Here is a 72089-nt window from a genome sequence, read left to right on the forward strand (position 1 = left end):
CACCAACATCAGCCTGGAGACCACGTCCTCATCAAAGGATAGAAGAAAGGAAAACTTGAGACAGCCTAGGAAGGCCCCTACCTCATGCTGCTACCCACCGAGACTGCCGTTTGCACAGCAGAAAAAGGATGGACACATCACACCCAAGTCAAAAAAGCATCATTACCTTCAAAATCATGGGCCATTGTTCCAAGGTGAAGGCCTACCAAATTAAAGCTAAGAAAAACTCTATCTACCTTTTCTTTTTCTTTTCTTCCTTTAACTGCTCGCCATCGTTTTTTTTTTTTTTTCAGCTTTCTTTAAAAATTTTTTTTATTATGCTTTAAATTCTGGGGTACATGTGCAGAATATGCAGTTTTGCTACAGTTATACATGTGCCATAGTGGTTTGCTGCACCCATCAACCTGTCACCTACATTAGGTATTTCTCCTAATGCTATCCCTCCCCTAGTCCCCCACCCCTCGACAGGCCCCAGTGTGTGATGTTCCCCACCCTGTGTCCATGTGTTCTCATCATACAACTCCCATTTATGAATGAGAACATGTGGTGTTTGGTTTTCTGCTCTTGTGTTGGTTTGCTAAAAATGATGGTTTCCAGCTTCATCCATGTCCCTGCAAAGGACGTGAAATCATTTTTTACGGCTGCATAGTATTCCATAGTGTATGTGTGCCACATTTTCTTTATCCAGTCTATCATTGATGGACATTTGGGTTGGTTCTAAGTCTTTGCTATTGTGAATAGTGCCACAATAAAAATATGTGTGCATGGGCCGGGCACAGTGGCTCATGGCTGTAATCCCAGCATTTTGGGAGGCTGAGGTGGGCGGATCACAAGGTCAAGAGATTGAGACCATCCTGGCTAACACAGTGAAACCCCATCTCTCCTAAAAATACAAAAGTTAGCTGGGAGCCAAGATCACGCCACTGCACTCCAGCCTGGTGACAGAGCAAGACTCTGTCTCAAAAAAAAAAAAAAAGCAAAACAGATAATGAGAAAAATATGACTGCTAGACACACATAAAACAATAACAATGTAACTGGTAATAACAACTCCATTTCTTTAATCAATTATTTAAAATATAAATTAATTAAACTACTTAATAAAATGAAATGTGGTCTTGGGACTTTGGAAGGCCAAGATGGGTTGATCACTTGATCCGAAGGGTTCACTACCAGCTTGGGCAACATGGGAAAACTGTCTCTACAAAAAATACAAAAAGCTAGCCAGGTGTGATGGCAAATAGTTGTAAACCAGCCACTTGAGAGGCTGAAACAAGAGGATCATCTGAATTTGGGAGGTTCTGGCAGCAGCGAGCCCTGCAAATCAGCCTGGTTGGCCAAATGAGACCATATTTGAAATATAAATGAGGACTGGCACGTTGGCTCATGCCTGTAATCCCAGAACTTTGAGAAGCTGAGGCAGGCAGATCACGAGGTCAGGAGTTCGAGACCAGCCTGGCCAATAAGGTAAAACCCCGTCTCAGCTAAAAATACAAAAATCAGCCAGGTGTTATGGCATGTGCCTATAGTCCCAGCGACTCGAGAGGCTGTGGCAGAAGAATCTCTTGAACCCGGGAGACAGAGGTTGCAGTGAGCTGAGATCGCTCCACTTTACTCCAGCCTGGGTGACAGAATGAGACTCCATCTCAAAAAAAAAAAGAAAGAAAGAAACCTACACTGAAAAAACACACTAATATGAAACTTCAAAATAAGAATAAGAGAAATGTTTACTCATAAAACCTGGTATGCAACATTGATGTATCATTTAAAAACATTTGTCAGGCTGGGTACAGTGGCTCACACCTGTAATCTCAGCACTATAGGAGGCTGAGGTGGGCGGATCACCTGAGGTCAGTAATTTAAGACCAGCCTGGCCAATGTGGGTGAAAGCCCATCTCATACAAAAATACAAAAATTAGCTGGGCATGGTGACACATGCCTGTAATTCCAGCTACTTGGGAGGCCGAGGCGTAAGAACTGTTTGAATCCAGGAGGTGGAGGTTGCAGTGAGTCAAGACTGCACCACTGCACTCCAGCTTGGGTGATAGGGCATGACTCCATTTCAAAAAAATAATTTAAAAATATTTGTCTAGGTAACTGCAATATTTAGCTGTTACTGTGTCTCATTAAATGCAGGTATTTTGAATCATTGGCATGCACTGTGTGGCAGTGAAATTTCAGAGAATATGCAGTATAATTATAAATAGAAGATTCTAATGAGAAACTTTTAATAAATAAGCATTAAAAAATTAGAGTTAGTTTTTATATTCTAAATATATGTTATTCTTACACAAAATGAAACTGCTGTAATCTAACTTTTGAAGCAAACAATAGCCTTACATTGTTAAACATAGAAAATATATCAGAATAGGGTTAGACCCTCTGATATGTAAAACATGTATTAGGAAATAAACTATGTTATTATTTAGATATAGGCTGAAAAAAAGTAGATAAAAATCTTATAATTCTGTACTGCCTGCAGCAAACTTAAATTTATAAGTAATTATTTTAGTAAATATGGAGTGCCTACTAATTATCTCATTTGCTTTAGGCATACCACGCAAATTCCAGCATATTGTCCTAAATATCTGAATCTAAAATTACAGACAAATTTGAAATAGAAAACAGAAATTAAAAATGTATAGAGAGTGACATCAGTAAGATGAAAAGATTAAAAGTCCCCTACATTCATATCCTCTTACAGCAAAATAATGTCACCCAACCCTGACAAAAATGCCTTTATGAGAGAACCAGGCATTATGGCTCACACCTGTAATGACAGTTACATGGTACATTAAGGTTGGAGAACTGCTTCAGGCCAGGATTTCGAGACCAGTTGGGTTATGTAGCCAGAGCCCATCTCCAAAATAAGTGCCCGTAAGAGAGATTTGAGATCCATGGAGGGAGTTGTGAAATGCTGTTAAAGCTGAAGATTGAGAAGTGTTCTATTCAGAAGGCAGGCCCTCATTGAGATGGGAAAGTGCAGGGTCCCTGTTCTTGGCTACAGACCAGGATAGGGTTCACCCAACTTGGTCCCACTGAGGATTGTGAACTTACTCTGTAACTATCCCAAACTCCTCCCAGCCACAGTCTGGGAGAGGTCCTGCCATTCCAGAGACCTGGAGGAAGGCACCCATTTACAGCCACAAAGGCAGACCTGCAGACATTGACCTTTACTGTTTCTGAAGTGGCTCAATGACTCAGTTTCAGTTACCTGAGCCATAGTTTATGGTCAGTTCTGCCTATAGAGAATCCACACAGTTACCTGAGAAAATGCTGATACTCAGTGAAAGCCATACTCGTCCGCTTCCTGATATAAAGCCCACTATATTCAGAACCCACTGCAAAAACCTGCCCTAATGTCTGCCCTACGGAGCAAAGTCCTGAAGGATATTCAGTCTGTCCAAAAATAAAATGGGAATTACAACCACCCAAGCCCCTGTAACAAGCCAACTAAAGGTGGACCCTAGTGGAGATCCAGCAGCCTTGTGACCAAGCTACAATCCCTCTTCACTACAAACTCAGAGGGCATCTCATCACCCTAAGGACCCAACAAAAGAAGATCTTTACCTTCTAAAATCAGTTTATGAAAACATGAAGAAGTGTTTGCTCCATCAAATTCAGACACCAATACAAAACTATACTGTGCCCATTGTCAATGCTTCTATTTTATTCTAGCACTGGAAATATATGGCAGAAGAACAAGTCAAAGAAATAAAAGAAGCCATTGAAATTGAAAAACAGTAAAAAGCTGCTGTTTGTGGATCACACAATCTTATATTTAGAAAACCATAAAGAGTACATTGCAACCTATCTAAACTAACCGATACACTCAGTAAATTAGCAAAATGTAAAATTAGCATAGAAGTATATGTATGGTTTCATCCACTTAAACCATCTGATAAAATAGAGGAAGAAAAAAATCTTATTTACTATAGCATTAATTAATAAATTTCTGAGGAAAAAATTAACCAAGGAGGTAAAAAGTCTTTACAATCAGCACTTTGGGAGGCCGAGGCGGGCGGATCACGAGGTCAGGAGATTGAGACCATCCTGGCTAACACGGTGAAATCCCGTCTCTACTAAAAATACAAAAAATTAGCCGGGTGTGGTGGCAGACGCCTGTGGTCCCAGCTACTCCGGAGGCTGAGACAAGAATGGAGTGAACCCTGGAGGCGGAGCTTGCAGTGAGCCGAGATCGTGCCACCGCACTCCAACCTGGGGGACAGAGCAAGACTCAAAATAAATAAATAAATAAATAAATAAATAAATAAATAAATAAATAACTCTCCTAATTTCAACATCTATTTCCTTTTGAATCTATCTTATTTTTGTGTCTGAGAAACACTTTTGGATTTGAGGATAATTTAAAAACAATAATAACTCTATCTCTTTTAGGTATTATTGCTTATTTCTACTTATGTGTTATGTGTCAAAAAAAAAAAAAAAACCACAAAATTTACAATAAAACATTTCTAGGCCTTTCGGGATGGCTTACGCCTATAATCCCGTCACTTTCAGAGGCTGAGGCAGGCAGATCACAAGGTGGTTAGATCGAGACCATCCTGGCCACCATGGGGAAACATAGTCTCTACTACAATACAAAAAATTAGCCAGGTATGGTGGCACGCACCTGTAATACCAGCTACCAAGGAGGCTTAGGCAGGGGAATCACTTAAACCCGGAAGGCGGAGGCTGCAGCCAGCCGAGATCGTGCCACTGCACTCCAGCCTGAGAGAGAGAGTGAGAAGTACATCTTTCTAAATATTGTTTGTTCATATTAATTATATTGACATTATTATGCAACATATGACTAGAATGTTTTTATCTTGCAAAGCTAAATCTCACTACACATGAAACAACTACCAATTCTTCCCATTTCATGGCACTTTTCAAACACTACATTGTTTTCTGTTTCAAAGAGCATAACGGTTTTTTTTTTTTTTTTTTTTTTTTTTTGAGACGGAGTCTCGCTCTTTCGCCCAGGCCAGACTGCAGTGGCGCTATCTCGGTTCACTGCAAGCTCCGCCTCCCGGATTCACGCCATTCTCCTGCCTCAGCCTCCCGAGTGGCTGGTACTACAGACGCCCGCCACCGTGGCCGGCTAATTTTTTATATTTTTAGTAGTGACGGGGGTTTCACCGTGTTATCCAGGATAGTCTCGATGTCCTGACCTCGTGATCCGCCCGCCTCGGCCTCCCAAAGTGCTGGGATTACAGGCGTGAGCCACCGCGCCCAGCCTGCTTTATATATCTTATACAATATCTGTCTGTTTGTGGCTGGCTCATTTTATTTTGCATAATGTCATCAATATTTATCTTAGTGGTTGTTAGATATGTGTTGTGTATCATTTCTAAATATTTGTAAATTTATTAAGTATTTGTATTATTGTTTTATACTCTAATTCCATTTTTGTCATAGAAAGGAATCTATTAATTTTCAGCTTTAAAAAATGAGTTAAGACTTTGTTTTTGGCCTAACAGGTGGTCCATAAAGAAGAAAGTTGTAGAGCTACTGAGAAGGCTGTGTATCCTGATGTTTTTGAGGAGTATTGTGTATACCTTCATTGGAAATAATTGTTTTTTTACTGCCTTCTACTCCTCTGTTCCCTTACTAATATTCTGTCTTGTTTTATTATTAAAACAGAAAATGGGTTACTGAGACAGCCTATTATAATTATATTTCTCTCTATGTGTTTATTCAGTTTTCTTAGTATTTGCTTTATATATTTGAAACCCTAATTTGAGACACACACACACACAAATACAAGCATGTATAAACAAATTTGTCATAGTTCCCAGTGAATGAATCTACATATTGTTTAACGTGTTTTTGTCTTTTTAAGTTTTGACTTAATGTACGTTTTATAAAATATGGGTTTTTGACTTAAGATGTAGCTTGTATATTACTATTGTGACCTCTTCTGCTCTCATTTGGTTAACATTTACATGAAATTTCTACTTCCATCTTGCCACTTTCAGTCTTTTTTTGTTATTAGATCTCAACTGAGTTTTGTAGAAAAGCAAGTTAAATCTTGATTTCACAAAATTTTTAATAAACCCTTTTATTGAATTTCTCTTGATTGGAAAGATAATCATATATATAATTTTAAATAGTTTTCTGAAAGAGAAAAACTTATGAATGTTATTTTATTATTTGTTTTATTTGATTCTTTTATCTTTGTCTCTCATTTTCCTTTCTTTTATTTATTTATTTTTTTTTATTGCTTTCAGGTTTTTAAAATTTTTCAGTTGTGTATCTATACAGGTATTTTCTTAGTGGTACCTTCGGGGATTATATAAAACCTCTAAAAGATCCAACAATATATTTAAATGTGGTTAAAAATTAACTTAAGGTACATACAAAAATTCTTCATCATTACATCTGCCTACATTGCTGCTCTGAAAATTCTCTTATTTGTGAATTTTGAAATTTTACTTATATATGTGTTTGTTATAAATATCTTTGTGTATATCCTAGTTTTTTTGTTCAGCTTTTTCATGTTTACATCATTTTTTCTTTTAAGAAATTTTTCAGTTACTTTTTGTAATTTTTATATCCAAAATTTTTATTTTTGGCTATTTTAATATTTCTTGTTGTTATCCTCATTTTTCTGATCTTCAGTAGTTTTCTGCATTTCTATTTCACTTACTGAATATTATTATATTTTATTTATTTATTTATTTTATCTGAGATGGAGTCATTATCTGTCGCGCAGGCTGGAAGCAGTGGCACAATCTCAGCTCACTGCAACCTCCGCCTTCCAGGTTCAAGCGATTTTCCTGCTTCAGTCTCCTGAGTAGCTGGGGTTACAGGTGCTTGCCACCATGACTGGCTAAGTTTTTGTATTTTTAGTTGAGACAGGGTTTCACCATGTTGGCTAGGCTGACCTTGAACTCCTGACCTCAAATGATTTACACACCTTGGGCTCCTAAATTGCTGGGATTACAGGCATAAGCCACTGTGCCCAGCCTATTTTATTTTATTTTTGAGACAGTATTGCTCTGTTGCCCAGGCTGCAGTGCAGTGATACAATCTCCAGTCACTGCAACCATCCCTTCCCGGGTTCAAGCAATTCTTGTGTGTCAGCCTCCCAAGCAGCTGGGATTACAGGCTCGTGCCACCATGTCCAGTAAATTTTTGTGTTTTTAGTAGACACAGGGTTTCACCACGTTCTCTAGGCTGGTCTCAAACTCCTGACCTCATGTGATTTTCCCACCTTGGCCTCTCAGTGTGTTGGGATTATAGGAATGACCACCAACCCTGGCCTGTTCAATTTATTTAGAATTTTAAAAATTACTTTATATGCTGTTTATATTGCTTTTGAAATTTTTTTTTCATGGGGCCATGTTTCTCTAATATTTTGTGTACATTATAATCTTTGATTGAGATTTGGACATTGACAGAAAGCTACCTGTTCCAATCTTTATAATATAGTTTGTCCTGGCATAGTCTGAAATCAATTGTCTTGGCTGCAGATTCTGGGAAATTCTCAAACATGTTCTTAGGATGTGTCTTGTCTAAATTTTGTGTTTATTGTTTAGTTAAATTGGCTTATTATTTTTTTTTAATAATTAGTAATCACTTGCTGCAGCCATTCCCTGTTTGGGGTACTACAGTTTCTCTGCTTCTATAACATTTACCTTTAGACTCAGTGGACTCAAACTGTCATTCCAACGTATATCACCACTTCTTTCAGCCTTTTATGTCATGGGAGACATTAATCAGTGTCTAAAAAGCATGTGGAAGCCAGAAATAAAGATGTATGTGCCAATGTTTTCCTTTTTTCTTTTCTTTTTCTTAGTTGGCAATTTATATTTGTGTGTGTGTGTGAGACAGAGTGTCACTCTGTTCCCTATGCTGGAGTGCAGTGGCATGATCTTGTCTCACTATATTCTCTACCCCCACAGTTCAAGCAATTCTCCTGCTTAAGCCTCCCAAGTAGCTAGGATTAGAAGTACCTGTTTCCATGTCTGGCTAATATTTTGAATTTTTAATAGAGATGGGGTTTCACCATGTTAGTCAGGCTGGTCTCAATCTCCTGACCTCAGGTGATCCACCTGCCCTGGCCTCCCAAAGTGCTGGGATTAAAGGCATGAGCCATCACATCTGGCTGGAAATTTCTTTTCTTTTTCTTTTTTTCTTTTCTTTTTTTTTAATGAGACGGAGTCTTGCTCTGTTACCCACGGTGGAGTGCAATGGTGTGATCTCAGCTCACTGCAATCTCTGCATCCTGGGCTCAAACAATTCTCTGCCTCAGCTTCCCAAGTGGCTGGCATTTGCCCACCACCATGCCTGGCTAATTTTGTTTGTAAATGTATCCCATATTTATCAGAATCTTGCAGTTGAAGTAATGTGTTTTTGTTGTTTCTTTCACTTATGTGTTTTCATTTTGCCCGAGACCATTGTCCAGAGCAGAGCCTACAAGATTCTTTCCAAATTGTGATACTGAGAAGATATGAAAAATGTGAATATGGCAATTTAGAGTTTAAAAAAGTCTGTGAAAGTGTGAATGAGTGTAAGGTGCACAAAAGAGGTTATAATGGACTTAACCAATGTTTAACAACTACCCAGAGAAAAATATTTCCATGTGATAAATATGGGAAAGTCTGTCATCAATTTTCAAATTCAAACAGACATGAGATAGGACATACTGGAAAAAAACCTTTCAAATGCGTAGAATGTGGCAAAGCTTTTAACCAGTTCTCAACCCTTACTATACATAAGAAAATTCATCCTAGCGAGAAACCCAACAAATGTGAAGAATGTGGCAAAGCCTTTAAGTACTCCTCTACCCTCACTACATATAAGAGAATTTATACTGGAGAGAAACCATACAAGTGTGATAAATGCGGCAAATCTTTTATTGCATCCTCAACCCTTAGTAAACATGAGATCATTCATACAGGAAAGAAACCCTACAAATGTGAAAAATGTGGCAAAGCCTTCAACTGATCCTCAATCCTTACTACACATAAGAAAATTCATACTGGAGACAAACCCTACAAATGTGAAGAATGTGGCAAAAGTTTTCACCTATCCTCACACCTTACTACACATAAGATACTTTATACTGAAGAGCAACCCTATAGATGTAGAGAATGTGGCAAAGCTTTTAACCATTCCACAACCCTTTTTTCACATAAGAAAATTTGTTCTGGAGAGAAACCATACAAGTGTGATAAATGTGGCAAAACCTTTATTTCATCCTCAAACCTTAGTAGACATAAAATAATTCATACTGGAGAGAAACCCTACAAATGTGAAGAATGTGGCAAAGCCTTCAACCGATCCTCACACCTTAGTAGACATAAGATAATTCACACTGGAGAGAAACTCTACAAGTGTGAAGAATGTGGTAAAACCTTTACCTGGTCCTTAAGCCTTAGTAAACATAAGAAAACTCATATTGGAGAGAAACCCTACAAATGTGAAGAACGTGGCAAAGCTTTTAACTGGTCCTCAGACCTTAATAAACATAAGAGAATTCATATTGGACAGAAAATCTACGTAGTGAAGAATGTGGCAAAGCTTTTAGATGTTTCTCATACCTTAATAAGCATAAGATAATTCATACTGGAGAGAAACCCTATGAATGTGATGAATGTGGGAAAGCCTTTGACTACCCCTTAACTCTTTTTTTTTTTTTTTTTTTTTTTGAGACGGAGTCTCGCTCTTTCGCCCAGGCTGGAGTGCAGTGGCGCTATCTCAGCTCACTGCAAGCTCCGCCTCCCGGGTTTACGCCATTCTCCTGCCTCAGCCTCCCGAGTAGCTGAGACTACAGGCGCCCGCCACCTCGCCCGGCTAATTTTTTTGTATTTTTAGTAGAGACGGGGTTTCATTGTGTTAGCCAGGATGGTCTCGATCTCCTGACCTCGTGATCCGCCCGTCTCGGCCTCCCAAAGTGCTGGGATTACAGGCTTGAGCCACCGCTCCCGGCCCCCCTCAACTCTTACTAAATATGAGAATTTATATGGAACATAAACCTTACAAGTACAAAGAATGTGACAAAGCTTTTTAAGAAAGTTCTCAATGCATATTAAAACAATGAATTTATAAGTAATTAACTTCTAACTATAGAGGATTCTACTATACTGTAATTCAAGATTAAACTGTAAACACTTTAACATGAATATTTCTTGAATGTGTGATTGGTTATGTAGATAGTTTCTTTTAGATTCATGTGACCAATGTAATAATTAGAGAAAACATTTGAAATGGGATAAAATGAATCAAAATCACATCTTTTCAATGGCTTGGCATAATTGCCATGCGTTTGGAAATGGCCAGATGACTAACAAGAAACAAAGACAAGATTTTGGCTTTGCTCTATCATTGTTTTTGACCTCTTAAAATCTGAAATCCTGGCTAAAGTATTCAAAGGGAGTATTTTATAGGTGAATTCCTAGGGTTTCAAAGGCAATGAGGGAAGAATTTTGATAGGCAGGAAAATTCACACTATATATACACATTGCTCTTCTCTGATTTGCTTTAACACTGAAAAAGTGAAGATTGTAAATGTAGACTCAGAGTAAATTAACAAAAGATTTGTTTTTCAAAAAACCGAATGTATAAAATAATAGGTAACAGATGCCATTAGCTGCTAAAAAATAGTATGACTAAATTCAGTAAGTATCTAACCATGCAAATAACAGTCTAATTAAATGAAGACCCTAATAGGTGCATGTGGAAAGCATTGCTGTGCAGTGTTTTCTCAGCATTTTCTTCTGCCTTTTTACAGAGATACCAATTTCCCCTGAGTGACTCAGGGTGCATACTGGGAACTGAGAATGCTGTGTTCAGAGTGATTACTGAAAACATGGTTAATACACTTCTTCCATACTACAATAAAATGTTATAAATCTAACTCTGCCTCAGAAAAGCTTTTAGTAAAAAATTATCTATAGTTTACTCAATTTGGGCTCGTGGAAAATTTCAATATTCCAGATAATTCAGATACTTAAATGTCAAGGAAATCCCATAAAACATATTTGAGTAAGATACAGTCATCTTAGCTAAGAATTTTATATTACCAGTAAATTTAGAAAAAAATAGAAAAATAGTACTTTAGGTACTGGTGCCCAGTAATGAGAACATTTTCACATTTAGCACAACGTGATTTGGTGTGTGGCTTGGATATCATAAATCTTCACTGAGCTAATGGCTGATTGGATTTACCTGGCCTGAATGGAAAATAAAAATCACCTCTGGCCTACTCTTCAGCTTTTTTTAAAAAAATACATATAGATTTAAGATAAGTGTCTAAATAAACATATACACGGAAAATGGGTAACATAGGTATGTCAACGTAGTTTCCATTATTGCATATGTCCTGTAGAGAAGCCTCAGAATAAATAGGTCAGAGGTCGTTTTCCTTCCCAACTTCTGCCGCCCAGATGAGTTTAATGATCAGCTTAGATGGATATAAGTCAATTAGCTAAACTGGGAAAGTGAAGGCATCCAGGCAGGACCCAAATGGCAAATGTGAATCACATAGGCATACAGTGAGAAAGGAAGCAGGGCCCTGAAATGCTAAGCTGTCTTACATGGCTTTACCAAAAACTTACTTCCCAGGCCATGCACCTAAACGTGAAGCTTTGTTGATGTTTAAACACAACATTGTATGGCTGTGTTCCATTCTGAGATGATATGGATCCATATAGGTGAGAGTAAGTTTATATCTGCATCCTCAGTGTAGGCTGGGAAATTTAAAATGTTTGTTGATTAATATCTTTTGTATACATAAATAGCTACATAGGCAAACTCATATAATTCTTTATGTATGTGTTTTTATTATTTTATTTTATTTTGAGATGGAGTCTCACTCTGTCGCCCAGGCTGGAGTTCAGTGGTGAGATCTTGGCTCACTACAAGCTCCACCTCCCGGGTTCACACCATTTTCCTGCCTCAGCCTCCTGAGTAGCTGGGACTACAGGCTCCCAGCACAACGCTCGGCTAATTTTTTAGTATTTTTAGTAGAGACGGGGTTTCACTGTGTTAGCCAGGATGGTATCTATCTCCTGACCTCGTGATCCACCCACTTCGGCCTCCCAAAGTGTTGGGATTACAGGCATGAGCCACTGTGCCCGGCCTATGTATGTGTTTATTTGTCTACCCATTTATATCTACATACAGATCTAGCTATCATTTTTTCCATATGCATACAGAATAAAGATATAGGACTTCAAAGGATAAATAGGTATTTTTGTACTCATAGAGAAATGTAAACAAAAACTTCAATAAATGCAAAATCTTATTTGCCCTTTAAATTTTATTCATAAGAGTACACAAATGGAGGTATCCTCTGACCTGCATCTTGCTGCATTTAATGTTTTCAAAGAAAGAATTGGTTTTTGTTGCTCACATCTGTTAGCAAAAATGCACTAAGGCCATGAGAGTCATATCACCAAGTCAAAAATGGCCTTTCTTATTCTGGTGAATGTGAAAACATAGATAAACTAGCCTCCGCTTGAAGGCCTTAACACAAATTTGCAAATGAGAAATAATTCTTTTTAAAGCTTCTCTCAGTTTTAGAGCTCTTATTTTCAAACACATGATACAAGAAATAGTATTTTTTTCTGTCTTTTTTTTTTTTTTGAGACAGAGTTTCACTCTTGTTGCCCTGGCTGGAGTGCAACAGCGTTATCTTGGCTCACTGCAAACTCTGCCTCCTGGGTTCAAGTGATTCTCCGGCCTCAGCCTTCTGAGTAGCTGGGATTACAGGCACATGCCACCATACCCAGCTTATTTTGCTGTTTTAGTAGAGACGGTGTTTCTCCATGTTGGTCAGGCTGGTCTGGGATTCCTGACCTCAGGTGATTCGCCCACCTTGGCCTCCAAAAGTGCTAGGATTAAAGGCATGAGCCACCGCACCTGGCAGAAATAGAATCTTATTGTTTTGTTTGCTCAAGTAGTGACATTTTGGGTAAGAAAATTAAACACCAGGTATCTGACTTGAAGATAAACTGCTATACTGAAAGCAAATTTCAAGGTGTTTTCAGATGCTTTTTTCTCTAGATTTAGATAAAGATGTAAGATATGTAGATAAACATACAGACAGGTGCGGTGGCTCATGCCTGTAATTCCAGCACTTTGGGAGGCCAAGGCAGGTTGATCACTTGAAGCCAGGAGTTCAAGACCAGCCACACTAACATGACAAAACCCTGTCTCTACTAAAAATACAACCATTATTTGAGCATGGTGGTGTACATCTGCAATCCCTGCTACTAGGAAGGCTTAAGCATGTGAATTACTTGAACCTAAGAGGTGGAGGTTGCAGTGAACCATGATCACACTGCTGCACTCTGGCCTGGGTGACAGAGTGAGACTGTCTCAAAAATATATATATATATATATATCTATCTATCTATCTATACATATATATATACACACAAAGACACAAGAGCGAGACAGAGTCTCACTCTGTTGTCCAAGCTGGAGTGCAATGGTGAGGTCTCAGCTCACTGCAACCTCTACCTCCCGGGTTCAAGCAATTCTCCTGCCTCAGCCTATCCAGTAGCTGGGATTACAGGCACTCGCCATCATGCCCAGCTAATTTTTGTATTTTTGTAGAGACGGGGTTTTTCATGCCCAGCTAATTTTTGTATTTTTGTAGAGACGGGGTTTCACCATGCTGGTCTTGAACTCCTGACCTCAGGTGATCCGCCCATCTCGGCCTCCCAAAGTGCTAGGATTACAGGCATGAGCCACCACACCCAGCCTAAAGTAGACTCTTTATGGTAATGGGAAGAAAGTCTAGGTCTCTCTTTAGAAGACAGACTGTGATACTGAAAGCAAATATAATGGTACATGGTGTCTGGCCACATTTCTTTTCTTTTTTTGAAATGCACTCTGTCTCCAGGCTGGTGTGCAGTGGTGCAATATTGGCTCACTGCAACCTCTGCCTCCCAGGTTCAAGCAATTCTCTGCCTCAGCCTCTCGAGTAGCTGGGATTACAGGTGCCCGCCACCACGCCTGGCTAATTTTTGCATTTTTAGTAGAGATGGGGTTTCACTGTCTTGGAGAGGCTGGTCTTGAATGCCTGACCTTGTGATCCACCTGTCTCGGCCTCCCAAACTGCTGGGATTATAGGTGTGAGCCACCGCACATAGCCAAACTGGCCATTTAATCCTAACTAGAATGTGATTAGCTGAGATCCACTGAGCTTAGAATTGCCTTTTAAATTTAATGTGCAGAGAACTAATTTGGTATTGCAAGCCCCAGTCTAATTTGATTCTACACGTTTTTGTTTTTTTTTTTTTTTTTAGATGAAGTCTTACTCTGTCACCCTGGAGTGCAGTGGTTCAATCTCACTCCAACTTCTGTCTCCCAGTTTCAAGTGATTCTCCTGCCTCAGCATCCCGAGTAGCTGGGATTACAGGCATCCGCCTCCACACCCAGGTGGCTAATTTTTGTATTTTTAGTAGAGATGGGGTTTCATGATATTGGCCAGGCTGGTCTTGAACTCCTGACCTCAGGTAATTTGTCCACCTCGGCTTCCCAAAGTGCTGGGATTACAGGCATGAGCCACCATGCCCGGCCGATTCTGCAGGTTTGAAAGGGGTCCATGGATTGGCTTCATTCACAGCTAATGCTGACCCTACTTGCCCTAGATCACTTACAACAGCACTCAACTGGACAAAGCGCCACAGCACACAGTTCCTTAAACCCATACTCTTCTCACAACACAAATGCTTTCAGTCCAAAATAACAACCACCAATCACTATCCTAAAACATAGCATTCTCTGCTGGTTCTTTAAACTTTACAGAGGCTGGAGAAGGCAGCTCATGTCTGAGTAAGTCTGCATTTGGAAAATAACATGCGCACATGCATGAATGCGATGTTTATGGAGCATGCGCTGTGTGCTCAGAAGCACACTACAGAGCACTGTGCTGGAAAGACAACATAATGTGAATTTATCCTCATAACACCCTGGCAGGTGGTTAGGAACTGTCCCATAATTCCCTGGATTTATATGAAATGCCTAGCACAACAGTGGCTCATGCCTGTAATTCCAGCACTTTGCGAGGCCAAGGCAGGTGGATCACTTGGGGTCAGGAGAGAGGGCAAAGCAGGGGACCTGTGAAAGGCAACTGAGCAGGGATCCATGGGAAAGACCCTCCGAGGCACAGGATTCTCCCGTTACCTTTCAGTTTTGCTGATGCTTCTCCTGGGAAACATCTGCAGTAGGTTCTTCCTCTGTAGTTCTTCTTGCCGTGCCTGCAAAACAAACTATCTTTAGTGTCTGCATGGGTTTCCACTTCCTGTCCCCACCTGAGGAATGGAAAGCAAGGGCACAGTCGTTGCTCATGTTTTGGAGTGAAAGGAGCATGAAGGTCATGTGAGCTTTGCCGAGGCTTCTCCTGGCCTCACGTCAGATCTAGCCCCTAACTCCAAGCAGCCCAACGTAGTTTTTTTTTTTTTTTTTTTTTGAGACGGAGTCTCGCTCTGCCGCCCAGGCTGGAGTGCAGTGGCCGGATCTCAGCTCACTGCAAGCTCCGCCTCCCGGGTTTACGCCATTCTCCTGCCTCAGCCTCCCCAGTAGCTGGGACTACAGGGGCCCGCCACCTCGCCCGGCTAGTTTTTTGTATTTTTTAGTAGAGACGGGGTTTCACCATGTTAGCCAGGATGGTCTCGATCTCCCGACCTCGTGATCCGCCCGTCTCGGCCTCCCAAAGTGCTGGGATTACAGGCTTGAGCCACCGCGCCCGGCCCCGTAGTTTCTTAATGTACAAATAAGATCTACTTTAATATGGTCTATTGCTATTGGGCCTGCCATATGCAATTTCAAGATATTCCCCTACACCTGCCCACAATGATCCTCCAGGAATAAAACAAGCTCCTGAGTGAGAAACTCTGGTGTCTACTGAACTTTTTGTGTATTTTTGTTGAGTTTCTCTATCCATGCTTTGAGAGGGCTGTGGACATGGAATTCCAATGATTCCGATGTTCAAGGGTGGTTTTTACTCCAGATGTCTCAACTTTGCCTTTGGTCTTCCTGTCAGTCCTGTTAAAGGGTTGTGAAGTCTGGAGTTGCTGGGGCTTCCTCAGTTCCAGATTCTACTATTCCTTCTTATGGGTTCCAAGGTCTGTGAATCAGGCCCCACCCCAGCATGTCACCATGTCTGGTTCTGGCCATGTGTCCTAAGACTGGATAGTTCTTGCACATTCTCTGTGGGTTGAGGAGGAGGGAGGTGTGTGAGTCAGCATGAATCACAGGCAGTTTTCAAAGGTTAATGTTGGAACATTTTTTTGGATTTGGATATTAGTTTTTGTTTTTGTTTTGTTTTGCTTTGTTTGAGTCAGAGTTTTATTCTTGTTGCCCAGGCTGGAGTGCAATGGCGTGACCTCGGCCCACTGCAACCTCTGCCTCCTGGGTTCAAGTAATTCTCCTGCCTCAGCCTCCTGAGTAGCTGGGATTACAGGTGCCCACCACCATGATCAGTTAATTTTTTTGTATTTTTAGTAGAGACTGGGTTTCACCATATTGGCCAGTCTGGTCTTGAACTCCTGAAATCAGGTGGTCCGCCCACCTCGGCCTCCTAAAGTACTGGAATTACAGGTGTGAGCCACCCACCCAGCCTGGGTATTGGCTTTTTAGGACAGGACACAAACAAGTGGTCCATTAGGTGTCTGGCAGTCCACAGCAACAGTCATGTTCACAACCCATTTTCAACAGGGAGAAGAGACCAAAATGTGTAACATGATAATAACCTAGTTAAACTTATCAGCTCAGATTTCAAATGCTGTGCAAATTCTACAGAATACAGTGAGGCTTTCAGTGACCAAAGGAAACGTGGGAAGGGTGAGGTCTCTCCAGTTGGACTTTTTGCTGCCTCAGAAATCATGAGTTGCTAAGGTGAGTATCAGCTCTAACCTCGTCAATCCAATGAAGGCACATTGAATCTAATCATTTCCTTCACTTTCAATGTAGGAAGAGATGCTTTATTTAGTGCTTACTTTTTCTCTCCACTTTTGTGCTTTCACATATGTGTGTATCTAACATAATCAAGTATAATTGTCAATTGAGATCTAATGACAAAAGACTGAAAGTGGCAAAATGGAAGTAGAAATTTCATGTAAATATTAACAAAATGAGAGCAGAAGAAGTCAAAATAATATTACACAAGTTACATCTTAAGTAAAAAACTGTCGTATTTTATAAAATGTACTTTAAGTCAAAACTTCAGAAAGACAAAGAAGGACATTAAACAATATATAGATTCATTCACTGGGAACCTACGATAAATTTGTTTATACATGTGTATTTGTGTGTGTGGGAAGTATATAAAGAAATTACCAACAAAATTGAATCACACAGAGCAAGCAATATAATTATAGTAGGATATTTCAATACCCCACTTTCTATAACAATAGTAAAACAAGACAGAATATTAGTAAGGGAACAGACGACTAGAAGGCAGTAAAAAACAATAATTTCTAATAAAGGTATAGAGAACTCTCCTTAACAACATCAGGATACACAGCCTTCTCAATGTCTCATACAACATTCCCCTTCATAGACCACTCGTTAGGTCAAAAACAGAGTCTTCACACCTTTTTTTTTTTTTTTTTTTTTTTGAGACGGAGTCTCGCTCTGTCGCCCAGGCTGGAGTGCTGTGGCCGGATCTCAGCTCACTGCAAGCTCCACCTCCCGGGTTCCCACCATTCTCCTGCCTCAGCTTCCCGAGTAGCTGGGACTACAGGCGTCCGCCACCTCGCCCGGCTAGTTTTTTGTGTTTTTTAGTAGAGACAGGGTTTCACCGTGTTAGCCAGGATGGTCTCGATCTCCTGACCTCGTGATCTGCCCGTCTTGGCCTCCCAAAGTGCTGGGATTACAGGCTTGAGCTGCCGCGCCTGGCCAACACATTTTTTAAAACTGAAATTTTATAGGTTACTTTCTATGACAAAAATCTAATTAGAGTATAAAACAATAATATAAATGATTGATAAGTTTACAAATATATAGAAATTATACAACACACTCTTGAGCATGTACTTGTTGAAATAACTGGGCTAGGTATGGTGGCTCATGCCAGTAATCCCAGCACTTTTGGAGGCCAAGGCGGGTCAATTTAACTCCATCTAAAAAATAAAAAATCAAAAATTAAATAATCAATATTATGAAGATATCTATACCGCTCAATGTAATCTACAGATTTAATGCATTGTTTTTCAAATGTATCATTGCATTTTTGAAGAAATAAAAACACCAAATCCAAAAGTATATGGAATGTAAAGAGAAAATAAAGTACCCAACGATCGTCAAATATATATATGTATATGTATATATGTACATAAATACATATATGTATGTATATTGTGTGTATATATATATATTTTGAGATGGAGTTTCACTCTGTCTCCCAGGCTGGAGTGCAGTGGCATGATATAGGCTCACTGCAACCTCCACCTCCTGGGTTCAAGCAATTCCCCTGCCTCACCCTCCTGGGTAGCTGAGACTACTGAAAAGTGCCACCATGTCCAGCTAATTTTTTGCATTTTAGTAGACATGGGGTTTCACCAGGTTGGCCAGGATAGTCTCGATCTCCTGACCTCATGATCCGCCCACCTTGGCCTCCCATTGTGTTTGGATTACAGGTGTGAGCCACCACACCTGGCATAGAAATATTTTATTGTAAATTTTGTTATGTGTTTCTGACACATAACACATGTAAAAATAAACAATAATATCTAAAGGAGATACAGAGTTATTATAGTTTTTAAATTATCTTCAAATCCAAAAGTGTTTTTCCTACACAAAAATAATATAGATTCACAAATAAATAGATGTTGAAATTAGGAGAATTTTTATGATGACTCACTTAGAATTATAAAACTGTTACAGGCCGGGTGCGCTGGCTCATGCCTGTAATCCCGGCACTTTGGGAGGTCAAGACCGGTGGATTTCCTGAGGTCAGGAGTTTGAGATCAGCCTGACCAACATAGTGAAACCCCATCTCTACTAAAATTGCAAAAATTAGCCTGGTGTTGTGGCGCACACCTGTAGTCCCAGCTACTCTGGAGGCTGAGGCAGGAGAATTGCTTGAACACAGGAGGTAGAGGTTGCAATAAGCCAAAATCATGCCATTGCACTTCAGCCTGGATGACAGAGCAAGATGTCATCTGGAAAAAAAAAAAAAAGAAAATAGGATGGGTGCAGTGGCTCAAGCCTGTAATTCCAGCATTTTGAGAGGACGAGGCGGGTAGATCACCTGCGGTCAGGAGTTTGAGATAAGTATGGCCAACATGGTGAAACCCCATGTCTACTAAAACTACAAAACAAAATTAGCTGGGCCTGGTGGCCTGCACCTATAACCCCAACTACTCGGGAGAGAGGTTGAGGCAAGAGAATTGTTTGAACATGGGAGGCAAAGGTTGCAGTGAGCCAAGATTGTGCCACTGCACTCCAGCCTGGGCTACAAGAGCAAGACTCTGTCTCAAAAAAAAAAAAAAAAAATTACTAAAAAATATAAATAAATAAAAATACTACACGGGCTCAGGCACAGTGGCTCATACCTGTAATTATACATCTTTAGGAAGCCAAAAGCAGCCACATCACTTGAGAACAGTTAGAGATCAGCCTGAGCAACATAATGAGACTCTACGTATAAAAATACAGAAATGTTAAAATGTGTCCATTATGTTGAAGCATAAAATGATGCTGGACAGCATCATAAAAACATATATAAATATAAAGCTCTCCATCTAGAATTCTTTACTATCAAAATGACGGCACAGGCTTGGTGTGGTGGCTCATGCCTGCAATCCCAGGACTTTGGGAAGCTAAGGTGGACATATCACTTGAGGTCAAGAAGTTCCAGACCAGCCTGGCCAACATGGTGAAACTCTGTCTCTACTAAAAATTTTTAAGAAATTTAGCAGGGCATGTGGTGGGCACCTATAATCCCAGCTATTCGGGAGACTGAGGAAAATTGCTTGAACCCGGGATGCAGAGTTTGCAGTGACCTGAGATAAGGCCACTGCACTTCAGACTGGGCAACGGAGAGAGACTCCATCTCAAAATAGTAATAAATAATAATTATTACTATAATAATAATTATTTTAATATCAATAACAAACTGGAAAATATAGAGGCATAGTTTTTGTATTCATTTGAAGTTGTTGTGAGATTAAAATATATGTTTTAACTTTAAGATGTATGTAATCTCCAGTTTTCAAGATGATTACAAAGATGTACAGAACGTATGCAAGGGAAAATAAAATATAATCAAAGCATGGCAGTACAAAATTAAATGAAAATTAAGAAAGTCAAACAGGAAATGAGAAAAATATAACTACTAGAAACACAGAAAACAATAACAATATAACTGGTAATAACAACTTCATTCCTTTAAGCAATTATTTTAAATATGAATTAATTAAACTACTTAATAAAATGAAATGTAATCTTAGGAGTTTGCAAGGCCAAGGTAGGCTGATCACTTGATCCCAACAGTTCAAGACTAGACCAGGCAACATGACAAAACTCTGTCTCCAGAAAAAAATACAAAAAAGCTAGTTGGGTGTGATGGCACATACTTTTAACCCAGACACCTGAGAGGCTGAAATGGGAGGATCACCTGAGTTTGGGAGGTTCAAGCAGCAGTGAGCCGTGCAAATCAGCCTGGTTGACAGAGTAAGACCCTATCTCAAAAACAAATGAGGTCGGGCACGGTGGCTCACGCTTGTAATCCCAGCACTTTGGAAGGCTAGGCGGGCAGATCATGAGGTCAGGAGTTTGAGACCAGCTGGCCCAACATGCTGAAACCCTGTCTCTACTAAAAATGCAAAAAATTAGCTGGGCATAGTGGCATGCACCTGTAGTCCCAGCTACTCAGGAGGTTGAGGCAGGAGAATCGCTTGAACCCAGGAGGCAGAGGTTACAATGAGCCAAGATGGCATCACTGCACTCCAGCCTGGGTGACAGAGCAAGACTCCATCTCAAAAATAAATAAATAAATAAATAGATAGATAAATAAATAAATAAATAAAATTTTAAAAAATAAAAAAAAAATTGAAATAGAAAATAGAGAGTAAAGTCTGGGCATGGTGGCTCACGCCTATAATCCCAGCACTTTGGGAGGCTGAGGTGGGCAGATCAAGAGGTCAGGAGATCAAGACCATCCTGGCTAACATGGTGAAACCCCGACTCTACTAAAAATACAAAAACAAAATTAGCCAGGCGTGGTGGTGGGAGCCTGTAGTCCCAGCTACTTGGGAGGCTAACACAGGAGAATGGCGTGAACCCGGGAGGCAGAGCTTGCAGTGAGCCGAGATCGCGCCACTGCACTCCAGCCTGGGTGACATAGTGAGACTCCCTCTCAAAAAAAAAAAAAAAAAAAAAAAAAAGCTAAATATAGTCAGATGAAAGAGATATAGAAATAAAGAGTTTAATGTAGTTTAGTGTAAATGTTATTGTTCATATTTACATTTTTGTGACTTGCAGAGCAACTACTGGATCTGCAGGAAAAGAAACAAGTTGCGAAATAGAATGCTCTGCAAGCACTGGTTTCGATAGAACATTTAAAAACTAAGACCCGGCCGGGCGCGGTGGCTCAAGCCTGTAATCCCAGCACTTTGGGAGGCCGAGGCGGGTGGATCACGAGGTCAGGAGATCGAGACCATCCTGGCTAACATGGTGAAACCCCGTCTCTACTAAAAAAATACAAAAAACTAGCCGGGCGTGGTGGCGGGCGCCTGTAGTCCCAGCTACTCGGAGGCTGAGGCGGGAGAATGGCGAACCCGGGAGGTGGAGCTTGCAGTGAGCCGAGATGGGGCCACTGCACTCTAGCCTGGGCCACACAGCGAGACTCCGTCTCAAAAAAAAAAATATATATATATATATAAACTAAGACCCTACAATACACACTTTATTTTTCCCATTTTTCTGCTTTTGGGTTTCAGGAACTTGTGAGCACCAGCTCTAAAAAGGCAGCAGGATTCACCAGCCAAAACTCTGATCTCTTCTAATCAGTTCTGTGAGACAAGAGTCCAGGGTAGGGTCAGACCTAAATAAGGCCTCCAAAAAGGGTGAATCAGATCTTAAATCCCAGAGTTTCTGTAATTTTAATCTTTTCTAACTACTGCCCTATCAACTTTATACTATATATTAATACGCAATGTAAGCAAATCCCTGAAGGCATTTTTTTTTTTTTTGAAACAGAGTCTCACTTCGTCACCCAGGCTGGAGTGCAGTAACATGATTTCAGCTCACTGCAACATCTGCTTCCAGGATTCAATTGATTCTTCTGTCTGAGACTCCCTAGTAACTGGAACTAGAGGTGTACACCACCATGCTTGCCTATTTTTGCATTATTAGTAGAGATGGGGTTTCACCATAGTGGGAGGCTGGTATTGAACCTATGACCTCGTGATCTACCTGCCTCAGCCTACCAAAGTGCTGGGATTACAGATGTGAGCCACTGTGCCCCGCCTTTCTATGGTAGTCTTATTAGAAAATAAATATGTACACTTAGCAAGGTAAAAGGAATAGAAATTATACAGCCAGGCATGGTGGCACACGCATGTAACCCCCGGCACTTTGGGAGGCTGAGGTGGGTGGATCATGAGGTCAAGAGTTTGAGACAAGCCTGACCAATATGGTGAAACCCCCTCTGTACTAAAAATACAAAAATCAGCCATGCGTTGTGACAGACACCTGTAATCCCAGCTACTCAGGAGGCTGAGGCAGGACAATTGCTTGAACCAGGGTGGCAGAGGTCATAGTGCACTGAGATCATGCCATTTCACTCCAGCCTGGGGGACAGAGACTCTATCTTAAAATATATATATATACATATAAAAAACAATTTTTCCATTTATAAATATCCCTTTAGGTGCAGACATCAGAAGTCACAACAATCTAAAGTGGCCTAAATAAAGCCCAAGGTTTTGGACACATCTATATATTATACCAATCGTATGATGCATAATTCAACTATTTATCCAGTTCCTAGTCTAGACTAAAAATTTCTGAATTATAGGAACCATGACTGCTTCATGTATTTTTATAATGGCCATAAGAAATGGAAGCAACTAGTTTATCTGTTTGGGTCTCCAGATCTCCTCCTTGTTTATCATCCAAGTACCAGGAAACTGGAGGAACTCTCATCTGGGTACCAACCAAAGACACTGCTTGTATGAGGAGATGAACAAACACAGGACGACTCATTTCTCTTACACTGAGACAGAAGCAGAATTAGCCACTCTTGTCAGCCTAACACAATTCTGCTCTGGACATCCTCAAATGCCTCAAAGACACCTAGATGATTATTTATTTATTTATTTATTTTTGAGACAGAGTCTCGCTCTGTTGCCCAGGCTGGCTACACGCGCCCGCCACCATGCCCGGCTAATTTTTTTTTTTTTTTTGTAGTTTTAGTAGAGATGGCGTTTCACCATGTTAGCCAGGATGGTCTTGATCTCCTGACTTCCTGATCTGCTCGCCTCGGCCTCCCAAAGTGCTGGGATTACAGGTGTGAGCCACCGTGCCCGGCTGTTTCTCCTTTTTGTCATTAAAAAAAAAAAAAATCAGCTGAATTTGTCTTCACTGGTTGAAGTGAAATATATCCTTTTTTTTTTTTTTTTTTTTTTTTTTTTTAAATAATGGAGTCTCACTCTGCTTCCTAGGCTGGAGTGCAGTGGTGTGATCTCGGCTTACTGCAACCTCCGCCTCCCATGTACAAGTAATTCTACTGCCTCAGCCTCCAGAATAGCTAGGATTACAGGAGACCAAAACCATAACCAGCTTTTTGTTTTCTGGGTTTTTTCTGAGACAGAGTTTTGCTCTTGTTGCCCAGGCTAGAGTGCAATGGTGCAATCTCAGGTCACCGCAACCTCCACCTCCCAGGTTCAAACAATTCTCCTGCCTCCGTCTCCTGAGTACCTGGGATTACAGGTATGCACCACCACGCTTGGCTAATTTTTTTTTTTCAGTAGAGATGGGGCTTCTCCATGTTGGCCAGGCTGGTCTCGAACTCCTGACCTCAGCCTCCCAATAATTTTTGTACTTTTAACAGATACAGGGTTTCACCATGTTGACCAGGCTGGTCTCAAACTTCTGTCGTCAGATGATCTGCCTGCCTTGGCCTCTCAAAGTGCTGAGATTACAGGCGTGAGCCACCAACCTGGCTTAAAATTAAATATTTTTAAATTGAACTTTACTTAAGAGTATCTCCCTCCCGCAAGCTCTTGAACTTTGAGCCACCCTCAGTCTGAGTCAACATACAAAACCATGTTGTGTCCCCCCTAAGAACATGCTGATTACAGCGTAAGGCATCCTCTAATCTAAAATCTGATTTTCAACCCTCCATTTGCCATTCCCCTCCCACCTCGTTTCTAGCCTTGTTTGCTCCTTTCTGGGAAATTTTTGGAATTCTGTTTTTTTTTTTTTTTTACATAAATCTAATGTTTTTATTTTACAGAGTTTAGAAATAGTCTCAAAACAATAACAACTTCATCATCAGTAAGACTTTCCCAGTTTCCTTTCATCTTAACCTTAACTGTACCTGCCTGTGGGACCCCAGCTTTCTAGGGCTCTGTAGCTTCTCTCGGGATAAAGGCTTCTTCTATGGCTGGGTGAGCAGGCTGGGACATCTGCATGGGCAGCTCCTCAGAAAGAAGTAACTGGGACTTTAATAACTTCTTGTTGCAGGCTTAATATTAGCCTTAGCTTGGAGTCACTAGGTTCAAGTTTTAATTTCCATGTCAGAGTTATTCACTTGGTTTTCAAAACTTAGTGTTTGAAAAATCCAGTGAAATTACTCACAGTGTTTACATAAGAAAAAGAAATTTTAAGGTGCTTACATTCTTATTTATTATTATTATTATTATTTTGAGCTGGAATCTCACTCTGTCACCCAGACTGGAATGTAGTGGCTGGATCTCGGCTCACTGTAACCCCCACCTCCTGGGTTCAAGCTATTCTTCTGCCTCAGTCTCCCAAAGAGCTGGGACTACAGGCATGCTCCACCACACCCAAATACTAATTTTTGTATTTTTAGCAGAGACAGGGTTTCACTATCTTGGACAGGCTGGTCTCGAACTCCTGACCTCAAGTAGTCAACCAGCATTGGCCTCACAAAGTGCTGGAATTATAGGCGTGAGCCACTGCACCTGGCTAAGGTGCTTGCGTTTTATGCCTCCACAAGAAGAACAACTATATCTACTTCTTTCAGACAATATATGTATTATTTTATTATTTATGTTAAAAAATAATGTAAAAAATTAGTCATATGGGAACACTTCTAGAAGTTACCATGTTTCATCACATACAATTTAGCATTAAACTCAGAAATCAAGACAACAGGATATAGAATGGAGACATTCACTATCACAAATTTACCCTGCAAAAAGAGGAACTGATGTTTTGATGAATCTGTATAACTCACCAATTATCTACCACATTTTCCTATGAAAATATATTCATTGTCCACAGCCAAAATGGAAGAGAGATTTTCCCTATTTTTTTCCGTGGTAGCTAGCATTATAAAGCTAAGGCTTAGAATTCTGTTTGAAATCACTAAGACATAAAAAACACACCTGAGAAAATTCCTAAACTCACTCTTGGAAAGAAAAATGTAAATGAGAGTTATTAACAAATGGAATATATGATTAAATATTAATTTTTTGAAACTCATCTCTTTTATTTTCTTTGTAAATATTTTCTTACCTTTCAAGCCCTACTAATAAAATGCAGATTACAGTTAAAAAAAGTGATGCAGGTGGGTGTCGTGGCTCACTTTAATGCCAGCACTTTGGGAAGGCAAGGCAGGCAGATCAATTAAGATTAAAAGTTTGAGCGGGGCGTGGTAGTTCACGCCTGTAATCCCAACACTTTGGGAGGCCTAGGTGGGGGGATCACCTGAGTTGGAGAGTTCAACATCAGCCTGACCAACATGGAGAAACCCCATCTCTACTGAAAATACAAAAATTAGGCGGGCGTGGTGGCACATGCCCAAGGCTGAGGCAGGAGAATCGCTTGAACCTGGGAGGCAGAGGTTGCAGTGAGCCGCGATCACTCTATTGCACTCCAGCCTGGGCAACAAGAGCAAAACTCCACCTCAAAAAAAAAAAAAAAGACTAAAAGTTTGGGACCAGCCTGGTCCATCTCTACTAAAAATACAAAAACTAGCCAGATACAGTGGTGCACACTTGTAGTCCTAGCTACTCAGGAGGCTGAGGCATGAGAATCACTTGAACCCAGGAAGTAGAGGTTGCAGTGTGTCGAGATCAAGCCACTGCATGCCAGCCTGTGCAACAGAGAGAGATTGTTTCAAAAAAAAAAAAAAAAAGAAAGAAAAAGAAAGCAGAATCAACAACAACAACAAAAACACCTGAGGTCAAAATAAGTGAACAAATCTTTTCAAGGTAGAGATCCATTCACCCACCCCATCCTGTTCACACGCTCAATAACCACTCTCCCAGGAGACACTGCTCTATGCCCCAGTGAGTGCCCCAAGTGCATTTTACTTTGTAAGTTTTTACGCCATCTCACTGGAGTCATTTTCTTTTGTCTTTTGAAGTGTTTTTCACAAACTTTTTACTATTTTTCTTTCACCCCCTCTAAGAGCATCCAGGGGGCAGAAATTATGTTTTCCCCTTAATTCTAGCATCTGATTGGCTGACCAGCAGTGTGTCTCCAAGAAATGGAAGTTAGGTTGGGTGAAGACAATCTTCATGTCTCAAGGGCTAGCTTTTCAAAAAAAAAAAAAAAAAAAAAAGTACACCAGGAGATGCCTTTCAGCCCCAAGGCTGCCACCTGCTCCCTTGAGAGGCTACACTCTATACTTCAGGTGCTCCTATGGGAGAAAATGACCCAAGAGCTAATGTTCACTAGCCACTCTAGCAGACATAGCCATGGTGGGTATCTTGGCTTATCCCCAGAAGGTACTAAAACCCAGGCCCAGAATAAAACTGAAGGTTGGCAGAGGACACATCACCCGATAATGTTTCCAGAGGGTAATCTTTTTTTTTTTTTTTTTGAGGGAGTCTTGCTATGTGGCCCAGGCTGGAGTGCAGTGGGGTGATCTCGGCTCACTGCAAGCTCCGCCTCCCGGGTTCACGCTATTCTCCCGCCTCAGCCTCCGAGTAGCTGGGACTACAGGCGCCCGCCACCACGCCCGGCTAGTTTTTTTATATTTTTAGTAGAGACGAGGTTTCACCATGTTAGCCAGGATGGTCTCGATCTCCTGACCTTGTGACCCACCCGCCTCGGCCTCCCAAAGTGCTGGGATTACAGGCTTGAGCCACCGCGCCCGGCCCAGAGGGTAATCTTAACCTAAAAACATTCTGGTAAGTTCTCTGGAAAAATAAAAGAAAAAGAGGCACAGATATTTTTACAATACAGTGTCAGGGGATTAGTCTTTGCTTTCTTCTCATGGGACATATTTAAAAACAGAAAACATATCTGTTCAATAGTGCTGTGCAATGCTTTAAAAAATGATTGAGGAACATGGGGTACACTTGAGGCCCTGCTGGGGACAAATGTGAAAAATGCCAGGGAAAATCAGTCCCTTGTGGGTTGTGAAAATAATTAAGCGGCAGGCAATTAGACTGAGAAGGCTCTAGTCTTCGGATTCCGACTTGTAAAAAAAATGTAAACTCAAGTGGATTTGTTAATAAATTACTACATTTGGGGAAATAAATTGCACGCTTAAACAATTATAAACTGTCGGCCGGGCGCGGTGGCTCAAGCCTGTAATCCCAGCACTTTGGGAGGCCGAGACGGGCGGATCACAAGGTCAGGAGATCGAGACCATCCTGGCTAACACGGCGAAACTCCGTCTCTACTAAAAACACAAAAAATTAGCTGGGCGAGGTGGCGGCGCCTGTGGTCCCAGCTACTCGGGAGGCTGAGGCAGGAGAATGGCGTGAACCCGGGAGGCGGAGCTTGCAGTGAGCTGAGATCTGGCCACTGCACTCCAGCCTGGGCGACAGAGCGAGACTCCGTCTCAAAAAAAAAAAAAAAAAAAAAAAAAAACCAATTATAAACTGCCAATTAAGCTCTGATTGCATAACCAGGAAATTTCCACCTTGATTGTACAAATTAAGAAGCTGCCGGGCGTGGTGGCTCACGCTTGTACACCCAGCACTTTGGGAGGCCAAGGCGGGAGGATCATGAGGTCAGGAGATCGAGACCATCCTGGCTAACACGGTGAATCCTCCATAGTCTGGTGAGAGAATTTTAAAATTCTCTGCCTCCAATACCCCCAGTTCTCCTCTTTGGTGATTGAATGGTCCAGGTAAGTGGGTCCTGCTCCCTGTGCCACCCAATTGGATAAGACCCCTCAACAGGGATCGTCAGACACCCTATACAGGAGCAATTCTACTGCCGTCAGTTTGGTGCCTCTTGAGGTCAGAGATTCCATATACATATACACCAGTATATGTATCTCTTTTCCTTTCTCCTCTTCCCATTGCAATTTGCTTACTATATCAACATGCTTATTATATCAATCCAGTTATTACATTGATTTGCTTATTATATTACTTGCTAATTATATCTGCATTTCCATTTATGAGGCATAAAGCTTATTTACCCTTAAAGGTATTGTGTGTGTGTCTTTTCTTCTCACCTTGAACGTTTCCCACACAGAATATTTTTGTCGTCACAAACAGGATTCGAAAGCCAAACTGTGCTGCTTTTTGGCAGCAAGGACAGGGCTGGAAACTCGAAGAATTCCCATACCCATGGATGGGAACTCCCCAATGTCGCTGTCAGTTTCTACAGGATTGAATAAAGGGGGACAAACACAGAAATGAAGACAAAGACAAAAGATTTGTTTTAAAAGAAGGGGTTAGGTGGGGTGCGGTGGCTCACACCTGTAATCCCAGCACTTTGGGAGGCCGAGACGGGCGGATCATGAGGTCAGGAGATCGAAACCATCCTGGCTAACACGGTGAAACCCCGTCACTAATAAAAATACAAAAAAAAATTTAGCCAGGATGCCGATGGACGCCTGTAGTTCCAGCTACTCAGGAGGCTGAGGCAGGAGAATGGCATGAACGCAGGAGGCGGAGCTTGCAGTGAACCGAGATCACACCACTGCACTCCAGCCTGGGTGATAGAGCGAGATGCGGTCTCAGGAAAAAAAAAAAAAAAAAAAAGAAGGGGCGGGGGCTCCTCGCTTGTAGTGAGCAGAAGGCAGCCCTGAGTTTCCACAGGCCTTAGTATTTATTAGGTAGAATCAATAGGGAGGGAGAGGTAATGGTTGGTCAGCTGCTTGATTTATCACAGGTACATATAATTGCTTCCTTCATGCAACAGGCTTCAGATGTTCCTATAGATAACCACAAGGAACACTGCGCCTGGGGCGTGACTGCCCTCAGCACCCCTTCTGGCAGCAGATGCAGTTTGTCAGTTTTCTTGACTGAGTTGGTCAGGACCCTCATTTTCTCTACCTCCAATACCCCCAGTTCTCCTCTTTGGCGATTGAATGGTCCAGGGAATCTGGCCTTTGTGAGAATTGAGAATCTAAATTAGTGCAATTTAAACCATTGACTGTGCGTGAAGTGCTGCAGAAGATTCCAGTAGGCAAAGGAGATGCTGAAGGGATCTCCCGGAGTGAATGGTGTTTGCTTACTGCTTATGAGTTAATGTATCAAGATAGGGGATAGTTGCTATAAGAGAAATGTGAGCTGGAAAAGGAAAATGCTAATCTGATTTTCAGACTGGCCCTGGCCCAATGCCAGGCCTATGTCTTGACTGATCAGGCTCAAAGCTATCAGCCTGTTGCTGAAGAAAGCAACTGTCCAAATCACAACGTGTCCGGATTACAACGTGTTCAAGCCTTGCAATGACAGGCATTATAATGTATGGTGGTATAATTGATAGTGATTAGTGGCCTAAATGCTCCACTTAAAAGATACAGAATGGTAAGAATAGATAAGAGTTTACCAACCAAATATCTGCTGTCTTTAAGAGACTCACCCAACACATAAAAACTCACATGAAGTTAAGGTAAAGGGTTGGGAAAAAATAGTACAGGCAAATGTACCCCAAAAGCAAGCAGTAGTAGCCATTGTTACATCAGACAAAATAGACATTAAAGCAAAAACAGTTAAAAAAAAAAAAAAAAAAGACAAAGAGGGACATTCTATAATGAGAAGAGGACTAGCCCAACAGGAAAATATCACAATTCTAAATATATATGCACCTAACACTGGAACTCCCAATTTATTAAACAGTTACTAGTAGACCTAAGAACTGAGACAAATGGCAACACAATGGGGAACTTCAATGCTCTGCTGACAGCACTAGACAAGTCATCAAGACAGAATGTCAACAACGACAATAAAAAAATGGACTTAAATTATACCCTAGAACAAATGGACTTGACAAATATTTACAGAACATTCTACCCAATGACCGCAGAATATACATTTTATTCATCAGCACATGGAACATTCTCCAAGACAGACATATGATAGGCCATAAAACTAGTCTCAATAAATTTAAGACAATCAAATTTATATCAACTGCTCTCTCAGTCTACAGTGGAATAAAAGTGAAAGTTAACTCCAAATGAACCATGAAAATCATGCAAATATATGGAAATTAAATAAATACATGGAAATTCAATAAAAATAAAATTAGGATCAACCTGTTTCTGAATGATTGTTGTATGAAATCAAGATGGAAATTTAAAAATTCTTTGAGTTGAATGATAATAATGACACAATCTATCAAAATGTCTGGGATATAGCAATAGTGGTGCTAAAAGGAAAGTTCACAGCATCAAGTGCCCATATCAAAAAGTTTGAAAGACCATAAGTAAACAATCTAAGATAATACCTCAAAGAACTAGAGAAACAAGAACAAGCCAAACCAAAACCCAGCAGAAGAAAAGAAATAACAAAGATCAGAGAAGAGCCCCATGGGGAGCGGTGGCTCTAGTCTCTGTGGACCACCAGACTTAGCCTATCTTCCTGCTAGTTCTGAGGACATCCAGCAGCTCAGTTGAGTGGATTTCCCCCCAGCAAAACATCCCCCCCCATCAAAGGACAGTCAAAGTGCTTCAGTAAGTGGGTTCTGCTCCCTGTGCCACCCAACTGGATGAGACCCCTCAACAGGGGTCATCAGACACCCTATACACGAGCTATTCTACCGGCATCAGTTTGGTGCCTCTTGAGGTCAGAGATTCCACAGGAAGGAGCCAGCGCTCCTCTTTGCTATTCTCCAACCTCCTTGAGTGACAGCTCCAGGCACAGGACTGAACCAGATGAATAGGGTCTGAAGTGAACCCCTAGCAAACTGCAGCAGCCCTACAGAAGAGGGACCTGACCATTGAAGGAAAAACAAACAGAAAGCAACAACAGCATCAACAAGAAAAAAATGTACCTACAAAAACCTCATCCAAGGCCGCACGTGGTGGCTCACACATGTAACCCAATACTTTGGGAGACCCAGGGGAGCAGAGCACTTGAGGTCAGGAGTTTGAGACTAGCCTGGCCAACATGGTGAAACCTCATCTCTACTAGAAAATACAAAATTAGCCAGGCGTGGTGGTGCATGACTGTAGTTCCAGCTACTAGGTAGTCTGAGACATGAGAATCATTTGAACCTGGGAGGCAGAATTTGCAGTGAGCCATGATCATGCCACTGCACTCCAGCCTGAGCGACAGAGAGACTGTCAAAAAAAAAAAAAAAAAATCTAAGGGTCAAGCAGCCTCAAAGATGGAAACTAGACAAATTCACGAAGATGAGAAAGAATCAACAAAAAACCATTGAAAGGCCACAGTGCCTCTTCTCTTCCAAATGATCAAAATGTCTCTTCAGCAAGGTGCAGGACTGGACAGAGGATGAGATGCATGAATTGACAGATGTAGGCTTCGGGAGATGGTTAAGAACAAACTCTGCTGAGCCAAAGACACACGTTCCAACCCAATTCGAAGAAGTTAAGAACCTTGATAAAAGGTTAGAGGAACTGCTAACTAGAATAACCAGTTTGGAGAGGAACATAAATGACCTGATGGAGCTGAAATGTTTGGTATGAGACCCAGTCATGAGGGCCCTTTGCCAATGGGTTCAAGGAATACAAAAAGGTTAACTTGTTCTTCAATAACTAACATATAGGAATAGATTGAAAGCCAGATTTCTCTGAAACAATACTGGATGAATGCCTCGAGGGGGTCACACAACCCGTTCTGAGACTTGGTGACCATTCATTGTTTGTGTCCATGTTCAATTGGGTTCAAAATTAATATTTAACTTTTCCTCCACAAATTCCCCCCGCTTTTTTTTTGAGACGGAGTCTTGCTCTGTCGCCCAGGCTGGAGTGCAGTGGCACGATCTCAGCTCACTGCAAGCTCCGCCTCCCGGGTTCACGCCATTCTCCTGCCTCAGCCTCCCCCCTAGCTGGGACTACAGGCGCCTGCCGCCATGCCCGGCTAATTTTTTTCGGTATTTTTTTTAGTAGAGACGGGGTTTCACCGTGTTAGCCAGGATGGTCTCAATCTCTTGACCTCGTGATCCTCCCGCCTCGGCCTCCCATAGTGCTGGGATTACAGGCGTGAGCCACCGCTCCCGGCCAAATTAACAAAAGGCAAGGTAAATCCCTTAGGCTGTTACACAATCTCCGCCTCCTGGGTTCAAGAGATTCCCCTGCCTCAGCCTCCGGAGTAGCTGGGACTACAGGTGTGCGCACCAGCACACCCAGCTAATTTTTTGTATTTTTAGTAGAAATGGGCTTTCACCATGTTGGCTAGGCTGGTCTTGAACTCCTGACCTCAAGTTATCCGCCCACCTTGGACTTCCAAAGTCCTGGAATTACAGGTGTGAGCCACCGCGCCTGGTTCTAAATGATTTCTATTTCCTGTAACAATTTGAAATTACTTAAAGGTTGTTTCAAATTGAGAAAAATAAAAAGAATGTAGATAAAAATATAAAAAGTTACAAAATTACAAGAGATTATGAAATATATGTGTAAATCTCGAGCTGTCAAAAGTGACAAATTTGATTTATGTATAAGGTTTTATTAAAATTAGCTTTAGTATTGGGAATACATTATTATCAAAGTAAAAGTTGATTTTCTCTTGAACCAAAATTTTATGTATTATTAACATGACAGAAAAATACTTCCGTTCACCTTTTGAACACATTGAAAAAGAGAGTAAAAAAGATATAGAATTTTCCCATACTCGGGCCGGGCGCAGTGGCTCACACCTGTAATCCCAGCACTTTGGGAGGCCGAGACGGGCGGATCACGAGGTCAGGAGATCGAGACCATCCTGGCTAACACGGTGAAACCCCGTCTCTACTAAAAATACAAAAAACTAGCCGGGTGCGGTGGCGGGCGCCGGTAGTTCCAGCTACACTGGAGGCTGAGGCAGGAGAATGGCGTGAACCCGGGAGGCGGAGCTTGCAGTGAGCCGAGATTGCGCCACTGCACTCCAGCCTGGGCGATAGAGAGAGACTCCGTCTAAAAAAATAAATAAATAAATAAATAAAAATAAAAAGAACTTTCCCATACTCTAGGGTGGGCCTGGCTCAGCTCAGGGAGGAAGCCCTGCCTGAAAAGGCTGCAGCTTTCATCCCTCAGCCCAGCATGGGATCACATCTTCTGTCACTCAGCGGCTGAGTGGGCGGGGCCTTAAGCATTATCCAATCAGGGACGCTGGGCTGGAAACCGTCCAATCAGGCAGGCAGCTGGAACAAAGAGGACGGCTTCCGGGTTTGGCGCGGCCTTTGTCTCTCGATGCATCGGGAGCTCTAGGTTTCTTCTTCGCTACTGTGTGTCCTCTGCTCCTAGAGGCGCAGCCTCTGTGGCCCTGTGTCCTGCAGGTATTGGGAAATCCACAGCCAAGATGACGGGACTCCCTGGGAGCCTAGGAATGGTGAGCGTGCCGGTTTGACATCCTGAGAGAGGGGAGGGACTGGTTGATGGGAAGTGGCTGTGGCGGCACTCAGGCCTCCCCGAAGTCAGCTCCACAGTCTGCGCCCTGAGTTCTCCTGGCCCAGCTCGGCCTCAGTCCCCTCCAGTCATAAGATGGCTGCGGCGCTGTCAGCCAGTCCGGGGCTCCTGTCTCTTCCCTGCGCAGTGACTGTGCCCTGGCCTGGCGCCCTCTGGGCAGCAGCTCTGCACCCGCAGCTCCGGGTCTCTCCCAGATTGTCAGGAACCACGAGAAGGTCATCAGGGGAGATCTTGACTCGGGGTGCGCGTTCACGAATGGAAAGAGCTTTGGTCCTTGGGGTTCACAGTTTCTCTTTTCTCCTGTTAAAAATTTATGGGGCCGGGCGCGGTGGCTCACGCCTGTAATCCCAGCATTTTGGGAGGCGAAGGCGGAGGGATCACTTGAGGCAAAGGATTGTCAGGCAAACTAAGTTCCTCTTCAAAGACTCAACTTCCTGGTCAGAAGTTGTAAAAGTTGGAAATCAACCCTACCCCTTCTTCCCCCTTTTCCGTTTCTCGCAAATCGCGCGTTTATCCTATTTGGAAAAAGTTTGGGTCTAGCCAACCGGGATCAGTTTAGATTGTGCGGTCTGACCCCAGCCAATAGGGGAAGGACACAAAACCAAAAACTACGTTGGGGTTAAAAACCCATTCCTGGTCGGGCGCGGTGGCTCAGACCTGTAATCCCAGCACTTTGAGAGGCCTAGGCGGACGGATCACGTGGTCGGGAGTTCTAGACCATCCTGGCCAGCATGGTGAAACCCCGTCTCTACTAAAAATACAAAAATTAGCCAGGTGTGGTGGCGGACGCCTGTAATCCCAGTTACTTGGGAGAGTGAGGCATGAGAATTGGTTGAACCCAGGAGGAAGAGGTTGAAGTGAGCTGAGATCACGCCATCGCACTTCAGCGTGCGGGACAGAGCAAGACTCCTCAAAAAAAAAAAAAAAGTAAGAATCTTAAAATTTTCTTCCTTTATGTAAACACTGTGTTTAAGTAATTTCACTGGATTTTTCAAACAGTTTCAAGAACGAAGTGAATAACACTGACACGGAAATTAAAGCTTGAACCTGGTAATTCCAAGCTAAGGCTAATATGAAGCCTGCAAAAGGTGGGGTTTAAAAAAAATTTTTTTTTGTTTTGACACGGAGTTTAGCTCTTATTGCCCAGGCTGGAGTGCAATGGTGTGATCTCGGCTCACCACAACCTCTGCCTCCCTAGTTCAAGGGATTCTCCTACCTCAGCCTCTGGAGTAACTGGGATTACAGGCATGCGCCTTCACGCCCGCCTAATTATGTGTGTTTACTACAGATGGGGTTTCTCCATGTTGGTCAGGCTGGCCTCCAATTCCCAACCTCAGGTGATCCACCCGCATTGGCCTCCCAAAGTGCTGGGATTACAGGCTTGCGCCACCACGCCCGGCCAACAGGAGGTTATTAAAGGCCCAGTTAGTTTTTTCTGGGGAGCCTCCCTTGCAATTGTCCCAGCCTGCTCACCCCAGCTATGGAAGGAGACTTTATCTTGAGAGAAGCTACAAAGCCCTGGAATGCTAGGGCCCCACAGGCAAATGCCCTTAAGATTAAGGCGGAAGGAAACTGGGAGGGTCTTACTGATAATAAAGCTATTGTTTTGAGGCACTTTTTAGACTTTTTTTTTTTTTTTTTTTTTTGAGAGGGAGTCTGGCTCTGTCGCCCAGGCTGGAGTGCAGTGGCCGGATCTCAGCTCACTGCAAGATCCGCCTCCCGGGTTTACGCCATTCTCCTGCCTCAGCCTCCCGAGTAGCTGGGACTACAGGCGCCCGCCACCTCGCCCGGCTAGTTTTTTTTTGTATTTTTTAGTAGAGATGGGGTTTCACTGTGTTAGCCAGGATGGTCTTGATCTCCTGACCTCGTGATCCGCCCGTCTCGGCCTCCCAAAGTGCTGGGATTACAGGCTTGAGCCACCGCGCCCGGCCGATTTTTTTTTTTTTTTTTTTGAGACGGAGTCTGGCTCTGTCACCCAGGCTTGAGTGTAGTGGCGTGATCTGGGGTCACTGCAAGCTCCGCCTCCCGGGTTCATGCCATTCTCCTGCCTCAGCCTCCTGAGTAGCTGGGACTACAGGTGCCCACCACCACGCCGGGCTAATTTTTTGTATTTTTAGTAGAGATTTCACTGTGTTAGCCAGGATGATCTTGATCTCCTGACCTCGTGATCCGCCTTCCTCAGCCTCCCAAAGTGCTGGGATTACAGGCGTGAGCCACCGCACCTGTCCTGAAGTCTACTTCTTAAGGGATATTTGTGAACAGAATAATTGCTATTGTAATTTTTTATTTATTTATTTTTATTTTTATATTTTTTTAGCAGAATCTTACTCTGTTACCCAGGCATGAGTGCAGTGACATGATCTCGGCTGACTGCAATTCCTGCCACTCAGGTTCAAGTGATTCTCCTGCCTCAGCCTCCCGAGTAGCTGAGATTACTGGCCCCGGCCACTGTGCCCAGCTAATTTTTGTATTTTTAGTAGAGGCGAGGTTTCACCATCTTAGTCAGGCTGGTCTTAAACTCCTGACCTCGTGATCCACCCTCCTTGGCTTCACAAAGTGTTGGGATTACAGATGTAAGGCACTGCACCCAGCTGTATAATTTAAATTTTTTTTAACCTTCTTTAGTGTACATATTGATTATCTAATAAAACTACCCTAGAAAACCTTAAGGGATTTGTTTAAATTGTGGATTAGTATACAGTATAAAGTTGACAGGGCAGTAGCTAGAAAAGATTAAAAGTATAGAAAGTCTGGGATTTAAGTTTCTTTTAGGTGAGCTTAGAAAAAACAAAACTGGAAGTACCCCAGTTGCATAGAGAACAGAATTCTACATAAGGTCCTCACACTGCCTGAGACCTGATCAGATTCACACTTTTTGGAGGCTTTCTTTAGGTCTGACCCTACCCTGGAGTCTTGCCTCACAGAACTGATTAGAAGAGATCAGAGTTTTGGCTGCTGAATCCTCCTGCCTTTCTAGAGCTGGTGCTCACAATTTCCTGAATTCCAAAAGCACATGAATGGGAAAAATAAAGTATGTATTTTAGGGTCTTAGTTCTTTAAATTTTCTGTTAAAACCAGTGCTTGCAGAGACATTCTGTTAGGCAACTTTTTTTCTATTCCTGCAGATCCAGTAGCTGCTCCACAAGTCACACAAAAGTAAATGTAAACAATAAAATTTTCTCTAAATTACCTTAAACTCTTCCTTTCTCTTTCATCTTTCTATATTTTGCTTTTATTCTTTACAGTGTTTAAAAAAAAAGTTGATGACAGAGAAACAGAAGTAGAGATAAAAATGCTGGGCCCTTTACCTAAATCCTAAAATGTATTAAATCCTTAGTACCAGCTTTCAGGGTGTTATGAAAATTAAATCACATAATGTGTTATGCCCAGCAAAGTGCTCTGTATCATTCTCTTGAGCACAAAGTACCTGCTTAATAAACATTGCATTAGTACATGTGCACATGTTGTTTTTTAAATAGACTTATTCTGACATTGCTGCCTTCAGTTCCTCTGTAAACTGTAAAGAGCCAGCAAAGCATATAAAACTTTAGGATGGAGATGGGTTGTCCCTATTTGTATCAGAAGTATTTGGTTGTGACAAGAGTGCTGAGTGTAAGGGACCCTGTGCTGTGCCTGCTTCACTAACTAATGCTAATAATGAGCCAAGGGGAAGCAACATCAGCATTGACAGGAAACTTGTTTAAAACACCCATTCATGGACCCTTTTCAAACCTGCAGAATCACATTACATATAGTGGAGCCAAAATTACCAAGTGATTCATAAGCTCGTTAGAGCTTGAGAGGCAGTGCTTATCTTGGTGGTTATCAGCCCAGGCTTCTCATTAGGATCACATGGCCAATTTGCAGAAATCTCTTGTTCCCTCCCCACAGCTTCTGTTTATTCTGCGTGGAAGCATCCATGTTATTTTAGTGAAGGGCCTCATGTGACTCTTAAGGTGAGACCAGAATCAGGTATGAGGGCTTCAAAATACATTCATGAGAGTTAAGTTCTACCTTTGCACTAAAGGGTGGTCACAGGGGCAGTTCTGTTTGGGTTTGGTACAGACAGGTCGGTGTGGCCCATAATTCCATTACTGGAAATTGCTGGTGTCTGTGGCAGGGAGAGCACCTGAGGACAGGAAAGGAGAAACTTATATTTCTGTCTTCGTGGAGCAGTTCATTGTTTCCTGAATCTCTTCTGTTTCAAAGGATGGAAATAGGTGGGCTTTTTCTGTGTTTTTCTGCCAGTTGATGTCATGCCAGCAGGTAATCATGTGGTACTAACACCTTTTGCCGAGACCAGCTTGGTCGGGGAGACCCTAACCCAGGGGCACTAGAGGAATTAAAGACACACAGAAATATAGAGGTGTGAAGTGGGAAATCAGGGGTCTCACAGCCTTCAGAGCTGAGAGCCCAAAACAGAGATTTACCCACATATTTATTAACAGCAAACCAGTCATTAGCATTGTTTCTATAGATATTAAATTAACTAAAAGTATCCCTTAAGGGAAACAAAGGGATGGGCTGAATTAATTGCAGCAGAAACACGCCCTTAAGACACAGATGGAGGCCCGGCGCGGTGGCTCACGCCTGTAATCCCAGCACTTTGGGAGGCCGAGGCGGGCGGATCACAAGGTCAGGAGATCAAGACCACGGTGAAACCCCGTCTCTACTAAAAATACAAAAAATTAGCCGGGCGCGGTTGTGGGCGCCTGTAGTCCCAGCTACTCGGGAGGCTGAGGCAGGAGAATGGCGTGAACCCGGGAGGCGGAGCTTGCAGTGAGCCGAGATCGCGCCACTGCACTCCAGCCTGGGCGACAGAGTGAGACTCCATCTCAAAAAAAAAAAAAAAAAAGACACAGATGGCTCAGGCTTCTGTTTGTGGCTTAAGAATGCCTTTAAGCAGTTTTCCGCCCTGGGCAGTCCAGGTGTTCCTTGCCTTCATTCCTGTAAACCCAGAACCTTCCAGTTTGGGCGTTACGGCCATTATGGACGTGTTACAGTGCTGCAGAGATTTTGTTTATGGCCACATTTTGTTTATGACTTGCTCCCAACACCTTTAAAGGCATGTTCTCAAGATGCACGTTAATTTTTCTAGAGAATCTCATCTGAGAAGGAATTCTATTTGATTTCAAGTTTTAAATTGATCTGGTATTCATTGCAGGGCTCCAATTGCATCTAAATAGATGTGAGAGTTGAAAGACCTATAAGGGGCTTCTCTCGCTTTACAATGTCTTATTATTTATTTATTTATTTATCCTCTGGTTGATGAAATGCCAAGGTGAAAGGAATAGCCAAATGGACTAAAGCACAAGTGCCACTCTAGTTATTCGGCAGAGTGCCCATTAAAGGTCCACTACAATACCACCACACATCGCTCAGGGATGAACAAGGGCTGACTGATCGATAAGCTCTTGAAAATTCTTAAGCTCACTGCATCCCTTCAGGTCTCCAAGGAATGCTAAGTTTCCTCCCTGCGGTGAGAGACAGGAAGTGAATTTAGTGTCTCGAAGCTGGATGGCCCTCGGGGGCTGACCACAGGGACCTCGAGATACAGCAGAGAGAACCTGGCATGACGTATTACTCCAGACTGTAGAATCCTGGAAAAGAGCTACCATGTAGCTCATGCCTGGTTGACTGGAGGACCACCTTAGTGGAAGGGGGACAGTCAGGGCCTCTGGCCTGCCATGTGCACAAGCATAACAATTGCTTTCGTTTAATGTGCAGATGGAATATTTGATCCATTTCAACCAGGCATTTGCATCTTGGTATGTTGTCATAATTGTCAAAGTTTGTTTTAAGTCTTTAACTTCCATGATCCTCTAGTAAAATGAATGTTTTATCACCTACTTTTATTAGTTTTTAGCCCAAAAAAGCTAAACACCATTTTATATTTAATAATGCTTTTTGTATGATTTTTATACCAGATAAGCTAAATTTTACCTTTATATTAATGTGTTATTAATGTTAAATTTAATTTTAATAAAACCTTATAGATATATTTATCCAATTTTTTTTTTTTTTTTTTTTTTTTTTTGAGACGAGTCTCGCTCTGTCTCCCGGGCTGGAGTTGCAGTGGCCGGATCTCAGCTCACTGCAAGCTCCGCCTCCCGGGTTCACGCCATTCTCCCGCCTCAGCCTCCCGAGTAGCTGGGACTACAGGCGCCGCCACCTCGCCCGGCTAGTTTTTTGTATTTTTTAGTAGAGACGGGGTTTCGCCATGTTCACCAGGATGATCTCGATCTCCTGACCTCGTGATCCACCCGTCTCGGCCTCCCAAAGTGCTGGGATTACAGGCTTGAGCCACCGCGCCCGGCCAATATTTATCCAATTTTTATGTTTGACCACAAGGTAAGATTTTATAGACTCTTTAACCTTTTATAATTTTTGTCAGAGCAGGTTGATGCTTTAAGAAAAACCTGTTGCATTTTTACTTTAATGTCCAGTTCACAGAAAAATTGGATGATACCTTTTTAACTTTAGCTAATATGTTTATACACAGAATTTTCTTTACAATTAACGTTTTAAAACTTGCTTAAACTTTTAAAGCAATAATTTTTTTTTACCTTTTAATGTAGGTAAAAATCCACATTTTTATGCCTAGTTATAATCTTTTTACCACAGGTATATTTTACTTTTTTTATACACCTTGCACATAAACTGTTTTTTCAGTAGTACTCAGGAGGCCTTATTACTTTTAAATTATACAAATTTTTTGCATAAATTTTTTTTTATAACTCTTTTCTTTTTTTTTTTTTTTTTTTTGAGACGGAGTCTCGCTCTGTCGCCCAGGCTGGAGTGCGGTGGCTGGATCTCAGCTCACTGCAAGCTCCGCCTCCCGGGTTCACGCCATTCTCCTGCCTCAGCCTCCCGAGTAGCTGGGACTACAGGCGCCCGCCACCTTGCCCAGCTAGTTTTTTGTATTTTTTAGTAGAGACGGGGTTTCACCGTGTCAGCCAGGATGGTCTCGATCTCCTAACCTCGTGATCCGCCCGTCTCGGCCTCCCAAAGTACTGGGATTACAGGCTTGAGCCACCGTGCCCGGCCTTATAACTCTTTTCTTTTACGACTTTTGCAGACAATTTTTTTTTCTTCTGTCGCCCAGGCTGGAGTGCGGTGGCTCACTGCAAGCTCCGCATCCTGGGTTCACACGATTCTCCTGCGTCAGCCTCCCGGGTAGCTGGGACTACAGGCGCCTGCCACCACGCGTGGCTAATTTTTTGTATTTTTAGTAGAGATGGGGTTTCACTGTGTTAACCAGGATGGTCTCGATCTCCTGACTTCGTGATCCGCCCGCCTTGGCCTCCCAAAGTGCTGGGATTACAGGCGTGAGCCACCGCGCCCGGCCGTAGACCATTTTTTGACATGTCTCAACTTTCTGACATATTACAAACATTTTTTTCTTTCTTTTTTTTTTAATTAATTTATTATTATTATTATACTTTAAGTTCTAGGGTACATGTGCATAACGTGCAGGTTTGTTACATATGTATACTTGTGCCTTTTTTTCTTTAAACAACCAGTAATTTATTTCAGGACAAGAATTTACCATATAAAATTCTTTTATATAAACCCTGCCCTCCCCCCTTTTTTCCCTTTCTTGGAATTTTTTTTAACATAGTTCCTAGTGGGGTGGGCTTATTTGTGCCTGACCCATGCTTCTTCGAGACAATACACCACGCTCACACCACACGCACACCAGAAAACAAAAAACAGGTAAAAAGGGCACATACACATTTCTGCAGTTTACACCAAACCAAAATCAAAACCAAAATCAGAGTATCCAGAAACCCAAGCCAGGTCAAAACCAAAATGAAAGTATCAAGCAATCCAAGTCAAGTCAAAAACAAAAACCAAAGTGCCGGTCTAGGCCCACCGTGGATGATCAGGCTAAGCTTCTACTCAAATGGAGAAGGCACCAAAGTGCCAATAAAGGCACACGGTGGGTGATCAGGCCACGCTTCCACTCAAATGAAGTGGGCAAGTTCCAAAGACTAGTCTTACCAAGTTTCAGATGTCCGGACTCCAAGTGCCAGTTCCTTCCCAGTGTTCAGCCACTGTGTTAATCCTCTGCTCTGGCGAGGCATTCCACTGGGGCAATTGCCTACCTGGGAGCGCTCTTTGGATGGCCTCACTCAGTCTGGCCAGAGTCCCCCACAGGGATGCTCCAAGGGCAGGCCTAAGCCTCCTAAGGGGCTGCCTCGGCCAGTGATTGATTTGAGCGACCGGGGGTACGTGACAGGGGCTGCATGCACCGGTGGTCAGAGTGAAACAGAACAGGGCAGGAAGTTTCACAATGTTCTGCTATACAATGTCTGGAATCTATGAATAACATCAGTTTCTAAGTTATGAGTTGATTTTTAACTATTGGGTTTAGGCCAGGCAGGCCCAGGCCTGGTTTCAGGCCTGGTGCCAGGCTGTCTGCCTTTGGTTTTACTTCTTTGCTTTTTCTTAAAATAGGTACTGAGTATAAAACAATATAAAACAATATGAGAGGGTCTCTCTCTTTGCTCAAGTGTACATATTAAAGTTTGAGAGGTGCCTTCTAACTCAACATGTCTTTTCCATCTGAAAAATATTCATAGCTGATTCTGTATGATGTAAATATAACACTCAAAAATGTACATGTTCATGTTCATGCCCTTAATTTTATACTTTATTATCTAGAAAAAATATCATATATGAACTAATGTTGTCGATCTTAGGCTGCCCTTTTTTCTCAGAGTTGGAGAATATAATAGAGAATATTTTTGTGTTGAAAATTATTTTATTGGCCGGGCGCGGTGGCTCAAGCCTGTAATCCCAGCACTTTGGGAGGCCGAGACGGGCGGATCACAAGGTCAGGAGATCGAGACCATCCTGGCTAACATGGCGAAACCACGTCTCTACTAAAAACACAAAAAATTAGCCGGGCGAGGTGGCGGCGCCTGTGGTCCCAGCCACTCGGGAGGCTGAGGCTGAGGCAGGAGAATGGCGTGAACCCGGGAGGCGGAGCTTGCAGTGAGCTGAGATCTGGCCACTGCACTCCAGCCTGGGCGACAGAGCGAGACTCTGTCTCAAAAAAAAAAAAAAAAAAAAAAAAAGAAAATTATTTTATTGGAGAATTTTAGTCAGTTCTATAAGTAAGAACCAGTTCTTTTTACTCTCCCATTTCACCTTAAATCAAATTAAAAATTCCACCAATGGTGACATGGTAAAAACGTGTGTGTTTGTGTGTTTTTCAGGAACCATTGCAATTCAGAGATGTGGCCATAGAATTCTCTCTGGAGGAGTGGCATTGCCTGGACACTGCACAGCAAAATTTATATAGGGATGTGATGTTAGAGAACTACGGAAACCTGGTCTTCCTTGGTGAGGATAACTTAAATACATAATTCATTAAAAAAAACCCAAAAAGTTTTATTTCTCTTTTTTGTGGAATGAATTTAGTACTTTATTCCTTGCATAAAAGAGTTTCAGATGCCCTTTTTCCAGAAAATCTTCAGAATTTTTTTATTTAGGAAAGAATTTCTTCAAGATGTTTCATCTTAATCCAAACTTTCCACATTGCTGAGCTGAGCTTTATTCTTCACTCTAAATTAGTGGTAATTTCAGAATTTTAGTGGCTTAAAACATTGTTGCCCCCACCTGAAAATCTCATTGCCACCACCAATTTTTGATTCAGTAGTACCAGCTAGTAAATTTAAAAAGCCTACATGCAGGGCCGGGCGCAGTGGCTTATGCTTGTAATTCTAGCACTTTGGGAGGCTGAGGCGGGCAGATCACCTGAGGTCGGGAATTTGTGACCAGCCTGACCAACATGTAGAAACTCCATCTCTACTAAAAACACAAAATTAGTCGGTCATGGTGGCATAATCCTGTAATCCCAGCTACTCTGGAGGCTGAGGCAGGAGATTCCCCTGAACGCAGGAGGCAGAGATTTTGGTCAGTCGAGTTTGAGACATTGCACTCTAGCCTGGGCAACAAGGGCAAATACCACTGTAATTTTGATAGGAAGTTTATTGAATCTATAGATCACTTTGGATAATATGGCAATTTAAAAATCTATTTGGATCTTCTCTAATTTTCTGTTTTGTTTTTAAAGGTTTTTTACCTTAGTAATTTTTTTCTAAGAAATTTATTATTTAATGCTATAGTAAATAAGACTTTTTCCTTTCTCTATTTTATCAGATAATTTAAGTGTTTGAGACCATATACTTGTATGTTAATTTTATGTTTTGCTAATTTACTGAGTGTATTTGTCAGTTTAGAAAGGTTTTAAAGTACTGTTTATGGTTTTTAAAGTACTGTTTATGGTTTTTAAAATGTAAGACTATGATCTACAAACAGAAACTTTTTACTTATTTTACTCCATCTCCAGAAGAAAAAGAAACCTATAAGTTGAAAGTATTTCCTAAATATTTAGAAATTTGTTATAAATTAGTATTTTGGTATGAATTTACTAGAATATTTTATTACATGCTTTCTGCTGAGCACATTACTAGCTTGTAATTGGAAAATATAAGCAAGATTCATGCTATTTGTTTTTAATGAAACAGGTATTGTTGTCTCCAAGCCAGACCTGATCACCCGTCTGGAGCAAGGAGAAAACCCTTTGACTGTGAAGAGACATAAGATGACTGCCAACCCCTCAGGTAGGTGCGAGTGAAAATGAATACAACAGATGATACAGATAAGGGTCCCAAGGTCAAAGAGAGAGCTAGCCCTTAAAATGTGATCTGGAAAGCTGTGTTCCAAAGGAAATAGTTCCTGGGCAGCTGTATTGATTGATTGATTGATTTTATTTAATTTTTCTCTCACAAAGGGACATCTTCTGTCTCATGCTTTTAAATTCTCTAAGAATTCTACTATTCTTTCCGTGAGCTTCCTTCAAGTTCACAGTGAGAGCCAAATTCTTCTTCATGGTACCTAAGAGACTGCAGCTGCTTTTCCATTGTTTTGGGGACACGCAAATATCTGTGATTTCGAGAAACTAAAACTTTTTTAAGTTGTCTTTTTGCATCAGATCTGAAATGTGTGAGAGTATTTGTTTTTGTTGCCTTTTTGTTCATTTTTTCTGCACATCTGTTTTTATTACCAGATAGTCTTGAAATATAGTTCGAAATTGTTAAGTATGATATCCTTCTGCTTTGATCTTTTTCCTCAAGATTGCTTTGGCTATCAAAGTTATTTTAGTTTCATTTAACTTTTAGAAATGTATTAGGATTATTACTATGAATAAAATACCACTGCAATTTTGATAAGAAGTTTATTGAATCTATAGATCACTCAGAATAATGTGGCAATTTTAAAATTTATTTGAATCTTCTCTAATTTTTCATAGTTCTTTTTTTTTGAGACGGAGTCTTGCTCAGTTGCCAGGCTGGAGTGCAGTTGCGCAATCTCTGCTCACTGCAACCTCTGCCTCCTGGGTTCAAGCTATTCTCTGCCTCAGCCTCCCAAATAGCTGAGATTACAGGTGCCCGCCACCTTGCTCAGCCAATTTTTTTTTTGTATTTTTTGTAGAGATGGGATTTCACCATGTTGGCCAGGCTGATCTTGAACTCCTGACCTCATGATCCACCCACCGCAACCTCCCAAAGTGGTGGGATTACAGGCGTGAGCCACACTCCTGGCCCGAATTTTTTCTTCCTCTATTTTATCAGATAGTTTAAGTGTATGAGACCATACATATGCTTGTATGTTAATTTTATATTTTGCTAATTTACTGAGTGTATTTATCACTTTAGACAGGTTTTAATGTACTGTTTATTGATATTTAAATATAAGATTGTATGATCTACAAACAGCAACTTTTTACTTATTTTTCTTTAATTTCAATGGATTTTTTTCTTTGATTAATTCTTCTTTCACATGCTTCCAGTGCTACATTAAAAGAGAAACATTGACAATGGACACAACATAGTTTTGTATTGGTACCTAAATTTGATGGCGCAAACACCTCTTCAAGTTTTTATAAACTGATTTTAGAAGGTAAAGATCTTTTGTTGGGCCCTTAGGGTGATGAGACACCCTCTGAATTTGTAGTGAGGAGGGGTTGTAGATTGGTCACAAGGCTGCTGGGTCTGCACTAGGGTCCACCTTTAGTTAGCTTGTTGCAGGGTCTTGGGACTACCCAAGAAAACTACCCAATAATATTCTCATTTTATTTTTGGACAGACTGCATGCGTATCCTTCAGGGCTTTGCTCCATAGGGAAGACACTAGCGCATGTTTTTGTAGTCAGGTCTGCATATGGTGGGCCTTATGTCTGGATATCGATGAGTATGGCTTTTATTGAGTACCAGAGAGCATTCCCTCAGATAACTGGGTGGGTTTCTTTTTTTTTTTTTTTTTTTTGAGATAGAGTCTTGCACTGTTGCCCAGGCTGGAGTGCAGTGGCACAATCTCAGCTCACTGCAAGCTTCGCCTCCTGGGTTCACGCCATTCTCCTGCCTCAGCCTCCCAAGTAGCTAGGACTACAGGCGCCCGCCACCATGCCCGGCTAATTTTTTTGTACTTTTAGTGCAGACGGGGTTTCACCATGTTAGCCAGGATGGTCTCGATCTCCTGACCTCGTGATCCGCCTACCTCGGCCTCCCAAAGTGCTGGGATTACAGGTGTGAGCCCCCGCGGCCGGCAACTGTGTAGGTTTCTATATAGGCAGAACTGACCATAAACGTTATCTTGTCTAAGTGAGTAGTCATGGAAATAGTCTTTTTTTCACCACGTGTTTAATGATGAACATATATTTCCTTTTGTGAGAGAAACGCTTCTTTTATTTGAAGGTCATTTTCAAAAAGATTTGTAATTCTGGTTTTTTTTTTTTTTTTCAGTTTTCTTTAAAAAAAATTGTTTTAAAAACACATAACAAGGCCGGGCGCGGTGGCTCAAGCCTGTAATCCCAGCACTTTGGGAGGCCGAGACGGGCGGATCACAAGGTCAGGAGATCGAGACCATCCTGGCTAACATGGTGAAACCCCGTCTCTACTAAAAATACAAAAAAACTAGCCGGGCGAGGTGGCGGGCGCCTGTAGTCCCAGCTACTCAGGAGGCTGAGGCAGGAGAATGGCGTAAACCCGGGAGGCGGAGCTTGCAGTGAGCTGAGATCCGGCCACTGCACTCCAGCCTGGGCGACAGAGCGAGACTCCGTCTCAAAAAAAAAAAAACAAAAAAAAACAAAAAACACATAACATAAAATTTACCGTCTTAATTCAATCGTACATTTTCAGGGCCAGGCATGGTTGTGGCTCCCATCTGTAATCCCAGGATTTTGGGAGGCCAACACAGGAGGATCTCTGAAGCCCAAAAGTTTGAGACTGGCCTGGGAAAGATATGGAGACCCCTCTCTATAAAAATAATTTAATAATTGCCAGGCATGGTGGTGTGCAGCTGTGGTACCTGCTACTTGGGAGATTGAGGGGGAGTCAAAGTTGTGCCACTACATTTCAGTTTGAATGACAGAGTGAGACCCTGTCTCAAAAAAAAAAACAAAAGCTATTCATTTCAGGCATGTTAAGTATGTTCTCATTGTTATGTAAAAGACTTCTAGACACTTTACATCTTGTAAAACTAAAGCTCAATACCCATTAAGTAACAACTGCTCATTTTACCCTCTCTCTAGCCCTTGACAGACAAACTTTCTACTTCCTGTTTTTATGATTTGACTACTTAAGATATCTCATATAAGTGGTATCATATGGTATCGATAATTTTGTTACTGGATTAATTCAAATGACATAATATTTTTAGTGTTCATCTTAAAATGTGACAAGATTGTTCTTTTCAAGGTGGAATAATATTCCATTGTATGTATATATTACATATTTTGATATGTTTATAAATCAAGAGACATCTGAGTTGCTTCAGTCTTTTGGCTTTTGTGAATACTGGTGCAATAAACATGGATATTCAAATATGTCTTCCAGGTCCTGTGTTGCTTTTTTTTTTTTTCTTTCTTTCCTTCTTTTTTTTTTTCTTGAGAAGGAGTCTTGCTCTATTGCCCAGGCTGAAGTGCAGTGGTGTGATCTCAGCTCACTGAGACCTCTGCCTCCTGGGTTCAAGCAATTCTCCTGCTTCAGCCTCCCAAGTAGCTGGGATTATAGGCGCCCAGCTAATTTTTTATATTTTTAGTAGAATGGGGTTTATTATGTTGGCCAGGAAGGTCTCGAACTCCTGACCTCAGATCATCTGCCCACCTTGGCCTCCCAAAGTGCTAGGATTATAGGCTTGAGCCACTGGGCCTGGCCTGTGTTACATATTTTGTATATAGATATAATAAGTGAGGAACATTTATAATATTTTTAAATAATGGCTGCATCTTTGTTTTCCAGCAGCAAGCAACATGGGTTTCATTTTTATTGCAACATCAACAAATTAGGAGTTTTTAAAAAAATTTACAGTGGCCATTCTAATGGATATGAGGTGATTTTGTTTGTCATGTGTGTTTTTTTATTTCTCTACAAATCAGTATTTTTTGTGCATTCTTTCAAATGCTTTTTCCCATTTGTGTAGTTTTTTGATGAATTTTTTTTTTTTTTTTTGAGACAGTCTCCCTATGTCGCCCAGGGTGGAGTGCAGTGGCCGGATCTCAGCTCACTGCAAGCTCCGCCTCCCGGGTTTTTACGCCATTCTCCTGTCTCAGCCTCCCGAGTAGCCGGGACTACAGGCGCCCACCACCTCGCCCGGCTAGTTTTTTGTATTTTTTAGTAGAGAAGGGGTTTCACCGTGTTAGCCAGGATGGTCTCGAACTCCTGACCTCGTGATCCGCCCGTCTCGGCCTCCCAAAGTGCTGGGATTACAGGCTTGAGCCACCGCGCCCGGCCTTGATGAATTTTTTTTGTTCATTTCTATTTTTTTTTTTTTTTTTTTTTTTTTTTGAGACGGAGTCTCGGTCTGTCGCCCAGGCTGGAGTGCAGTGGGACGATCTCGGCTCGCTGCAAGCTCCGCTTCTCGGGTTCACGCCATTCTCCTGCCTCAGCCTCCTGAGCAGCTGGGACTACAGGCACCCGCCACCGTGCCCGGCTAATTTTTTGTATTTTTAATAGAGACGGGGTTTCACTGTGGTCTCGATCTCCTGACCTTGTGATCCGCCCGCCTCGGCCTCCCAAAGTGCTGGGATTTCAGGCGTGAGCCACCGCGCCCGGCTGTTCATTTCTAAATCAAGTTATTCAACTTTATTGTTTAAAGAGTTGTTTATTTATTGTGATTATTAACTTCCTTCACATGAAATTTGCAAATGTTTTCATCCATTTTCTAAGGGAAGTTGCCACTTTGGAATTTTCTTTTGATGTATAGAAATTTTGATGTCTAGTGTAGTCAGACTTTTCTGTTCTTGTATTTGTTGCTCATGCATTTAATGTCGTATCTAAGAAAATGGTGCCACGACCAATGTCGTGTCTTTTTCCTGCATTTTTTCTTTCTTTCTTTTTTTTTTTCTTTTCGGTGAGATGCAGATTTACTCTTTTTTCCCAGGCTGGAGTGCAATGGCACAATCTCGGCTCACTGCATCCTCCGCCTCCGAGGTTCAAGCGATTCTCCTGCCTCAGCCTCCCGAGTAGTTGGGATTACAGGCATTTGCCACCATGCCCGGCTAATTTTGTATTTTTAGTAGAAACGGAGTTTCACCGTGTTGCCCAGGCTGATCTTGAACTCCTGACCTCAGGTTATCTGCCCGCCTCTGCCTCTCAAAGTGCTGGGATTACAGGTGTGAGCCACTGCGCCCGGCTTTCCTGTATCTTTTCTAATAGACTTGTTAGTTATGTCTAAGTATTTTGTTTAAAATATATTTTTGGGCCAGAAGCAGTGGCTCACGCCTGTAATCCCAGCACTTTGGGAGGCAGAGGTGGGAGGATCACGCGGTCAGGAGATTGAAACCATTCTGGCTAACATGGCGAAACCCTGTCTCTACCAAAAATACAAAAAAAATTAGGCAGGCATGGTGGCGGGCACCTGTAGTCCCAGCTACTCGGGATGCTGAGGCTGGAGAATGGTGAACCCGGGAGGCGGAGCTTGCAGGGAGCCAAGATCGCGCCACTGCACTGGAGCTTGGGCGACATGGCAGGACTCCGTCTCAGAAAATGTATATATATATATTTGTATCATTCAAGAAAATAATCCAACTTTATTTTATCAGTGTTGATATTCAGTTTTCAGCATCATTTTTTTGAAGAGATTACTTTTCTCTATTTTATACTCATGGTCACTTTTTGAAAGATCATTTTATCATATGCAGAAGGGTTCATTTCTGAGCTCTCTAGTCTGGTCTTTCATCTGTTTATCTTTGTGTCAGTATCACATTGTTTATGTTACTGTAGCTTTTAACTGTAGGTTGTATTGACATCTGTGAAGAATAAAATTTTTTGACCCCTGAGCAAGAATATGTTGAAGAGTGTGTTTTATATTCACATATTTTTGAATTTGCCAGTTTGCCTTTTGCTTTTAATTCCTAATGTCATTCAATGTTTGTTAGAAAACACACAATGTATAATTTTAGTGTTTTAAAATTGATTTATTGTTATTTTAAGATAAGATCTTACCAACACTGAGGCTGGAGTGCTGTGCCATATTTTTGGCTCACTATAGCCTCAGCTTCCTGGGCTCAAGTGATCCTTTCACCTTTGTTTTGTGAGTAGCTTGGACTACAGTCGTGCACTACCATGTCTGGTTAATTGTTTGCTTGTTTGTAGTGTTGGGATCTCACTATGTTGTCCAGGCTGGTCTCAAACTTTTGTCCCTAATGGATTCTCTTACCTAGGTCTCCCAAAGTGTTAGGATTATAGGCAAGATCCACTGCACCCACACCCAGTCAGTACTTTTAAATTTAATAAAACTTGGTATGTGTCCTAACAGAATATACCAGATGCAAACAAGAATATTGTGTATTATCTTGGTTTTGACTGGAGAGTTTTGCATGTGTCTGTGAAGCCTAGTTGGTCTATAATATTATTTGCATGTCCATGTTCTCCAGACCTCATGCTGCAAAATGAATCCTCAATGTTGGATGTGGGATCTGGTGGGACATGTTTGTGTCATGGAGGCAAATTGCTCATGAATGGCATGGTACATTCTCTTTGTAACCAAAACTTTACACTCTATTAATTCAGTAACAGCTGGTTCATTGAAAGAACCTGACTCCTTCACCTCACACTTCCTGTCTCTTACCATATAGTATGTCCAGTTACTCTTTACCTTCCATCATGATTGTAAGTTTCCTGAGACCCTCACCAGAAGCAGATGCTGGCACACACTTCTTATAGTCTGCCAAACCGTGAGCCACATAAATTATTTTTCTTTAAAAATTATGCACTCTCAAGTATTCCTCTGTATGCAAAATAATATGGTCTATAATGTTTCCTAAGTTTTCTGTTTCTCATTTTTTCTCTGAATTTTCTATTTATTATTGCAAATGGGGTCTTGATGTCTACAATTATTATGTTGCTATGTATATCTTGCTTCACTTTTGTCAGTATTTGCTTTTTATATTTTGGAGCCCTGATGCTATGTACACATATACATATAGATAGATAAATAATATAGTTACAGATTCCTGGTAAATTAACTCACTTTGCCATAATATAATATCATTCTTTGTCTAATGGTAGTACTTGACCTATAGCATATTATGTCTAATACAGTCATGACCACTTCACTCAATTGTGGTTACTATTTTTATGAAATACACATTTTTTTCCTTCTGTTACTTTCAGCCTATTTGACTCAATGCTACAATGAATCTCTTGTATGCAGCATACTATATGCTTTTAAAGAAACCACCGAGGCATTCTATAGCTTTTTTTTTAATGTATTTATTTATTTTGAGGTGGAGTTTCACTCTTGTTGCCCAGGCTGGAGTGCGATGGCGTGAGCTCACTGCAACCTCCGCCTCCCGAGTTCAAGCAATTCTCCTGCCTCAGCCTCCCGAGTAGCTGGGATTACAGGCACCTGTCACCACACCCGGCTAATTTTTTTGTATTTTCAGTAGAGATGGGGTTCCACCATGATGGCCAAGCTCGTCTTAAACTCCTGACCTCAGGTGATCTACCCACCTCTGCCTCCCAAAGTGCTAGGATTACAGGCATGAGCCACCACGCCCGGCCTCATTTAATTTTGAGATAGGGTCTCACTCTGTCAACCAGGCTGATTTGCATGATTCACTGCTGCCCAAACCTCCAAAACTCAGATCATCCTTTCATTTTAGCCTCTCAAACAGCTGGGTTACAAGGATGTGCCATCACACTCAGCTAGGTTTTTTGTATTTTTTGTAGAGACAGAGTTTTGCCCTGTTGCCCAGGCTGGCCTTAAACTTACGGGATCAATTGATCAGCCTACCTTGGCCTTCCAAAGTCCTAAGATTACATTTGATTTTATTAAGTAGTTTAATTAATTCATATTTACAATGATTAAAGAAATGAAGTTGTTATTACCAGTTAGATTGTTATTTTACATGTTTCTAGTAGTTATATTCTTCTCATCTCCTGTTTTACTTTCTTAATTTTCATTTAATTTTGTACTGTCATGCTTTCATTATTTTTTAATCTCCTTTTGCATACTTTCTATAAATATTACCTTTGTGATCATCTTGAAAACTGGAGATTATATACATCGTAAAATTAAAACTATATTTCAATCTCATAACTTCAATTGAATACAAAAACTATGCCTCTATGTTTTACAGTTTGTTATTCATATAAAAATTATTTTATATGGTATATCTATTAGATTTATGCAGATTTACATATTGTTTCTTATATTTTATAAAATCACTTTAAAAGTTTTTATGTACCATCTTTTTTTTTTTTTTTTTTTTTTGAAACTGAGTCTCTATTGCCCAGGTAGTACAATTTTGCTGATGGCATTATTCCCATTTGATAGCCTTTTTTTTTTCTTTTTTTTTTTAAATAACTTTAGCAATATCACAGTTTTTTTCTGAGGTACAAAAATGTTTTAAATAAATTCACTGGTGTTGGGCGCAGTGGCTCATGCCTGTAATCCCAGCATTTTGGGAGCCCGAGGTGGGCAGACCACCTGAGGTCAGAAGTTCGAGACAAGCCTGGCTAACATGGTGAAACCCTGTTTCTACTAAAAAAGAAAAAATTAGCCAGGCATGGTGGCGCACGCCTGTAATTCCAGCTACTCGTGAGGCTGATACAGGAGAATCACTTGAACCCTGGAGGCAGAGGTTGCAGTGAGCTGAGGTTACATCATTGCACTCCAGCTTGGGCAACAAGAGTGAAACTCTGTCTAAAAAAAAAAATTCACTGGTTATCTTATGTGACTATGCTTATAAATGGAACATCATTATGTGATTTTTGAAATTTTGTTTATATGTGTGTTTGTTATAAATACATTTGTGTGTATCTAAGTTTGTTTATACAGTTTTTCATGTTTACATCATATTTTCTTTTAATAAGTTTTTCAGTTATTTTTTGTATTTTTTATATCCACAATTTTTGGTTTTTGGTATTTTAGTATTTCTTTTTATTCTCATTTTTCTGATTTTCAGTAGTTGTCTGGGTTTCTCTCTTTTTTTTTTTTTTTCTTATACAGAGTCTTTTTCTGTCACCAAGGCTGGAGTGCAGTGGTGTGATCTCAGCCAGGCTGATCTTGAACTGCTGACCTCAAATGATCCACCCACCTCAGCCTCCTAAAGTGCTGGGTTTACAGGCATCAGCCACCATGCCTGGCCTTTTTAATTTTATTTTTGAGACAGTGTTGCTCTGTTGCCCAGGCTGCAGTGCAGTGGTACAGTCTCCACTCACTACAACCTTCCCCGCCCAGGTTCAAGCAATTCTACTGTGTCAGCCTTTCAAGTAGCTGGGATTACAGGCACATGCCACCATGCCCAGCTAATTTTTGTATTTTTAGTAGATACAGGGTTTCACCATGTTGGCCAGGCTGGTCTCAAACTCCTGACCTCATGTGATTTTTCTCACCTTGATCTCCCAGTGTGTTGGGATTACAGGAATGAGCCACCAACACTGGGCTGTTCAATTCATTTGGAATTTTAAAAATTACTTTATATACTTTTTGTGGATGCTTTTGAAAATTTTATAATTTTTTTGATGGGGCCATGTTGTTTTACTATTTGGTATACATTACAATCTTTGATAGAGATTTGGAAATTAACAAAAAGCTACCTGTTACAATCTTTATAATATAGCTTTGTCCTGGTGTAGTCTGAAATCAATTGTCTTGGCTAGAGATTCTGGGAATTTCTCAAACATGTTTTTAGGATGAATCTTGTCTAAAATTTTGTGTTTATTGTTTAGTTAAATCAGCTTATTTGTATTTCCTCTTAATAGTCAGTAATCACTTGCTATCACTTGCTACACCCATTCCCTGTTTGGGGTACTGCAGTTTCTCTGCTTCTCTATAATTTACCTTTAGACGCAGCAAACTGTCATTCCAATGTATATCACCATTGTTTTCAGCATTTTATGTCATGGGACACATTATCTGGTGTCTAAAAAAGCCCCTAGAAGACAGAAATAAAGATGTATGTACCAATGTACATACACTGTTTTTTAAAAAGGAAACCAGGAGTTGGCGCAATTTACATTTTTGTGTGTGTGTGTGAGACAGAGTCTCACTCTTACCCAGTCTGGAGTGCAGTGGCATGATCTTTGCTCGCTACATTCTCTACCTTCACAGTTTGAAACAATTCTCCTGCCTCAGCCTCCAAAGTAGCTAGGATTACAGGTACCTGTTACCACGCGTGGCTAATTTTTTTTGTATTTTAGTAGAAATGGGGTTTTATCGTGTTGTTCAGGCTGGTCTCAAACTCCTGACCTCAGGTGATCCTCCTGCTTTGCCCTCCCAAATTGCTGGAATTACAGGCATGAGGCATGAGCCATTATGCCTTGTTGGCAATTTATTCTATTATTATTATTATTATTTTGAAACAGAGTCTCGCTCTGTCGCCCAGGCCAGAGTGCAGTGGTACAATCTTGGCTTACTGCAACCTCCGCCTCCTGGATTCAAGAAATTCTCATGCCTTGGCCTCCTGAGTAGTTGGGATTACAGCTGCCGATGACCATGACTGGCTAACTTTTTGTAATTTTAGTAGAGATAGGTTTCACCATCTTGGTAAGGCTGGCCTTGAACTCCTGACCTCAAGTGATTCACATCAGCCTCCCATAGCACTGGTATTACAGACGTGAGGCACTGCACCAGGTTGGCAATTTACTTTTAAAGGCACAGTGTTATGCTGGGGAGCAAGAAGAGCTGTTGCATATAAGTAACAGACTTTTCTTTATCTTGTTTGTGACTGTTTGCTTTATGCTCACCCGGGGCCTTTCACACACTTAACTCATTTATAAATTTTTCACAAATATATTTTGGGCAGTATGCTTTTGTTACATTTATATGTCCAGGAAGAAATTACAGCTTGAGGTATTTTGCTATGTCATCTTGCTTATGTAGTTTTTATAACTTTATAAGTTAGATTTGTAAAGTGTATTTATCTGAGTCTACCAATTGAAGTAATGTGTTTTTGTTGTTTCTTTCAGTTATGTGTTCTCATTTTGCCCAAGACCTTCAGCCAGAGCAGAGCATAAAAGATTCTTTCCAAAAAGTGATACTTAGAAAATTTGAAAAATGTGGACATGGCAATTTACAGTTTAAAAAAGGCTGTGAAAGCGTGGATGAGTGTGAGGTACACAAAAGAGGTCACAATGGGCTTAACCAATGTTTGACAACTACCCAGAGCAAAATGTTTCAATGTGGTAAATATGGGAAAGTCTTTCATCAATTTTCAAATTCAAAGAGACATAAGAGAAGACATACTGAAAAAAAAACCTTGAAATATGTAGAATGTGACAAAAATTTTAACCAGTCCTCAACCCATACTACACATAAAAAAATTGATACTGGAGAGAAACCCTACAAATGTGAAGAATGTGACAAAGCCTTTAAGTACTTCTGTACCCTTACTACACATAAAAAAATTCATACTGTAGAGAAACCATACAAATGCGAAGAATGTGGCAAAGCCTTTAAGTACTCCTATACCCTTACTACACATAAGATAATCCATACTGGAGAACAACCCTACAAATGTAAAGAATGTGGCAAAGCTTTTAACCATCCTGCAACTCTTTCTTCACATAAGAAAATTCATACTGGAGAGAAACCATACAAGTGTGATAAATGTGGCAAAGCCTTTATTTCATCCTCAATCCTTCGTAAACACGAGAAGATTCATACGGGAGAGAAACCCTACAAATGTGAAGAATGTGACAAAGCCTTCACCCGTTCCTCACACCTTACTATGCATAGGATCATTCATACTGGAGAGAAGCCATACAAATGTGAAGAATGTGGCAAAGCTTTTACATGGTCTGCAGGCCTCCATAAACATAGGAGAACTCATACTGGAGAGAAACCCTACAAATGTGAAGAATGTGGCAAAGCCTATACTACATCCTCAAATCTAACGGAACATAAGGCAGCTCATACTGGAGAGCAACCTTACAAATGTAAAGAATGTGGCAAAGCTTTTAACTGGTCCTCAGACCTTAATAAACATAAGAGAATTCATATTGGACAGAAACCAAGAATGTGACAAAGCTTTATTTTATTATTATTATTCATTTATTTTTGTTTGAGAGCGAGTTTCGCTCTTGTTGCCCAGGCTGGAGTGCAATGGTGCAACTTTGGCACACCACAGCCTCCGCCTCCTGGGTTCAAGCGACTCTCCTGCCTCAGCCTTCCTGAGTAGCTAGGATTATAGGCATGCGCCACCACACCTGGCTAATTTTGTATTTTTAGTAGAGACGGGGTTTCTCCATGTTGGTCAGGCTGGTCTCAGACTCCTAACCTCAGGTGGTCTGCCTGCTTTGGCCTCCCAAAGTGTTGGGATTACAGGCATGAGCCACTGTGCCTGGCCGACGAAAGTTTTTAAGGAAGTTCTTAACCCTTATTACGCGTAATTCATACTGGACAGAAACCCTACAAATGTGAAGAATGTGGCAAAGCCTGTAACAAGTTCTCAGTTCTTTTATTTTTATTCATTTATTTATTTTTTGAGATGCAGTTTCACTCTTGTGACCCAGGCTCGAGTGCAATGGTATGATCTCAGTTTACTGCGACCTCTGCCTCCTGGGTTAAAGCCATTCTCCTTCCTCAGCCTCCTGAGTAGCTAGGATTATAGGTGCCCACCACCACGCCCAGCTCGTTTTTGTATTTTCAGTAGAGACAGGCTTTTGCCATATTTGCCAGACTGGTCTTGAACTCCTGACCTCAGGTGATCCACTCACCTCGGCTTCTAAAGTTCTGGGATGACAGGCATGAGCCTCAATTCCCAGCCACAAGTTCTCAATTCTTAAGAGACATGGCGATAATTCATGCTGAAGAGGAACTCTACAAACCTGAAAGATGTGACAGTGCTTTTCCCAACACCTCCAACTTTTCTATGCATTAAAAAAAATTATACTCTGTGAAACCATAGAAATGTACGAAATGTGACAGAGCCTTTATATGGTTGCCACACTTTATTGTAGGTAAGGTAATTCATACTTCCAAAACATGCACAAGTATGAAGAATGTGGCAAAACTTTTAATCAGTGCTTACACGTTATTTCATAGGAAAGCTATTATCCTTGAGAAAAATTGTACAAATATAAAGAATATGGAAAAGCCATTAATGCCCATCACATCTTAGTCAATGTAAGATAGTTCATAGTTATTAAAAATAAAAGAGAAATTACTGTGGAAAAAAATCTTTCAGAAAATATAAGCCTTTAAGGTGAAGAAGAGTATTGATTCTGAAGACAAGCATTACAAATATAAAGGGGTCTGTAGTACCTTTGCTTGTATTACAGATCTTTTTTTTTTTTTTTTGAGACAGAGTCTCGCTCTGTCTCCCAGGCTGGAGTGCAGTGGCGGGATCTCTGCTCACTACAAGCTCCGCCTCCCGGGTTCACGCCATTCTCCTGCCTCAGCCTCCCAAGTAGCTGGGACTACAGGCGCCCGCCACCTCGCCCGGCTGCCCGGCTAGTTTTTTGTATTTTTTAGTAGAGACGGGGTTTCACCGTGTTAGCCAGGATGGTCTCGATCTCCTGACCTCGTGATCCACCCGTCTTGGCCTCCCAAAGTGCTGGGATTACAGGCTTGAGCCACCGCGCCCGGCACTGTATTACAGATCTTGTTGCACGCATTTTGTATTAGAAGGAAACCCTAAAGCGGTTGCCAAGCTTTGTTCAACATCGGGGAATGTATATTGAAGAAGATTCCTGCAAATGTAATGAATTTGGAAACACTTTTTAGATAATTATTTGTGACCGGGCACGGTGGCTAATGCTTGTAATCCCAGCACTTTGGGAGGCCGAGGTGGGAGGATCACCTGAGGTCGGGAGTTTGAGATCAGCCTGACCAACACAGAGAAACCCCATCTCTACTAAAAATATAAAATTAGTCACGCGTGGTGGCACATGCCTGTAATCCCAGCTACTCAGGAGGCTTGAACCTGGGAGGCAGAGGTTGAGAGTCGAGATCATTGCACTCCAGCCTGGGCGACAAGAGTGAAACTCCGTCTCCAAACAAACAAACAAAAACTATTTGTGTATAACTAAAAGTAGATTTTTAGAAGCATTGTAATTACATTAAAAGTATACTTGTTCCAGCCGGGCACGGTGGCTCACACCTGTAATCCCAACACTTTGGGAGGCCAAGGCAGGTGGATCATGAGGTCAGGAGTTCAAGACCTGCCTGGCCAAGATGGTGAAATCCTGTCTCTGCTAAAAATACAAAAATTAGCTGGGCATGGTGATGGGCGCCTATAATCCCAGCTACTTGGGAGGCTGAGGCAGAGAACTGGAATTGCTTGAACCCGGGAGGCGGAGATTGCAGTGAGCTGAGGTCACACCATTGTCCAGCCTGGGTGACAGAGCAAGACTCCATCTCAAAAAAAAAAAATAAAGTATACTTGCTTCCTTAAAAAATTTTTTCTGAAAAGTGAATAATGAAGTAATCCAGCTTTCAAATTACTTTATGCTATTATTTTGTTCTTACTGTATTCACATGTGAAAGCATATGTTCAATTTTTGCTGCATCAGATATATTAGCGATACTTTTTTATTAGTTGGGCGTTTATGACCTTTTCTATACAAGTAAGGACATTAAAATGTAAGATGTATGATGAAAATATAAGTGGAGAGGCTCTTTGTAGTTAACCTATATTAAGTAATGTATAAGGTAGGTGTTCAGAGTAATCCTTTTCTACATTATAGTGAGAAATAATTATAGAGAAAAGTATATTAAACTAAATTAGTATATTGTACTTGTACTTTTATGTAACAAAATGCAGTACATTTAAAAATTGTTAGATTATGAGTGAACTTAATTTAATTTGATTTTTTTTACTATGTTAAGACTATTGTGCATTTAATGAAGCATTATTATGCCACTAACTAACCTATCCCACCTTACTCAAAGGTGTAGGTAAAAGATGGTAGCAATATACTATTTGGTACATAATAAAGTAATATCTTTACTAATCACTTTGCCAGTGGCTTTAAACAGCAAATGAATGTAAGAATATTGTTCCTATAGGTTAAATTTTTATTTTCAGGAGAAAAGAACAATTATTGGAACAAAACAAATTATTTTAATAAGGTGGTTAATAAAAAACTAAGCACCTCCAGAATGCTGAAAGCAAATCTATGCTTTCTGCTTTGTCTTTTATTTATTAATGTAAAATTTTATGGCTTATGTGTCAAATTTTTTTCAGAATCTGCTTATTAAATTATAGGCAGCTTTGTCTCCAGAAACAACACTCTTAAGTATAACAATAAAAGCCCTCTTCAAACAGAAAACAAATAATCATTGTTAACACTTATTTTAATGAAAATTCAACCAAAATCAAGTAATTGGATATATTTTTATTATCCTATGTGTGTGAATGTATAAAATGATGCATAAAGGAAAAATAATTTAAGCCAGAAAAAAATATGTTAAATAAAAATATTTGTAATGAATAAAACTCTAAATTAGTTAATTATTATTTGCAGGTGATATCTTTGTTTATGTAGATAACAAAAGCAGCAGAAAATTTTCACGGAGTCTCTATCGCCCAGGCTGGAGTGCAGTGATGCGATCTCAGCTAACTGCAAGTTCCGCCTCCTGGGTTCACTCCGTTCTCCTGCCTCAGTGTCCCCAGTAGCTGGGACTACAGTCGTCTGCCACCACGCCCGGCTAAATTTTTTTTTTTGTTTTTTGTAGAGACGGGGTTTCACTGTGTTAGCCAGGATGGTCTCGATCTCCTGACCTCGTGATCCGCTAGCCTCAGTCTCCCAAACTGTTGGGATTACAGTCGTGAGCCGCGACACCCAGCCGTGAGAAGCTTTTAATAAGCATTTAAAAGAAACTAGGGTTACTTGTTATGTTTAAAATATATGCTATTCTCACACAAAATGAAACTGCTGCAATCCAACTTGAGAAGCCAAGTTTTACATTGTTAAACACAGAAAATATAAATGTATACTTTGCAGAATAGGGTTAGGCACTCTGATATGTGAAAGAAAATATTAGGAAATAAACTATGTTATTCTTTAGATATAGGCTGAAGAAAGTAGATGAAAATCCTGTAATTCCTTCTTGCCTGCAGCAAACTTAAATTTATAAGTAACTATTTGGGTAAATATAGAGTGCCTATTAATTATGTAATTTACTTCAGGCATAACATGCAAATTCTAACATATTGTCCTAAATATGTAAATCTAAAATTACAGACAAATTTGAAATAGAAAACAGAAGGTATAGGGAGAGTGACATCAGTAAGATGAAAAGATTAAAAATGCCCTATTTTGATATCCCCTTACAGCAAAAAAATAATCAGCCATCCCTGACAAAAATGCCTTTATTGGCTGGGCACGGTGGCTGATGCCCTTAATCCCAGCACTTTGGGAGGCTGAGATGGGCAGATCACGAGGTCAGCAGTTTGAGACCAGCATGGCAAACATGGTGAAACCCTGTCTCTACTAAAAATACAAAAAAAAAAAAAAAAAATAGGCGGTTGTGGTGGCACACGACTGTAATCCTAGCTCCTCAGGAGGCTGAGGCAGGAGAATTGCTTAAACCCAGGAGGCAGAGGTTGCAGTGAGGTGAGATGGCGCCATTGCACTCCAGCCTGAAGGAGAGAGTGAGTCTCAGAGAAATAAATAAATGCCTTTATTAGAGAACCAGGCATTATGGCTCACACTTGTAATGACAGCTACATGGTACATCAATGATGGAGAACAGCTTCAGGCCAGGATTTCGAGACCAGCCTGTGTTATGTAGCAAGATGTCATCTCTAAAATAAGTGCCTCTATGAGAGATTTGAGATCCAGGGATGGAGTTGTGAAACTCTGTTAAAGCTTAAGGTTGAGAAGTGTTCTATTCAGAAGGCAGGCCCTCATTCAGATGGAAAACTACCTGACCACTGTTCTTGGCTACAGACCAGGAAAGGGTTCACCCAACTTGGTCCCACTAAGAATTCTGAACTTACTCTGTAATCATCCGAAACTCCTCCCAGCCACAGTCTGGCAGAGGTCTTCCCATTCCAAAGACCTGGAGGAAGGCACATGTTTATAGCCATGCAGGCAGGCCTGCAGACCTTGGCCTGTACAGGGGTCCCTGAAGTGGTTCAATTACTCAGTTTCTGCAGACCCAGCAGCCTTGTGACCAAGCTACAACCCCTCTTCACTACAAATTCAGAGGGCATCTCGTCACCCTAAGGGCCCAACAAAAGACGATCTTTATCTTCTAAAATCAGTGTGTGAAAACTTGAAGAGGTGTTTGCTCCATCAACTTCAGACACCAATACAAAGCTATATTATGCCCATTGTCAATGCTTCTATTTTAATGTAGCACTGGAAGTATGTGGCAGAAGAATTAGTCAAAAAATGTTTTTAAATCCATTGAAATGAAAGAAAAATGAGTAAAAAGTTGCTGTTTGCAGATTATACAATTTTATATTTAGAAAACCATAAATAGTATATTAAAACCTGTCTAATAAATACACTCAGTAAATTAGCAAAATACAAAATTAACATACAAGTATAAGTATGGTTTCATTTACTTAAACTATCTGATAAAATAGAGAAACAGGCTGAGTGTGGTGGCTCATGGCTGGAATCCCAGCAGTTTGGGAGGTCGAGGCGGGTGGATCATCTGAAGTCAGGAGTTTGAGACCCCAGCGTGGCCAACAAGGTGAAACTGTTTCTACTAAAAATATAAAAATTAGCTGGACAAGGGGCCTAGAACGGTCTTAAGAGGACCCAAGCCTCCATCTGGAGGGCCAAGGCCCTCAACTAATAAGCCCCCTAAGGAGTATAGGGGGGCAAGGGCAGAGAATGCTAACATTGAGAAGGGAGAAGGACAAGATGTTACCAATGTGGAAAAAACACACCACTTCAAGAGGGAGTGTCCTGAACTAGAGAGAGAGAAACTCTCACACTCAGGACTTTTGAGGAACAATAGGGGAGTCAGGGGCCCCACCTTTTTTATTTTGAGTCCCACCAGGAGCCCTTGATAAATTTGGAGGTGGGACCTAAATGTGAATTTATCACCTTTCTTGTCGATTCAGGGGCTTCACCCTCCTCTGTTTGTTTCCCTTCACCTGGTCTCACCTGCTCTTCCAAAGAACTTTTAATCTCTGGGGTAAAAGGAGAAGGATTTACGCAAAAAAATTTTAGAAAGCACAGAAGTCAGATATCAAGATTGATTTACCCATATTCAATTTTTATTAATTCCTGAAGCAGGAACTAATCTACTAGGAAGGGACTTAATGTTAAGGCTAGGCATAGACCTTCCAGTGGGCCCTAAAGGAATCCTCACTTTCACTACACTTAACTGCTGTGGATGAGAAATATATTCATCCTGATGTCTGGTCAAAGGAAGAAAATAGAGGGATGCTCTAAATCCCTCCAATACATATCAAACTAAAAACCCCTGGGGAAATAGTAGGAGAAAGCAATACCCCATTCCTTTAGAGGGCAGAGTAAGGCTGAAGCCTGTAATTGAGGGTCTCGTTAAAGATGGGCTTCTTGAACCCTGTATGTCTCCTTACAATAACACCAATCCTGCCTGTCAAGAAATCAGATGAATCATATCAATTGGTGCAAGAACTTAGAGCTATTAATCAAATAGTCCAGACCACTCACCCCGTTGTTCCCAACCCTTACACCATTCTTAGCAAAATTCCATATGATCATCGATGGTTTACAATGACAGATTTGAAGTATGCCTTCTGGGCATGCCCATTGGCTTAGGATAGCTGAGATATATTTGCTTTTGAGTGGGAAGACCCCTATTCGGGGCAGAGACAACAATATTGATGGACGGTCTTGCCCCAGGGTTTCGCAGACTCCCCCAACCTGTTTGTTCAGATCCTAGAACAAGTACTAGAAAAAGCCACAGTCCCTAAACAAATATGTCTGCTTCAGTATGTGGATGATCTTCTTATATCTGGTCAAGTCGTAAAAGAAGTAGGTGACTACACATATTCTCAATCACTTGCAGTGTGAGGGGTTGCGGGTTTCAAAAGGGAAACTTCAGTATGTAGAACCTGAAGTTAAATGCTTAGGCTACCTAATCAGTGCAGGTAAATGAAAAATAGGACCTGAAAGAGAATTGTTTCCCTATCCTTGCCTCAAACTAAACAAGAACTCAGGACATTTTTAGGACTAATTGGATATTGTCATTTATGGATTTGACTCATATGCATGAAACAGTACAGGTTTTTTTTTGTTTTGTTTTGTTTTGAGACGGAGTCTCGCTCTGTCGCCCAGGCTTGAGTGCAGTGAGGCGATCTCGGCTCACTGTAAGCTCTGCCTCCTGGGTTCAGGCCATTCTCCTGCCTCAGCCTCCCGAGTAGCTGGGACTACAGATGCCTGCCACCACACCCAGCTAATTTTTTGTATTTTTAGTAGAGACAGGGTTTCACTGTGTTAGCCAGGATGGTCTCGATCACCTGACCTCGTGATCCACCCACCTCGGCCTCCCAAAGTGCTGGGATTACAGGCATGAGCTACCGCGCCCGGCTGAAACAGTAAACTTCTATGAGAAACTTGCCCAGTGGAAGCCTGATAATTTCATCTTTCCATGTTCAACAGCCACAAAAGGAACATTTTTAATATTGCACATCATAAATCCTTGCTGGGAATCCTGCATGACATATAAGAGCTATGACATAGAGAATGCAGAGATGGCTCTGGAATACAGGAAATAATATTTTTCAGAGACACTTGACTATCATAAGAATTTTAACAAGTAGTTAAATCAAACTTATTAGGGAGGAAAAAATATATGTAGAAAGGTAAAGGTTTGCGAGTACTAAAAGCAAGGCAGTCCAGGAGGCAGAGTGGACACAGCTCTTCATCTGAGACATATTTACCTGAAGAAAAGCCTTTTTTTTTCTATCTCCTACTTCTCTGGAATTCCTTCTCAGATGAGATTTTCTGGACAAATTACACCTGCATCTGAAGGATACGCCTTTAAAGGTGTCAGTACCACATGTCCACCTGCTAGCATGACATCAACTGGCAGAAAAAGACAGAAAAAGTCCACCCATTCCTGTTCTTTTTTTTTTTTTTTTTGAGACGGAGTCTCGCTCTGTGGCCCAGGCTGGAGTGCAGTGGCGCGATCTCGGCTCACTGCAAGCTCCGCCTCCCGGGTTCACGCCATTCTCCTGCCTCAGCCTCCCGAGTAGCTGGGACTACAGGCGCCCACAACCGCGCCCGGCTAATTTTTTGTATTTTTAGTAGAGACGGGGTTTCACCGTGGTCTCGATCTCCTGACCTTGTGATCCGCCCGCCTCGGCCTCCCAAAGTGCTGGGATTACAGGCGTGAGCCACCGCGCCCAGCATCCCATTCCTGTTCTTTAAAACAGAAGAGGTTCAGGCACAATGACATGCTACATGAAGATGAAAATATAAGTTTCTCCTTTCCTGTCCTCAGGTGCCCTCCCCTGCCACAGACACAAGCAATTTCTGCTACAGTAAAGGAAATATGTGCCACACTGACCTGTCCCTACCGAACCCAAATAGAACCAGCCCTCTGACCATCCTTTAGTCCAAAGGTGGAACTTAACTCTCATGAATGTATTTTGAAGCCCTCATACCTGATTCTGGCCTCACCTTAGAGTAACATGAGGCCCTTCATTAAAACATGATAGATGCTTCCATCGAGAATGATAAACAGAAGCTGTGGGGAGGGCACAAGAGATTTCTGCAAAATTGGCCACGTGATCCTAATGAGAAGCCTGGGCTGATCACCACTAAGCTAAGCATTGCCTCTCTAGCTTTAACGAGCTTATAAGTCACTGGTAATTTTGGCTCCACTTTATGTATGTGATTCTGCAGGTTTGAAAAGGGTCCATGAATGGGTGTTTTAAACAAGTCCCCTGTCAATGCTGATGTTGCTTCCCTTTGGTGCATTAACAACATTAGAGAAAGCAGTCACAGCACAGGGTCCCTTACACTTAGCACTCTTGTCACAACCAAATACGTCTGCTACAAATAAGGACAACTCATCTCCCTCCTGAAGTTTTATATTCTTTGCTGGCTCTTTAAAGTTTACAGAGGAAACAAAAGGCAGCAATGTCTGAATAAGTTTGTATTTAAAAAACAACATGTAAACATGTACTAATGCAATGTTTATTAAGCAGGTACTATGGGCTGAAGAGTAAGATACAAAGCACTGTGCTGGCCATCCCACATTATGCAATTTAATTCTCATAACACCCTGGGAGCTGGTACTAAGGGTTTAATAATTTTTAGGATTTAGATAAAGGGCCCAGCATTTTTATTTCTTCTGTTTGTCTGTCATGAAAGGTAAATAATAAGGCTAAATATAGAGAGATGAAAGAGATATAGAGTTTGCCGTATCTTAGAGAAAATTTTATTCTGTTTATATTTACTTTTTTGTGACTTATGGAGCAACTACTGGACCTGCAGGAATAGAAAACAAGTTGCTAAAGAGAATGTCTCTGCAACCACTGGTTTTAATAGAAAATTTAAAAACTAAGACTCTACAATACATATTTTATTTTTCCCATTTATCTGCTTTTGGGTTTTAGGAAATTGTGAGCACCAGCTCTAGAAAAAGGCAGCAGGATTCACCCGCCAAAACTCTGATATCTTCTAATTAGTTCTGTGAGGCAAGACTCCAGGGTAGGGTCAGACGTAAATAAGGCCTCCAAAAAGGGTACATCTGAACGGGTCTGGGACGAGGTGAGGACCCTATAGAATTCTGTTCTCTATGTCACTGGGGTACTAACAGTTTTGTTTTTTGTAAGCTTACCTGAAAGAAACTTAAATCACAGAGTTTCAGTAATTTTAATCTCTTCTAGCTACTGCCCTGACAAATTTATACTATATACTAATATGCAATTTAAACAAATCCCTTCAGGTTTTGTAGTGTAATTTTATTAGAAAATAAATACCACGCACTTAACAACATAAAAGAAATACATTTTATATGGCCTGATGCGGTGGCTCATTCCTGTAATCCCAGCACTTTGGGTGGCTGAGGCAGGTGGAACACAAGGTCAGGAGTTTGAGACCAGCCTGACGAAGATGGTGAAACCTCGCCTCCACTAAAAATACAAAAATTAGCCAGGTGCAGTAGCAGGTGCCTGTAATACTAGCTACTCGAGGGGCTGAGGCAGGAGAATTGCTTGAACCTGGGTGGCAAAGGTTGCAATGAGCCAAGATTGCACTACTGCACTCCAGACTTGGTGACAGAGTAAGACTCCATCTCAAAAATAAAAAAGAAATTATAATAACAATTTTTCTATTCATGAATATCCCTTCAGGTGTAGGCATGAGAAGTCAGAACAATGTAAAGAAATAGCCTAAATAAAGCCTAAGATTTTGGGCATATCTATTTATTGTACCAACCATATGATGCATAATTCAATTATTTACCCAGTTGCTAGTCTAGACTAAAAGTTTCTGGATTGTAAGAACCATGACTACTTCATGGCTTTTTTTTTTTTTTTTTTTTTTTAATGGCCATATGAAATGGAAGCAACTAGTTTATCTATTTGAGTCTCCAGATCTTCTCCTCGTTTATCATCCAAGTACCAGAAAACTGGAGAAACTCTCATCTGTGTACCAACCAAAGACACCTCTTGTATGAGAGGATGAACAAACACAGGATGAACCATTTCTCTTACACTGAGACAGAAGGAAAATTAACCATTCTTGTCAACCTGACATAATTCTGCTTGGGACATCCTCAAATGCCTCAAAGGCACCTAGATGATCATGAGAGAATTCCCAGTGACCAGGGGCTGATGGCCCAATGATAAGCCAGGCTAGAGAGACTCAGGCTGATTCTAAGTAGAAAATGGAATGTCCTGGTGGAGCTCCAGAAACTAGATCACCTGTTCCAATTTGCCAGCTCCATGGTATAAAACCTTTTTTTGGAACTTTTTAAATTTTTTGAACTCTTGGACATCTGAATTTTGCATACTGTATGCACTTGAAAGCATGTTTATGGGTGAAAATGCAGAAGAGGGAAATATGTTATAAAAAATCCATGAATGAACAAGACCTATGCAACAGAACAGAGAGCCCAGAAATAATACCACCCTCTTGCAACCATCAGATTTTTGCCAAAGCTGACAAGAGGAATGTGGGAAGAATTCTCTGTTTCATAAATGATGCTGGAATAACTACCCAGCACTATGTAGAAGACTGAAATGGGACCTTCTCATTACACCATATACAAAAATCAACTCAAAATAAATTAAAGACTTAAATGTAAAACTTAAAATTATAAGAAACCCTGCAAGATGGCCGGGCGCGGTGGCTCAAGCCTGTAATCCCAGCACTTTGGGAGGCCGAGACGGGCGGATCACGAGGTCAGGAGATCGAGACCATCCTGGCTAACACGGTGAAACCCCATCTCTACTAAAAAATACAAAAAAAAAACTAGCCGGGCGAGGTGGCGGGCGCCTGTAGTCCCAGCTACTCGGGAGGCTGAGGCAGGAGAATGGTCTAAACCCGGGAGGCGGAGCTTGCAGTGAGCTGAGATCCGGCCACTGCACCCCAGCCTGGGCGACAGAGCAAGCCTCTGTCTCAAAAAAAAAAAAAAAAAAAAAAAAAAAAAGAAACCCTGCAAGATAACCTAGGAAATACCATTCTAGACATACAAACTGGCAAAGACTTCATGATGAATCTATCAAAAGCAATTGCCACAAAAGCAAAAATTGACAAATGGGACCTATTTAAACTACCGAGATTCTTCACAGCAAATAAACTATCAACAGAGTAAACAGACAACATACAGAACAAGGAAAATATTGGCAAACTCTGCCTCTGACAAAGGACTAACATCCAGAATTTATTAAGAGCTCCAACAAGTTTACAAGAAAAAAACCAAACAACCCCATTAAAAAGTAGAAAAAAAATGAACATATTCTTTTCAAAAGACAAATGTGCAGTTAACAAGCATGTGAAAAAAATGCTCATTGCTAATTATTAGAGAAATTAAAAGAAAAACCACAATGAGGTACCACATCACACCCATCAGAATGGCTATTTTTTAAATGTCAAAAAATAACAGATGCTGGTAAGGTTGCAGAGAAAAGGGAATGCATATAGTCTGCTGGTGGCAGTGTAAATTAGTTCAACAACTGTAAAAAGCAGTGTGGCGATTCCTCACACAACTAAAAACAGAATTATCATTTGACCCAGCAACCTCATAATTGGGTATATATCCAAAGAAAATATAGTATGGTTAGATGTTGTGGTTCATGCCTGTAATCCCAGCACTTTGGGAGGCCATGGCAGGTGGGTTGCCTGAGCTTAGAAGTTTGAGACCAGCCTGGACAACATGGCAAAATCTTATCTCCACGGAAAATATATACATATAAAAAAAATTGGCCAGGCGTGGTAATGCACGCATGTGGTCCCAGCTACAAGGCAGGATGAGGTAGGAAAGGATCACTTGAGCCTGGGAGATTGTGGGTAAAGTAAGCCAATATCATGCCCTGGCACTCTAGCCTAGGCAATAAGCCTGTCTCCAAAAATAAAATAAAATAGAAGATTTAGTAAAAACAAAATACGGTACGGAAACATTACAAAATACTGGGTAGCTATTTTTAAAAATCATGTCCTTTGCAATAACACAGATGAATCTGGAAACCATTATTCTTAGAAAACGAATGCAGAGGCCGGACGTGGTGGCTCACGCCTGTAATCCCAGCACTTTGGGAGGTTGAGGCGGGTGAATCACCTGAGGTCAGGAATTTGAGACTAGCCTGACCAACATGGATTAACCCCGTGGTGGCTCACGCCTGTAATCCCAGCACTTTGGGAGGTTGAGGCAGGTGAATCACCTGAGGTCGGGAGTTTGAGACTAGCCTGACCAACATGGATTAACCCCGTCTCTGCTAAAAATACAAAGTGGGCTAGGCATGGTGGCGCCTACCTGTAACCCCAGCTACTCGAGAGGCTGAGGCAGGAGAATCACTTGAACCTGGGTAACAAATGTTGTGATGAGCCAAGATGGTACCATGGCTCTCCAGCCTGGACAACAAGAGCAAAACTCCTTCTCAAAAAAACAAAACAAGACAAAACAAAAAACAACAACAAGAAAGAAAACTAATGCAGAAACACAAAAACAAATGCATGTTATTATTTTTAAGTAAGAGCTAAGCAATAAGAGCACAGAACACAAAAAGGAGAACAACAGACACTGAGGCCTAGCTGAGGCTGGAGGGTGGGAGGACTCAGAGGATCAGAAAACATAATTGTTTGGTGTTATGGGTAGTACCTCAGTGACAAAATAATCTGCACACCAAACCCCCATGACATGATTTTAGCTGTAAAACAAACCCACATGTGTACACTGAACCAAAAATAAAAGCTAAAAGAAAAAAAAAAAAAATCCCCTGGTGGGAGAGAGTGCAATGTAAGTGAATGGACAGATTTTTGCTACAGATAGTGGCCTAGGTGGGGCTGTACTCTGATTTATTTCTGTGTGCATGTAGGCAGATGAGATTGTGAAAAGGAGGGCCAGAACCCTAGGTTGGTGGAGAAAACTGATTGCTGCTGCAGATTCGGTGTCTGGGGATGGGGATATGCAAGGAAACTTATAGATACTTTTGACTTTTTGTCTAGAAATGCTTGGATCAAAAATGTCATGGTGAAGTCCCTGAGGGTGGTGCCTAGTCCTGGGAGGTGTGTGGACACATCAATGTCTAGTGTGTGTGTTTGGGAGTAGGTGGGAATCCAGTGGTGGCAGCTGCAAGAAAAGGGGGTGCATCATCAGAGCTCCTTTCCTCTAAGTTTTCAGTCCTCTGTCATCCTGGGAGAAGACCTGGAATCACAGGACAATGGGTGGTGTGACAACCTGGGTACAGGAGAGCAGAGTCTCCCATTCCCAGACACCCAGAGTTTTATTCCAGGCCAGGCCTCCATGGTATCTTTTTTCTGGCATCGAATCTGTAGAGTTTGCTGAACATCAAACAATTCTCCAACACCAACTCGTTGTCTAACATTTGAATTCTAACACTACCCAGGGTCAGCACAGACCCTGATTCAGGGCTCGGTCCCACAATATTGTTCTCACTGCAGATGCCAGTCACAAACCCTATGGGCCCATCTATGGTTCTGAGCTACTGTTTAAAAATTGGGGACTCCCATAACCTCCCTGAAGCTCAATAATTTGGTAGAGCTCCTCACAGAACTGAGCAAAACACTGTAGTTATGTTTACTGGTTTCATACATAAGATGTGGCCCAGGAAAAGTCAAATGGAAGAAATGCATAGAACAAAGAAAAGAGATGAGGAAAGATGAAACACAGAATTATGAAAAATATTTGCGATTAATACAATTCTCCTTCCTTTGTGTGCTTCAGGAAGAGTTTATGGAAAGAAACACTCTTCCCATTATGATTAAGATGATGCTCCCTTTTCTTACCTATCACACAGCCAGACACGCACTCTGCACATTTTCTCCTTTTTCTCATTTAAAAAAAAAAAAAAAGCTGAATTTGCCATCAGTGGTCAAAATCAATCTTTTTTTTTTTTTTTTTTTTTAGATGGAGTCTCGCTCTGTCACCCAGGCTGGAGTATAGTTGGGCCATCTCGGCTCACCGCAACCTTCACCTCCCAGGTTCAAGCAATTCTCCTGCCTCAGCCTCCCAAGTATGTGGGATTACAGGCACCTGCCACAATGCCCGGCTAATTTTTGTATTTTTAGTAGACACAGGGTTTCACCATGTTGGCCAGGCTGGTCTTGAACTCCTGACCTCTGGTGATATGCCTGCCTCAGCCTCACAAAGTGCTGGGATTGCAGGCTTGAGCCACCGCAACCGGCCTAAAATAAAATATTTCTTAATCAAACTTTACTTAAGTTTATCTTCTCTCAGGCTCCTGAACTTTGAGCTACCCTCATTCTGGGTCAACATACAATCCCATTTTATGTCCCTCCTAAGAACATGCTGATTTCAGGGTAAGAAATTCTGTGATCTAAAATCTGACTTTTTCACTCTCCATTTGCCGTTCCCCTCCCACCTCCTTTCTAATCTTGTTTGCCCTTCCTTAGAAAAGAAAGCCCTTTTCTGCCTATATTTTTGCAAGCAATAAATTATATTATAGTTATTTGGTGCTTTCTTTCGTTGCAATACATTTTTGGAATTTTTTTTTTTTTTTTTTTTTTTTTTTAACCTGCATCTTGAGAACATACATGCCTTTAAGGGTGTCAGTACCACATGTTTACCTGCTAGCATGACATCAACTGGCAGAAAAGACAGAAAAAGTCGACCCATTTCTGTCCCTTAAAGCAGAAGAGATTTAGAAAAATGTGCGGCTCCATGAAGATAAAAAAGTAAGTTTCTCCTTTCCTGTCCTCAGGTGCCCTCTCCTGCCGCAGACAGCAGCAATTTCTGCTACAGAACCTGCAGAGATAAACAGAAGCAATTAAAATGCTGGACACTTTTTTTAAATTCTGGAAATTATTAAATCCTTAGTACCAGCTCCCAGGGTGTTATGAGAATTAAATCACATAATGTGTTATGCCCAGCACAGTGCTCTGTATCACAATCTTGAGCACATAGTACCTGCTTCATACAGTAATACAAATATGCACCACTCTGACCTGTCCATACCAAGCCAAAACAGAAAAGGTCCTGTGGCCATGCTTTAGTGCAAAGGTGGAACTTAATTCTCATGAATGTATTTTGAAGGCCTCATACCTGATT

At 41.3% G+C, this 72089-nt stretch overlaps 1 protein-coding gene, 1 long non-coding RNA gene and 1 pseudogene across 4 annotated transcripts; all 3 read left to right on the top strand.

The window, feature by feature from the left end:
- The first annotated feature begins 7564 nt into the window (after window positions 1–7564).
- On the top strand, window positions 7565–28765 carry LOC102126736 (uncharacterized; annotated as a pseudogene).
- Window positions 28766–33666: 4901 nt separating this feature from the next.
- On the top strand, window positions 33667–59874 carry LOC102129680 (uncharacterized). Of its 3 annotated transcripts, XM_065536216.2 has the most exons (4): window positions 33667–33838; window positions 43140–43266; window positions 44454–44549; window positions 55403–59874. In XM_065536216.2, the coding sequence occupies exons 1-4, from the start codon at window positions 33809–33811 to the stop codon at window positions 56455–56457; spliced, it is 1308 nt and encodes a 435-aa protein (XP_065392288.1). In that variant the 5' UTR covers window positions 33667–33808; the 3' UTR covers window positions 56458–59874. The 3 variants fall into 3 exon arrangements, with proteins under 3 accessions (XP_065392288.1, XP_065392290.1, XP_065392291.1); XM_065536218.2 differs by lacking the exons at window positions 33667–33838; window positions 43140–43266 and adding an exon at window positions 44996–45021 and having other exon boundaries at window positions 44456–44549; XM_065536219.2 differs by lacking the exons at window positions 33667–33838; window positions 43140–43266; window positions 44454–44549 and adding an exon at window positions 45030–45888.
- Window positions 59875–68978: 9104 nt separating this feature from the next.
- LOC141409231 (uncharacterized) lies at window positions 68979–69773 on the top strand. Its single transcript, XR_012428644.1, has 2 exons — window positions 68979–69100; window positions 69204–69773. It is a non-coding gene; the product is annotated as an uncharacterized lncRNA (long non-coding RNA).
- The last annotated feature ends 2316 nt before the right edge of the window (window positions 69774–72089 follow it).

This window comes from Macaca fascicularis, chromosome 19, assembly GCF_037993035.2.
Source record: "Macaca fascicularis isolate 582-1 chromosome 19, T2T-MFA8v1.1".
In the NCBI taxonomy this organism is placed as follows: domain Eukaryota; kingdom Metazoa; phylum Chordata; class Mammalia; order Primates; family Cercopithecidae; genus Macaca; species Macaca fascicularis.

What these genes read in the sequence shown, in the direction of transcription:
- LOC102129680 (XM_065536216.2), top strand. Translation starts at nt 33,809, where the DNA reads ATGACGGGACTCCCTGGGAGCCTAGGAATG. An exon ending in TCCCTGGGAGCCTAGGAATG is followed by an intron (nt 33,839 to 43,139) that starts GTGAGCGTGCCG and finishes TGTGTTTTTCAG; the next exon opens with GAACCATTGCAATTCAGAGA. An exon ending in GATGACTGCCAACCCCTCAG is followed by an intron (nt 44,550 to 55,402) that starts GTAGGTGCGAGT and finishes TGTTTCTTTCAG; the next exon opens with TTATGTGTTCTCATTTTGCC.